A 61,338-nucleotide genomic window follows, 5' to 3' on the forward strand; every position below is an offset into this window, starting at 1 on the left:
AATAAGAATTGTACTGCAGGGAACACACACACACACAAACCTCAATTATTTGGGCAAAATAATTGATAGAAGGCAAAAAACACACATTGAGTTTCTGGAGCTGATGAGTTCAATGTTCATCTTATTCAAAGTCTGAGTTATGAAGTTGAAATAATATTACCTGTCTTCTTTCCTCACAAGAGAAAAGATAGTGTGTAAAATCCATTACACACTTTGCATTCTCAAGATTTTCCTGAGTTTTCTATAACCTACTTTTCATTCCAGTCTGCTGGACAGATGGGATTCCTAAGTTATTTTGCAGATACAGATTCAACCAAGAAGGCAAATTTTTAAATTATAAATGACTTTTTCATTTGTCATAAAGGACAACTGATGCAGCCACTTTCAATCTCTTTTTAATTTTAACTCCCATTTAATTTTTTCTAATTTGCTTTGATATTTATTTTATACAGATATTTGTTTTATTATATATGGCAACCCTTATTAAGATGGCTTGTGCACTGCTGCTCCCACTGGCTAGAATCCTCATCCCCTCCCCTGCACCTATTACCTCATGTCTTCCAGTTCTCAACCCAATTATCCTTTCCTTAGGGAGGACTTCACTGATGCCCTCAAGTTTTTCCAGCTCCATGTTCTCATAGCCCCATTTATATACTCTTTCAAATTCTCATCTCATCCCTATCAAACTACCAATGGCATTTTTCACAGAACTAGAATAAGAAATTTTACAATTTGTATGAAAACACAAAAGACCCCGAATAGCAAAAGCAATCTTGAGAAAGAAAAACAGAGCTGGAGGAATCAGGCCCCCTGACTCCAAACTATACTGCAAAGCTACAGTAATCAAGACAGCATGGTACTGGCACAAAAACAGAAATACCAATCAATGGAACAGGACAGAAAGCCCAGAGATAAATCCAAGAACATATGCTCACCTTAACTTTGACAAAGGAGGCAAGAATATACAATAGAGAAAAGACAGCCTCTTCAATAAGTGGTGCTGAGAAAATTGGACAGCTACATGTAAAAGAATGAAACTAAAATACTTCCTAACACCATACACAAAAATAAACTCAAAATGGATTAAAGACCTAAATGTAAGGCCAGACACTATGAAACTGTTACAGGAAAACACAGGCAGAACACTCTATGACATAAATCACAACAAGATCCTTTTTGACCCACCTTCTAGAGTAATGGAAATAAAAACAAAAATAAACAAATGGGACCTAATGAAACTTAAAAGTTTTTGCACAGTGAAAGAAACCATAAACAAGACAAAAAGACAACCTTTAGAATGGGAGAAAATATTTGCCAACGAAGCAACTGACAAAGGATTAATCTCCAAAATATACAAGGGGCTCATGCAGCTCTATATCAAAAAAAAACAACCCAATCCAAAAATGGGCAGAAGACCTAAACAGACATTTCTCCAAAGGAGACATACAGATGGCCAACACATGAAAAAATTCTCAACATCACTAATCATTAGAGAAATGCAAATAAAAACTACAATGAGGTATCACCTCACACCAGTCAGAATGGTCATCATCAAAAAAATCTAGAAACAATAAATGCTGGAGAAGGTGTGGAGAAAAGGGAATCCTCCTGCACTGTTGGTGGGAATATAAATTGATACAGCCACTATGGAGAACAGTATGGAGGTTCCTTAAAAAACTAAAAATAGAACTCCCATATGACCCAGCAATCCCACTACTGGACATGTTCCCTGAGAAAGCTATAATTCAGAAAGATACATATACCATAATGTTCATTGCAGCACTATTTACAATAGCCAGGACATAGAAGCAACCTAAATGTCCATCAACAGATGAATGGATAAAGAAGGTGTGGCACATATATACAATGGAATATTACTCAGCCATAAAAAGGAATGAGACTGAGTTATTTGTAGTGAGGTGGATGGACCTAGAGTCTGTCATACAGAGTGAAGTAACTCAGAAAGAGAAAAACAAATACTGTATGCTAACCCATATATATGGAATCTAAAGAAACACCACTGATGAACCAACTGGCAGGGCAAGAATAAAGACGCAGATATAGACTTGAGGACACAGTGGGGGAAGGGGAAGCTAGGATGAGGTGAGACAGTAGCACTGACATATATACACTACCAAATGTAAAAAATAGATGGCTAGTGGGAAGCTGCTGCATAACACAGGGAGATCACTAGATGATGGGTAATTACCTACAGGAGTGGGATAGGGAGGGTGGGAGGGAGGCTTAAGAGGGAGGGGGTATGGGGATTGTATGTATACATATAACTGATTCACTTTGTTGTACAGTGGAAACTGGCACAACATTGTAAAGCAATTATATGCCAATAAAGACCTGAAGAGAAAAAATTCTCAACTCAGTAAAATTGTAGATTTATTTGGGTGATGATTCACCAGTGCTTTTCTCCCTCAACAGACTATAACCTCAAGTTTTTGCTCACAATTGTATTCACAGTGCCCAGCATAGTGCACAGGACATGGTAAATTTTTAATAAATGTTTGTTGAATAAAATTTACTAAAAAAAAATTTACTGAGACAACAGATACGATCTTCTTTTTCTTTTTTTACTGAATTTGATTGCATCCCCAATTTTTATTCAGTGCTGTCTACAAGGTAGATGTAGTATATGCTAAATGCATGGCTTTCAAAAGATCGACACTAAGGAACTACTACACATTTGCATTAATATAATTTTTCAAGACTCATAAATAATATATTTTACCCATTCTACATCTAAAGTGAATAATCCCTTTTGTGGGATTATTCAAAACTAGGTTTTGCTCTAAATCTAGTTCAGTCATAGCAATACATGCAATAGGCTCTGTATACTGTATTATCACTACAAAATGAATATAGAGTAAATCTTTGCTCTCTGTCCATGGCTTATGGAAACATGTGACTCTGAATTGAGCAATGGTTTATCCTATACCTAAGAAATAGGAGTATCAAATTAGCTCACTGCCTTGATATAAAAGAGGAATCCAAAAATTCTGTTAAAAGTTGTTGCCATTTATTCAGTTGGCAGTTGACACATTTTTAATTTAAATTGACTTTATAAAAATCATCTTGCTTTTCCTTGTGGTTTCAAATAAAACATTTAATTAATGCAATTACATGTTATTATCCAAAATTATCTATTCATCATAAACTTTGAGCATCTAATATAAATCAGCCACAACACTGAGTGCTGGCACAGTTAAAGAAATCCCCCCTAGACAACAGTTTCTACATTTTATTCACTTCCCTTTCTCTAAAACATCAAAAAAGTCCAAGAACTTAGTTCACTACAACCCTTATTACATTTTTTTGTCATCTCATTCTCTAGTACTTCAAAATTCCCAAGACTCTCCCTCTCTCTCTTTCACTCCTAGAGAATATTACAGTTATAAGCACTCAAAACTCATCTCCTTTGATAAATAAGAAGAAGCTCTTAGCATGATCTAATTATTCAGTAACTTGGTTACTGAAAAAAGGTGTGTGTGTGTGTGCACGTGCGTGTGTGTGTGTGTGTGTCAGTGAGTCTGTGTCCTTTTAGGTATGTGTGTGTGTTGGGTACATATCCCAGAGAGCCACAGCTCAGGAACAAATGAGAAAAAGTGGAGAGGAAGGGACAGTGTCACCAAAGAGAGAGCATCATAACAAGTGAGAATGTGAAAGTGAGTCCCGGTAGCTTCTCTTCGCAGATCCCAAGTCCCCCTTTACACTATCATCTTTCTGCTGCAACATACACAGTTATGAGCATTTTGAGAAGCATATTAACATCATATTTCAAATTCATATCCTAGATCATATCATGCTTCAGTGTCCTGAGGCATAATGGGAGGTAGTCTTACCAATCTTTCCCTACAATCCCTCGATCGACACTCAGCTTGGATCTTTTTGAAGTCCCAACTCCTTTCTTGTCTGAACAGTAGCAAACCTAGACATGTATTCATATGTGCATATGGAATTATGTAGATTTGGGGGGGTATATTTACATATATGGTATAATACTATATATCATTTTCTGCAACTTGCTATTTTCATGTCTTAGAGATCTTTCCATATCAGTATATATTGACCTACCTCATTATTCTACGGAATTGCATAGAAAAACACCACATGTACCATGTCAGTTCAATCAACATTCACTTATAGGCATTTTTGTTGTGATCTTTTTCCTAGTAGAAACAAAGCTGTAGTAACACCCTTGTACAGGATCCTGTTTCACAGGCATGAGTGTTTCATTATGGCTAGTGTTTCTCAAAACTGGCTTTACATAAGAATCATTGGTGGAGCTTTAAAAATACTGCTGGGACTTCCCTGGTGGCACAGTGGTTAAGAATCCACCTGCCAAAATAATAAATAAATAAATAAAATTAAAAAAAAAAAAAAAAAGAATCCACCTGCCAGTGCAGGGGACAGGGGTTCAATCTCTGGTCCGGGAAGATTCCACATGCCATGGAGGAACTAAGCCTGTGCGCCACAACTACAAAGCCCACGTGCCTAGAGCCTGTGCTGCACAACAAGAGAAGCCATCGCAATGAGAAGCCCATGCACAGCAACAAAGAGTAGCCCCTGCTTGCTGCAAATAGATAAGCCCATGCAGCAACAAAGACTCAATGCAGCCTAAAAATAACATTAATTAATTAATTAATTAAAAAAAAATACTCCTGCCCATGCTCTCCAGCCCCTCCCTCACCAGACTGGTTAGATCAGAATTTCTGAAAGTGAAACCCAAGCAGGGGGATTTAATCAAATCTCCCTAAGTAATTTTAATATCCAACCAGGGTGGAGAGTCATTATAATTGTGAAGAATTGGAGTTGCTGAGTTGAAGGATATATACATTTTATATTTTGAACTCATTTTGTAAACAGTTAAATACCATGTAATTGCAAATTTTGTAATATCATTACTTCTGCTCTAAGTTTCAGAAAACCTAGAAGGTTAAACCAAATACTAGGAAAGGATCTCCTTTTAAGCTAAAATGGCAGCTCCTCAGAGATATAAAGGGGGTGCCACCTCACCTCAAATAATTATTTTCACAGCACTTGGTTTATTTTCTTTATCACTTGTGACAATTTGCCATCATTTCATTTAGTTGATTACTGTCTTTCACAGTCCCCAATCTCCCACAGAACTCCAAGAGAACAGGAACAGATCCACATTGTTCACCCAGTAAACCTGATGCTATTATAACAGGGTCTAGAGTATTATAGGTGGCCAATATGTGTGATAAATAAATCCCTGTGGTTGCCTGGTCAGCGAGTAAGCATGTTAGGCTGTGATAAGGACCAGTGAAGTGAAGGGAAATACTCTTTGCTCTCATTTCCCAGTCCCTAAATTTCCAAATAGAAAACAAATATTTTATCTTAGCCAAAAAGAACCTAAAAACCTACACAATCATATAAGAAAAAAATGGTGTGTCAACTCTTGACCATGTAGCAAAAAAAAAAGAAAATTACAAAGGAATTAGAAGGTAGAATGTGATGAGCCACCGTTCGTAGTGAATTTGTCCCTTCTCTGCCATTCCCCTGCGCTTCGGTAAGCCTCTAAAAAAACGTATACAGCAAATGGTACAGTTAAGCGTGAGGAACACTTGGAGATCTGAGCACAGGGCCAATCAGCTGTCACTGAGAACATGATTCCTCAGCTGTTGCCCTTCTTTCTCCTTACAAGTAAGTCTTGTCACATGGCCTATATAGAGGAAGGGTCAAGAGAGCAATTTCACTCTGACTCTGATTATTATATTAAATTACTTAGGATCATAGTTGCAGAAAGGCTCTAAAGTCTTCTTTCTCCACATATAATTTCTGTGTGTAACTAGTAACGTCTAACAAAGTAACATACACATTGTGTCCAATAGGACTAACCATTTTAAAAAAGGCCTCAGTGCTACTAATTGTGTACATGTTTAGCCTTTCCTTCTATAATATGCCTGACCAAAACACGAAGATTGTTGACTAAGTAGGAATGAGATATTACATCTCCTTTCTTTGAAGTTTCAAGGTGAATTAGTTTTACTTTTTTTTTAGTTCTTGGGTTTTTTAAATAAATTATTTATTTTAGGATAGTTGTAGATTTATAGAAAAGTTGAGGGGAGATCCCATGTACTCCACACCCAGTTTCCTCTATTGCTATCATCTTACTTTAATATGATACATTTATCACAATTAATGAACCAGTACAGAAACACTAGTATCAGCTACAGTCAATGCTTTATTCAGATTTTCCTTAGTATCTACCTAATGTCCCATTTTTATTCTTGGATTCCATCTTAGATACCATATTTACTTGCCATGTTTCCTTAGGCTCCTCTAGGCTGCGAAAGTTTCTTAGGCTTTCCTTGTTTTTGATAATCTTGACTATTTTTTAAAGTGCTCCTCAGGAATTTTGTAGAATGTCCCTCAATTTCGATTTGGTGTTTTTCACATGATTAGACTATGTTGTGGGTTTTGAGGAGGAGCCTTTCAAACACCACCTCAGCCTCATGGTCAAGGTTAATATCAAGAGTAATGTCATGTTGATAGCATGTACCCTCGATAAGATATAAATGGCATTGTACCTTTGTGATTTCCACTTTTCAAGTAGAAAACTCTACACCAACATATTTTTCCTCTGTGAATTTATAAATCCATGGTACATATTTGGTAACACAAAAGGATTTAGACATAAAGTGAGATTAAGCCCTTTCCCCCTTAATATGAAATAGTGTTCCAATTTCAAATTATTTTGCTCAGAACACATAAAGCTCTTTTACTTGTAAGCCTGTCAAAGATTTTAAGGGATATCTGCACATGGAGCAAAGTATTCATATAGGCTGTAAGTTAAAGGAAGAGCATATCCATAACTCAGGAATTCCTTTGATAATCCAAAGGAAAACAAACAGGTGGACAAATTTCTGCTATTTACAAAAATAGAGTTTCTATTATAAAACATATTGTTTTTTATTCTAATTATTTAAATTTGAGACAAGCAATATACTTAGGTGAAATATGTTCTGATTCTCATGACTGTCTTATACATCAGAAATGAATATCAGTAGCTAATTTACGTAATAACTGAGTCCTTGATGTGGGGCAGCATGGGGGAGGGAGCTAACAAGAAAGCTTCTCCTGAACCTATGTGGATAACCTAATCCAGTAGATCAGGCCACCATGTGAGATCAGGCTAACTGGGGGCCGACTCTGACAATGAATTGTGGCTAATATGGGTCTTAATCCCTCTTAGCTATAATATATGGAGAGGAATAGTGACCTTCCCCAAGTTGGGGAATACTTTTATATCAGACCAAATACTGGCTAAAAAATCTATATCTTTAAACACAATTATATTCAACAATTAGAATATATAATTTGTGTTTATACATATATATACTTATGTATGTATACTTTACATAAGTATACATATATAATATATATATTCTTATATACATAATGTGTAAATATGCTCCTTTAAAATCCCAAACTTAGGGGTGGGATGAATTGGGAGATTGGGATTGACATACATACACTAATATGTATAAAATAGATAACTAATAAGGACCTGCTCTATAACATCGGAACTCCACTTCACTGTACAGTAGAAACTAACACAGTGTTGTAAAACAACTATACTTCAATAAAAAGAAATGAAAAAAATAACAATAAACTAAGATATAATTAATTCATTAATTAATTAAAATAAAATCCCAACTTGCTACTGGGTTTTGGGTGGTTTTTTTTTTTTTTTTTTAATGATTAACAACTACTCAGTAATTAGATATCTCACAAGTTAGAAGAGAAGTGAGGATGGCACAGTGGCTAATCACATGTTTCGTAATATGAGAGTTTAGTCTTGCAAACTGAGAAAGTCAAGGACAGAAAGGGAAAAACTTTCAAGCTACTCACCAAAATTTCCACCTAATGATGAAGTCCTTTTCTCTCCTTATCTCTCTGGCCACTTAGGTAAATTTAAAATTTTATCTTATCTCCCTAGTATCTATAAAAAATTTAGGTGATAAATAATTAGATTTGGTTCCATTTATGAAGTAAAATGGATAAGTATCTACTGTGACTGAAAGTTACTTTACTCTTAGAAAAAGTGTTTAGCAAGAGGGTAAATCTTCCTGTTATTTATATCTCATTATAGATATTTCTCATACAGAAAACAAAGAGATAGGAAGGAGTTTTGAATTATTTTTCTTTAGCATACAGTTCACCACAATTTAAGAGAGCGAGAGAGAGCGAGAGAGAGAGAGTCAGAGTTTGTGCTCCCTAGAAGGGAAGCCACTTTAAGACTTAACCAGCTTTCCTTATAGGTCTGCTTTTTATTTTTAAACACCACCACCTCTCTGCTGACAAACATTTTCTTGCAAGCTATGGCAAGGGGGAGGAGCATGAGCAAATACGCTGGGTGAAACTTGGTGACACTCCCTGCCAAAATTCCAAGGTGAAAGCAAATCCTTCAGTAACATTTCTTAGGCATAGGAGAAAAAAAAAAGACGTACAGCTTCAGCAGAACTGTAATTCTACCAAGAGAAAGTATCAGTCAATCTACTTTACTGTCACCAAAGGATCTGAAGCTGGCTGGCTTTGTTATACTTCTTTCTCCCTTATACATGGAGTTGGAGGGAGGGAAAAAAAAAAAAAAAAAGCATGAGGAGTTAAAAAAATTGATGAAGCCCTGACCCTTTAGATTCCATTTATAGTCGGGGCCTGAATGCCATCCCCCTGGACTAGCAAACTGTCCAATCCAGCCGCAAGTGTTGAGATTCTGTGAGGCACTAAGTGAAATATATATGCAGGCCCTTATACCATTTAACACTCTGGGTCCGCCTTCAAGACACTGGGCTGTGGATCAACAGAACCACCACTCCTCTTCCAAGAATCAGTTTGACAGGTTCTTTTGGAGGTGCTCCTTCTCTTTTTTTAACCCATCCTTTTAAACAAAATGGCACCAAAGAAGGACGTGAAGAAACCTGCTGCTGCTGCTGCCCCAGCCCCAGCCCCAGCCCCAGCCCCGGCCCCGGCACCTGCACCGGCCCCACCCAAAGAAGAAAAGATTGACCTCTCTGCCATTAAGGTAATGAAAAGGGTGAATTGTTTGGTCACTGAAACATCTTTCAACAGTAGGGAACACTAGGAACTTTCAGAGAGGCATATTTTTCACTGAGAGGAATGGAATTACTAAGCAAACTGGTAGATTTGGGTAGAAGAGAATCTTGAGTTAAAAAATAAACTGCAGCATGTAATTTCAGTAACATTATTATGAGTATGGTATTATATTTGGAAACTGTTTTTGCGCTACTTTTTGCTTTCTGCTTCCTTTTTTCCATAAATTGTCAAAGTGCAAGATGTTTGACAAACATTTAAACCAGTGGTTTCTTTTCTTTTTTTTTAAAATAAAATCTCTGTGGAAACTGGATCGCTTCCTTAAAGCTACATCAAAAGGAAAGTTTTAGTTCCTACTTGTTTCCAAAAGTTTAAAAATAGGATAACCCAGTTGTCCTAGAGGTATTTATTTGACAGCTACTTTATTTCATCTGAAAAAGAAAAGATTTTTGCAATTCAAGTTAATTCCCCCTTCAGATTTGCTTAATAAAATTTGATAACACATTAACGAGATCCCAGTGCCAACAACTATGCACTCAAGTGTTCCAGTGACTACAACTGTCATCTTGTTTATTTATATATAGTGTTTAATTCCAAATGTGAGTTGCTTCTAAATGAAACTAACCCCCCCACCCAAATATTGTAAACTTGTTAGTTATATGGCTTTGAGCTTATGTCTTTGAGCTCTTGCATACTGATCTTGAACTAAGGAGAATGTGATTGATTTTCATGTCAACACTTTACTGTGATCAAAGTTCTCAACTGCCAAAAGATTATCTGCTTTATGGATGTGCCTGTTTCCTCTCGGCCATGTGACCCATCAAATGTGCACCGGCTCCTCATTCACTGGGCTCTGATTGGTCAGAATGACAGTTTGAAATCTTCCTCTAGGGAACCCTGCCTTATATGGAAAACTAGTGGGTGAAAGTGCCTAGGAGGTGATCATTTCACTTAAGCTGAAAGTTCAGTGCTTGATAAATCTGAATTTTGTTAACTTAATACTTGTTAATATTTAATATATTGTTTACTTACAACAACCAAGCTAACCTATAAATAAATAATTCATTGACTATTTTAGTATAATTGTAGATTTTTAAAAATATTCCTGACATAAATATTGAATTAGATCACCCACAGATGTATGTGATGGCATTAAGTACATATATTCGAAATTTTTATAGCATTCCAGTTAAACATGAAATTTTATGTTTCAAAGTAGATCATCACATATTTTATCTTGAGTTAGTAGGTAACTGAACTCATATCTGAAAAAAGTTGGTCATAGAATCTAATATTGGTTAGGAACTATTCTTAATGTATATCCACTTAGGAGAAAAAATGAACATCATATCTTCTAATAAATGTTTTTCTATCTTGAGGACTGCATGCATACAGTTCATTAGGAGAAAATCAAATTTTTCATCTCTAGCAATACTAGTTAATGTATCTTAAAGATGCACACTGACTACATTATACAATGAGTGTGATTACAGCCACTACAATAATTCTGTCTCTATTCTTTGACTCTCCATTTTATATTAACACAAGATACATGAATCAGTGTCAAAGCTATTCCTCTTTATATTTATTATGATTTATAGGACAATATCATCCTTTGTATCTGGGACTACAAGCATTTGGAGAGGAAAAAAATGTGCCTTCTTAAGGAGAAAAAAGAAGTATCCCACTAATGAAAACAGGCTTTAATTTTCTTCCCCAAGAAACTGTGTAAGAATAAGTAAATAAATAAAAATTTAGTTTAGCAGGTAAGAAGTCTCCAAAAAAAGACAAAATTCACTTTTTAAATCCAAAAATTAAACTGATTTCTTCTTCATAGCACAGAAGTGACACTTTTCTGTATCTTAAAAAAGATTGGTTTATTCTTTCATTTTTATCTTGAATTAATACTACTGTGAGCTAGTACAACTAAGCAAAAGAATGAAATACTTCTAGAGAGTCTCCGTAAAGATGGGATGTGCTCTATTTTCACCATTTCATTGTAGAATGAGAGATGTGATGGATCTTGATAAGGGACACAGACCAAAAAGGAGAAGTTCAATGAATCTGGAACAAACAGACTATCTTTCATTCAGAGAGCCTGTAACTAATAGAAGGAGTAAAAAGAAAAGAACATAACTGAAATATATTTTTATAAAATAATTTAAATGGCTTTAATGATATGCATTCAACAATAGGAAATCAGTGCACATTCATAGATATTATAACATAGCCAAAGAATGTGATGCAACTTGAGAACTTTATAAAATCTAATTTCATTCCAATAGGTAAGAAAACTAATTAAAATGTGCATTAAAACATTTCATATTATGATGCTTTTAATCACTTAATGACATTTCTAGATATATTACCTCATATAAGTTATAAACTTTTTTCAAGCAGAGAAAATGAACTTTAAAGAAATTAATAGACCTGTTATATGTGTTCATTCACTTTCTGAAAACTCGATAAAGAACAAAACTTAATTGGATTTTACACTTTCTTTCATAAATCATATAAGACTAGAAATCTAGCTGTCCTTCACACTTTGAGTAGGGCTGAAGTTTAAGTGGAACTATCTTTGTGTAGTATTACAGCCATAACAATCATAAATGTAATCCCTCAATACTATCCCAGTTAATATCTATGTTCCATATTATAATATACTGTGTTACTAGCCATATATTTGATTCTCCATAAACTCTGAACAATATGAATTCATTTTATCAATTTCTTAAGCGTGTTTTCCAACCTGACTTCACACTTCATTGGTTATTTGTTTAGAATATTTCTTCAGTTGTTCTGACATAAAACCTTTGATATTTTCTGAGGGAATGATTCCTGATGTTCTAGCCCCATGGATTTTCTATGAGTATACGTTTCAAAAGCACAAATACTGCTGATATCTGAACATTAAAGCTACTGTCCTGGATGGTCTTAAGCACCCTTTGCTTACAGAGAGCTGATACTTCCAGGAACAATGCCTAGATTAAAGAACACTGTCTGACAGAATTGCAAGTGTTGGAAGTAAAACCCACCATGAATTAGTTGCAAGTACAAACACAAAAATTAATACTTGTTGCCCAAAACTGCAACCAAATGAAATAAAAAAGTAAATAAGTATGAGATGACCATGTGTCTGGATTTTAAAAGCTCTTAAATGTTTAAGCGAATTTTTTGCATGATGCATGTCTTAGCTGATATGTCAGGATTGCTCTGAGGTGATGGGACTTTGAATCATGTCTGTGATTGTGCTGCTTAAATTTTAGTTCTTGTTGTATTTACAACTCAATCAGGTCATCGCTGACCAGATACTGCAGGCGACATTGCAAACAGTGGTAAAGGTACAGAATGCATTGACAGAAACTCATCAAATAACAAATCTCACAGCAACAACTGACCATATGCTTGGGAAGATTTAAACTCTCAATGTAATGGATAAGTGGAAATATAGCATTCCCAATAAATACATCTATTTACTGATGAGTATTCAATGGAGGCAAATATTATGTATTCATTTCAACACCTGACTTGTTCTGGTCCAGGTACAGGATTGTTTGTGTTAATCTATAAATTATTTTTTCTCCTCTCTAACAAAGCTAACACAAACCCAGTCCCACTTAGAAGAATTATTGGAAAAATCAAATGAGGTCATGGCTCATGAAAGGCTTTGAAAATTACAAAGTTCTTGTAATATAATAATCAGTATTTATTATGAATTTACTCTGTGCCTTATTATCTTATTTAATCCTCAAAACATTACACTAAGGTTGTTTTTAGCCTCATTCCGCAAGAAAAGAAACTAAGCCTAAATGAGTTTCAATGTCAGGCCCATGATCAAATAACAAGTATATGATAGGGCTAGGATATAATTTAGCAGACCAAATCCAGAGTCAACTATATTAACCATAACCTAAACTATCTCCTGTTTATAAGAATGTGAAAAGATGCCTTGCTGTTTTCAAGAACGTGAAAAGATGCCTTTTTTGCTCTTCAGGATATGAGATTAAGAGAGGTCAATATAAGAATGACCCTCATATTGCCCTGCACAGCCCTTCTGTAGCCAGAAGAGGGGGTGACAGGCACACATCAGAGCTAGTTCATCAAGACTTTTGACCTTGGCAGTTCTTTACTGTTCTGTTTTCCTCAGCTTTCCCCTATCTTAGCACCTGTTGCTGACAGGTTGGGTGTTCTCATTTACAGATAGAAGGTGAAATATTAGGAACCTAGAAAGACCTCCTAGTCACTTTGCTCCAGCTTCCTGTAAAATGTTATAAATGGAACATGGATATTAAAGATGCTGTTATGAGAGTAGATTGGTAGTTGCTAGGGTGGAGTGGGGATGGGAGAAAAGAGTGAAGGTGATCAGAGGGTATAAACTTGCAGTTATAAGATTAATAAGCTCTGGGGATCTAAAATACAACATAGTGACTATAGGTAACAGTGCCATTTTGTATACTTAAAAGTTGCTAAGAGATTAAATTTTAAAAGTTTTTACCTTAAAAAAAAAAACTTTGTAGTATGATGGTTATGTTAACCAAAACCAACCAACCTTACTGTGGTAATCATTTCACATAACAAAATCATCACGTGTTAAATCATCATGTTGTACACCTTAAACCTATACAATATGTCAATTATATCTCAATAAAGCTGGAAAAAAACTATACCAAAGTATTTTTAAATGTAGCAAAAGTTACTGTATTTTAAAATAATTTTGCTTTTGTTTAATTAAACATACACATATGTCAAACCTGACCTACAAATTTTGCCATCAGGTTAATATTCTAAGAACGGTATGGGTTTCTATTTTGTTTACAAATAAGTAGCATGATTTAAACTGGAAATCTCAACCAAAGATTCTTTGGAGTGCTATACAGAAATATGCCACATGTATAATGATTAAATCTTAACTAGTCTGAGGAAAAGAAATAAGAATAGAAGACATATAGTCAATTTCTAATTAGAAGGAATAGGTGAAGACATAAAATGTTTCTAAGTTTTCTTTATATAATCTTAAGAGGTTGTCTTCTTTTACTCTGGCCTTTTAATACAGACTAATTTTTAATACAACTAAAATGTCAACCAACTGCAATATTCATCCATTTGTGGCATGACTATAACTTCAGAAGCAAACCAAAAATTATTTGAGACTATCACTAGGTATCAGTATCAAGTTTTCACTTTGAAACATCTACTCTGTAAAAGAAGAGAACAGGTGGAATGAAGTGTGAAGATATTAAAGGCCATTCTGTAACTCTGTCTAAAATTATATTTTAAATAATATGTAACTGGATAATGTCTTTGCAAAATAAAAGGCAGTTTGGAAAGGAATAGGTATGTTCACCAATTAATAGTGAATAGCACTTTTAATTTTAAAGATAATGAAATTTTTGCAAGACAAGGAGACCACAAAGTGACAGTGCCAAATTTAGCCTCTCGACATTTTAGTGCTGCAAATGAACCCCCTGGCAAGTTGTCTTTAGAAGCCTTTCCATAATTACCCAGCATTAAGCACCATCTGACTCATGGAAATTGTGGAAAGGATTATATTTAGTCTGCTGATACTACACTTTCTTCTGCTTCTCTTCATACTGGAATACTTTTTGTATGAAAATAAGATCTTCTATAGTTTTTCTGAAAAACTTCTACAGTTTGTTTCTCCTCCTCAAATCAGAATCTGGAGGGCAAAAATTGCAATATACAAGAGGTAATGGCTTCAGTTATACTGGTTAAAATGTAAATTATATGGATGATAAATCCTTGTTATTCTGATCATAAATTAATAATAGTGAGTTGAAGCCAGAGCAGAAAATTTTTCCTAAAGATAAAACCACATCTTATTCAACTTTATCTTCTTCCTTCCACTGTGGTAAGTGAGGTTCTTTGTACCTAGTAAGTATCCAATGATATACCATCTCCTGATATAAGTGAGATATAAAATATTCATTTGAACACAGTGTTATGAAATTTTATTTTGCTTAACTCCTCTTTACCTAAACTACTTCAGAATAGTATCATTTACCAAAATTTTAGGCAACTTGCCCTTTTCCATTAAAAAAAAGTGAGTTGCTGTAGATACTACTGACAAAAGGATGGAAAACACAACATTATAAAACCATAGCAACCCTAGAAATCATGCAGTATAATATTTCATATCTGAGGAAGCTATAACCCAGATAAGAGAAGTTATTTAATTAAAGGACACATGATTTGTTATACGAGAGCCAAACAAAATTCTGAACACCTCAACCCCCATCTAAGTCTCTTTCCACCATATTAAAAGACCTGAAATCTCCAAAATAGTGGTGTCAATATTCATATATCCCTTTTGTCACAAAAGGAACTTATACTCCAGATAAATAGGAAAAAGTGGATACTTATAATTTCTTAAAACACATACACAAAGCATTTTTCTAATGCTCTTATTTTAAAAATAAAAAGAGGAAGGAAATAAACACAATTTCGATTTTTAATTAGATTGCATACAAACAAATGCACAAAGAAAAGTAGGTGCAACTCTCAAGAAACCTTAAATTTATTTATCAACTATTGACAATGGGAAAGCTGATGAGAAATCCGAAGCAGTACAGACTTAGGTCACATTTTAAAATTTTATTAAAATTCACTTAAACCTCTCTGTTAATTCCTCTAGGTATGAATTGTATTATTTTAATAATTCAGCCTTTGCTCTAATGTGACTGAATTCAGTTGACTAGTCTAGGCATCCTAAGCACAGAATTATTCATTTCCTCTTCTATTCAGATCAATTTATCTAATATACCATGTATTCTCTCTTGTATTAGACAACCTGGGCTGGTACTGTATTGTCATTGTTCTTAATCTCTCTTTTTTATACCATATTAGAGTCATCAGCCTAAGTATATCCTTTGTTGACATAAAAAAGCAATAAAAAATATCTATTTCCTATAAATTACGTGAATTGCTCTGAAGCACAAAACTCTCAGAGTTCCAAAATAGTACTTCTGCCTGCCTTTTATAATGATTCTTCATAACTCTAAGATTGGAGTGAAATTATTGTTTTCCTTAGGGTTTGCATACATCCAGGCATTAAATCAAAGAACATGCAGCAATGTTTTCTTGACTGGAAACTGGCCTTGGTTAAATCAAGGTCTTTACTTAGCCCCACCAGTCATTAGCCCTACTGTAATATCTAGCAGTGATGATGAAGTTCTTTAAAGACTGTAGACTATGTTCCTTCCAAGGGCATTAGCCCTCAGTATTCAACATTACATATCTTCCAGATCATCTTTTATTATAGCTCTTCTTGTCATACTAAAGCTTAACATGCATCAATTCCAGAGCCTGTTGGATTAAATGCATTTTAATATTTTTCTATAAATCAATGCCTTCTATATACCAAAAACTTTATCTTGTCTTTAATCAGTTAACCAAACCTCATGATTGCTATTAGAAAAATATTTCCCAAAGTGAGAAATAATCTGAAAACATTGCAATAGAAATCTTTTTTAGTACCTACCAGTACCTTGTTGACTACTACTTACCTAAATCCAATACTAAATAGTACATGAATCATAAAAATATGGAATGTATTTTACCAACAGTCTAAAATAATTATGTCGGCTAAACTGGAAATACCATTTAAAAAGACAAATTGGGGGTTGGCAAATTAGGAGTCCTGATTATAACATTTATATAAAATCTAAAGAAAGGGTCTGGAAATATAAAGGCATATACATCAATAACAAAATGAGCATGCCTACAATATGTGTGGCAGTTCTAGGTGCTGGAGATGCAGCACCAGAGGAGAATGCATGCCCCTCCTCTAGAATGTAAGCTCTTCGAAGGAACTGACAAAGTCCCTTCTCTCAGAGAAGATAATATCCTGCAGGAGGAGCCTTGTTTGAAGCGGGAATTTACTATACATCTGTTCTAAAGGTTTTAATTTAATGAAAATTCTGTTGAGCATCTAATATAGGCAAAGTATTTTATAGAGTTATGGAAGATACACTCTAGGAGTAAGGCAGGGGCAGCATTCCAAGAGGAAGAGGTTGGCTCACACTAGGGTTCACATCATGGACCAAGGGAAATGGCCTCCAGTAACAGCCTGTGCTTTCCAGAAGTTTACAGTCAGGAAGGTGAAACATATTTCAGTGGGAGAAAGGAGCTAGGCAAATAAAAAAGGTTCTTTCAAGGGTTTTGAAGGATAGTTAATTTCTAAGGATTTTGAAGGATAGTTAATTTCTAAGATGATAGGAGAACATTCCAGATAGAAGAGACTTAAATCTAATTTTCAAAGCAAACCAAATGATGGCATAGCAAACTGAGTCCAAAAACAGCTGACATTTTGTATTCATATCATGCCTCTGTTCAAACGGTTGATTACTTCATCATTAAAACACCTAGGAAGGGATACAAGAGAAAGTTTTTGCCATTTGTAAAAGTGTACCAGAGAATAAATAGCATCTCCCATTTGTTCTATAAGCACAGCATCTAGGTCTTCTAACTTTTAAACTACAGTTTATTCTCTAGACTAGACTAGACTGTAGTCTTCTCCACAATTGTCAGTAGCTTGCTTAAATGTTTACTGTGATCCTCAATAAGCACAAAGGAATCTAAACTCTCATTTTCTATGTGATAAAGATATAGATAAAAACTAGAGTGAAACAGTTTGACAACTGCCTCCATTCTATTTTAATAAATAATAAACCTTTACATAATATGCAAGTGGTTATGAATAGCTTATTTATAACATAAATACAGCTATTAAAATGACTTTCCAGTTTACTTGGCAGTTTTACACAAATTGGTTGTATTTTATATGTATTCAAGGACACATTTTTCTATCTGAAAAAAATGAAAATGAGCATTAAGTAGGGTATATGATGGGCGTTTGTAGGGCAACTTTGATGAATTTGTTTTGTACTGTCTATAGTTATTAATTCTACTAAAGATATATGCTAGTTCTCAATGTCACAGGGCAATTCAAATTTAATGACACAATACCTAAATACAAGACTCAAACCCAAAGAAACATGGTCTACTCTAATGGCTTTAATTTTTGCATTAGAAAGCATGAGACTGCAAATTACACAATTATCAAAGGTGACAAATTTCCACCTTTGTCCCACCCTTTCATTTTCCCCTAATGATTCAAAGGATTTAAATTTTTTCTATTAATTTCCATTTCCCAACAACCTCTCAAAATGTCAATCTACTCATGAATACATGTTTACCTGGGTACTAATATCTTTTAAGTTATATTTTCAATCCTCATTTTGGGACTCAGAGTCCATGAGATTTTTTTCACTGCTTCTAAACTTTTGACAAAAAATGATATGCATTTAAATACTGATTTCTTTGCAAATGGCTTGGGGGAAAGCTGCAAAGTATACATCTGTCTAGCAGAGGGAGACTATGCCTTTTGCGACCATTCCCTTAAAAATAGTTGCTGAAACAGTACTTAAATTAGAATTTATCTCTAACATTTTTTATGCCTTTGAGCTGCTTTAAATATATAGAAAACCGATAAATATGTCTGAATTTCACTGGACATCTAGACTGATTTTTCCCCCTACCATCCTAGGAAGGGAGCTGCCCCCTATTTTCAGGTAAGCTGTTATGAAAACTTACTACCAGTCAGTCCCATGGATACCTTTAAAATTCTAAAGTGCACCTTTGCATTTCACAGCACCTGCTTTGGATTCTTTTGGTTCTCAGTCTCATGACTGAGACATAAAATGTTTGACACAGCAGAAAGGGAATCAGCACGTCCTAGTAAGACCATAAGCAACATTTTTAAAACTTAAAAGAATATGTGCATCAGCTTTCCCTCCTGGAAGAACTTCATAAATTCAAAATATATGACTAAGCCACCATAAAGATAACAGGGAGGGAAGCAAATACCCACCCTAATGTAAGAAAACTAAAGGAGAATGCTGAAAATGGAGATTAAAACAATTCCTGGCTTAGATACACTGTACACTCCTGAGAATACAACATGCAAAAGAATGGTCTTTAATCGGAGATTGCACAAGCTGACCAGATTTTCACTTGCATAGACCCTAAGAAACACAGAGAATGTTTGTATCCCTTTCAAGTCCTCTGAACATTACCACAAGGGACAGAGCTACAGAGAGTGTTCCTTCTACAGCAGTTGCCATTTGACACCCCAAACCAGTCCCACCCAGTAAGTTCCATTTATACCAAAACTGCTGACTTGATGTTTGCAAAGTCCACAATGCACCCAGAGAAGGGGTCAGCCGGAGTCTTTAGAGAAATTCTAAGCTCCTCTGCTACTGAACAAGTAAGAAGCTTCTTAAAGGAAGACGCTCCAAGAGACCATCTCAGGGATAAAGTCCATAAAAGTACTGACAGGCATTGGTCTCACCATGGCTGTCCACTCTTAGGTTCTGATTTCCTAAAAATAGACATCAGGGTACAGATTCCTCTTTCCCTTTGCCCTAAGAAAGCTAAAAAACTCTCCAATGGGAGTGGCTGCTTCTCTCTGAAACCTGATGCTACCTGTGAGGTCACAGCTCCTCCAGAAATAAAAGGCAGCCTCAGCAAGGGAGGCCCCCACTCAGGGATTGGAGCAGCCCTCAACTCACTCTTCTGCCTTGCCACTGTTTGCAGCCCAGCAGCTCCATCATGGTGGGTCCTATGAGAAAACTATTGGTAATTTATAGACAGATATAGATAGTAGATAGGAATAAAATGGAGGAGAGAACATATGCAGTTTGAGTCTGTAGAATCTACTTTTGGTTTTTATTGAGGTGGGTTGAGGGTAAAAGAGATTAATTCAAGCTATTATGCCAACTGGAAAAATACATCTTACTCCCAAAAGCAGTACTTTATGCTTCACCAACTTTCTATATCACATGAGGTTTATTATATCTAAACTGAGGGAAAAACCTGCAACTATAGCAAAATATTATACCTTAAAAACAAGCCAATGATGCTGATAACTAAAATTAAATATACTACTTCCATGCATTGGGTTAAAACGTACTGGATAAATAGAAGTAAGACCCAAAGTGACCTTTTTAATGCAGTGTATTTGTACTTCTTAATACAGTGTATCTGTATTAGACATATCTTAAATACACCATAGGCTATTATATTGTTCCAGGAAGAATTTAATTTAGCATTTGTTAAATTATTGACTCATGGATTAAGACACAGATAGATATTCCCTAACTATCTTTTGCAATAGCTTTTTATTTTTCCTAGATTCAAAAGTATCCTAAGGCAACCTTCTTATTCTATGACACCTACATGGCTTCCTAAAGGTCTCAGAGCAGAGAGCACTCTCTTCTGTCAATGCATTTGAAAGGGTACTAGTTGTTTCTTTCTTTCTTCCTCTCTCTCGCCATTGCAGTCCTTCAGCGCTGACCAGATTGCTGGTAAGTGAATTGAGCTTCTCTGCTCCAGAGGTAGGCAGAGCACTGCTTAGTTTCTGAAATATCACTCATCTCCAAGGCATGTTACTGTGTGGCTCAACCTGTTAGTATCTAAGCTATGCCTGAACTCTGAAAAGTAGGCATACTTTTTTGAGCTTACTTTGAAGATTACTCAGGGAATGAGCTTGGATACATTTAAAAATCAGGACATTTTTGTTTGGTTAAAATGTTCTTTGTGGTTAATTTCTTTCTAACAGATCGAGTTCTCTAAGGATCAGCAGGATGGTAAGTTTAAACGATATAGTTGTTAATATGTGCACACTCATAAAGATGGCATGTGAGAAAACCAACTCCCTTGAGATGAGATTAGCTCTTTCTAATTATCCCCACTGGTGTTGTCACTCTAAATATAAATGCTCTCAATCGCTCTAAATATAAATTCTCTCAATATGAACCCTTCACGTATGATCGGTAATCAAAGGTTTAAGCAAACGAAAGCTAAATGCCACAAAACAATTCCTTATATTCGCTGATTTCTAAATAGAACCAATTTGATACAGTAGGTAATACCATGCATATGCCCCCAAAAAAGGATGTGGGTTTTAGATGGCTATTTTGTTAATCAGATCCCTAAAGAGCAATTTGGCAGGTCTAAATTATTCAATTTGGAAAATAAATTGATTCTAAAACTGCCCAATTACCAAACACACATAATCTCGATGTGTACCATGGTGAGTTGAGAGAAACAGAGGGTGAAGAGGACATAGAAAAAAGTGCATTCAGAGAAAAAGAAGGGGAATATTATTTATCAAAAAACTGCGGAAGGAGCTATAGACATCTCCTGGTCCATCTTTAGAGATGCAGGACAGGTTCCCAGACAGGTGTTGAGACTGACTCAAAGATCCAAAGAATAAATGATAGGATCAAAATCTAATATTAGTTTAAATTAATTAGAAATTTATTTCATAGAAACAGTTTCTAACTAGAAGACTTCAAACTCTGAAGATTCAAAAGAATCTGAATAGTTTCCCTTAAACTTCCACTTTTTCTTCCTCAGGTCTTTATATCCAGGAGATCCCATGCTCTATGAATCTTGTCTTTTCACTGAAAAGTGTAGGGCAGAATGTTTTATGGAGTGAAAGAGTCACATATTTAAATAAACAGAGACAAAAATACATCTATAGAAGGGATAGAATAAAATTTTAGTTTTGTAATATTGTGAAGTAAGCCAGAAAGAGAAAAACAAATATTGTATGCTAACTCATATATACGGAATCTAAAAAAAAAAAAAAAAAATGGGACTGATGAACCCAGTGACAGGACAAGAATAAGGACGCAGATGCAGAGAATGGACTGGAGGGCACAGGGTTGGGGGGCGGGGGGCGAAGGGGAAGCTGGGATGAAGTGAGAGAGTAGCATAGACATATATATACCACCAACTGTAAAATAGATAGCTAGTGGGAAGTTGCTGTATAACAAAGGGAGATCAACTCGATGATGAGAGATGCCTTAGAGGGCCAGGACAGGGAGGGTGGGGGGGAGTCACGGGAGGGAGGGGATATGGGGATATGTGTATAAATACAGCTGATTCACTTTGGTATACCTCATAAGCTGGTACAAGATTGTAAAGCAATCATATTTCAATAAAGAGCTTAAAAAATTTTTGGTTTTATAATATTGTATAAATTGGAATATTGGTCATAATAATAAGTATGTATGTATTATATGTTAAGATATATAATATATAAATAATTGTGATAATACTCATAAGTATGTAATTATAATTATACTCAGTTCTCTACCTAAAGGAGTCAACATTTTCCAGTCTGTTTCAGTGTCTGGAATATCTCATATTTGGACATTAGTTAAGAAAACAAAGGATATCTGCTATAGTACAGACTCATTATATATCATACATATCATGGTTAATGCCTTCATGTAGGTGATTAGATGATTTGATGACTCAGAACTCAAGATCATTTCAAGTTATGCTAAAAAGGACTAATTTTTCTTAATGAAAACAGTTGGTAATTCTACTATAATTTGTTTGATTTTAATATATTTCTAACTAATGATGCTGCTGCATTATCTGCTACAGTATCCCTCTCAAATATCTAACTTACAGTGTCATTATGACTGCCAAACTATGGGAGACCCAAGCAATAGAAGACTTAAAAGCTTTTTCAGAGACAGAAGGACTTGGTGTTGAACATTAAGCCTATTATTCCATACGTGAAATAGGTTTTAGATATAGAGGTTCAGTAAACACTGGTGCTGTGGACTCGTTTTCTCCTGTGCCAGCAATGCAAATGTAAGCATTTTCAATTGAAAGGAAATCTTCCATTTTAAGAAATAAAGATGTACTTTGCTTCCTTCTTCAATGGTTAGAGTTTTTCTCATGGCTGCTCTATTTGAGTGTATCACAAGTTTGGAGTAAAGAAAAAAACACTAGAAAATTATAGCATTCTAAAGGTTAAGTCCTGTGCTCTCCAGCAGAGTTGCACTAGCCGCATGTGGCTATTTAAATTTAACCTTTAATTAAGTAAAAATAAATGCATCTAAAAGTCTACTTTCTCCTTTGCACTAGTCATATTTTAGTGCTTAAGAACCACGGGTGGCTGGTAACTACCACCCTTTTGGGCAGCCCAAATACAGAACATTTCAATCATCACAAAAAGTCCTAGAACAGTGTTGTTCTAGACTAGGGGCTTGCAAGTTTTTTTCTTAGAGAGCTAGATAGTAAATATGTTAGGCTTTGCTGGCAGTACAGTCTCTGTAAGAACAACTCAATTCTGTCATTGAGGTATGAACAGCTGTAGGCAATGCGTAAATGAATGGGCATAGATATATTCCAATCAAACTTTATTTACAAAAACAGATGGCCAGCCCATAGGCAGTCATTTGCTAACCCATATTTTAGACTCTTTAAGAGAATAACTAAGCCTTAAAAATCTAGGGTAGGAAGAGCAATATCTTTGTGGCCTTTAAATCAACGAAAGGATTCATGTCAGAGAGATTCTATTACAGCTCATTAAACCCTATTTCTATATCAACATCTAACCAGGGTAACAGTGAGCCCTCTGAGCAATCTGCATGAAAGCCTGGAGCCAGTAATAAGAATAGTTCAGTTTAACATGTCCCATAGAAAGATAAAAAATAATATTTGACTAATGACTCCACAGTGCCTGCAGCATGTCTTTTAGATTAGGGAAATGATCTGTGATGTCAATTGGCGTCGAATTGGTGGGGGAAATTTCAACAAAGAATGATAACATGATCTATAGTTGATTTTGAACATAATGTCTGGTGCAATCTTAGATTAGGGGATGGAGGGATAGTTAAATAGGATGTTTTTCTGACTAATCTATCTAGAGTGCATCTCTTGGTCTGAGACCACTAATGGACTAAAAAGAATATTTTCACCCCATTTCATCCACAAATAGGTTTTGAGTGTTGGTATTAACTCCAGCAAGTTTCCAGCAGTACTTTTAGGTTCTCCAGAAAATTTAATTTAGTGAAGTTTTAAAGGTTCAATTAAAATGTCTTTACTTGCCCCTAAATCCACGGTAGCACATCTTTCTGTCTTTTCGGTGTATACTTCTTAATTCTTTGTTAATGTAAGCCTGAAAGGCAAAACCAATTCTATCAAAGGAGAATGACAAAATTTAGGGAAAGTAAGCAACAGAGTGACTGTGATAAAAAGAGAACACTTTTAAAATATGTACTTACATACACACATGAATACAAGTAAAACTAGGGAAATCTGAGTAAAACAGGTGGAATCTATCAATGTGAATATTCTGGTTGTGATAGTATACTTTGATTTTGTAAAATGGTACTATTGGGGGAAACTAGACAGAGTATTAAAGAGATCTCTTTGTATTTTTTCTTAAAATTGCATGTGAATCTGTACTTATCTCATAAAATTTTAATTTAAAATGTGTATTTACATTCTAAAGCTAATACAGCAACATGTTAACATACATTATTATCTGAAAAAAGAGTAAAGTTTAAAGTGATCACCGTAGTAATAGATTCAAACAATAAGTTTCCTTCTGAATCAGTTACACTAGGAGCCTTTTTTGAGTTACATATTGAAGTAGTTAAATGACACTAGAACTTAGATATTTGTCTCATCTTTCTAATTTTTTTCCTGGAAAATGAAATTACTCCTGAAGAAAACTAGCTAAGGGGGGAGGGATGAATTGGGAGATTGGGATACCAAATTGTACACTCTAAATATATGCAGTTTATTGTAAAAAATAAAAAAATTAAAAATTAAAAAAAAAAAGAATCCAACTGCCAATGAAGGGGACATGGGTTTGATCTCTGGTTTAGGAAGATCCCACAAGAAAAAAAAAAAAAAGAAAACTAGCTAAGAGAAGAGTCTAGGAAATTTGTACCTCAAGAGCAGGTTTTTCTATGTAAGTTAAGAAGTTTGGTTTAACTTCACATAACACAACCCAGATTGAAAATCTGTTTTCTTGACATTTTATTAATGTTGTTAATTATTTGAGGGATTTTACGAGGAATTCTTAAGATTTCTCAAGGCCTCAGAATTTCTTAACCCAGCGCTGTGTCCAAGGCAGATGAAGGAGATATGAATGAATATGACTAGGAGTTTCAATTTCCATATCTGATGAATAATAACATATGACTTGAAATTGGAAATGCTGCTTTAAAATAGTCCCGAAAAGAAATGTCAAAAGGGGGTGTCAATTGAGCTTAGCAGAGGGAGAGTCCAAAAATAACAACTTAAGTGACTGGCAAAAGTTGTAAAAATAGAGGAGAGTTTGAACTGGATTCTTGATGAAGTTTGGGTTAATTTATAGGTCTGAGGTAGAAAAAAAGCATCCTAATGTTTCTTGCCTCTTGCAGAATTCAAGGAGGCGTTTCTCCTATTTGACAGAACAGGTGATAACAAGATCGTCTTAAACCAGGTCGGTGATGTCCTTCGGGCTCTGGGCACAAATCCCACCAATGCAGAGGTCAAGAAGGTTCTGGGAAATCCCAGCAATGAAGGTAACCACATGTTTTCCCAAGAAGTTGGGAAGTGTGTGTGTGTGCGTGTGTGTGTGTGTGAGAGAGAGAGAAAGAAAGAGAGAGAGAGAGAGAGGTTTATAGAGAAATAAGTTCCACAGAATAGGGTTTAATTGACTCCTTAAGGAGTGTGCCTCTTGGACATCTAGAGTCTCAGTTTTTTACCTCATAAGTTAACCTTCCTTTGAGAATTTGTAAGCATGATATAATTTCACATTAATGAAAGGAAATAATATCTAATGATAACATCAACATCATCATCATCATCATCATTATGCTATCTAAACACACCCTATAGGACTTCCCTAGTGGTCCAGTGGTTAAGACTCCATGCTTCCAATGCAGCAGCCATGGGTTCTATCCCTGGTCAGGGAACTAAGATCCCACATGTCTGCTGCAGGGCACAGCCAAAAAAAAAAAAAAATCTTAAAGGAAACTCAGCTTTCTTAATTAAGAACAAACAGATGACACCTTAATAAAACTATTTTCTGTTTCCAAGCATTGTAAAAAGGTTTAAAAACCTAAGCCAAAACCTGCATTCAGTCCCCCAAGGTAAATCCTAAGGCAAAAGTCAGTGAGATACTTAAGTGGCAAAACTGAAGAAGTCATTGCTGGATACAGCAATCCAGTCATTAGTCTGGAACAAGGAAATTTTTTCTAATCCCATGATTCATGGCAAGTATAATAGTCTATTGAAAAATACCACTCTGAACAACAAAAAAAAAGGGACAAAACTAAAGTTTTTTCAAGTACATATTTAGACTATTTATCCTTGCCATAAGGACAATGAGGAGGGGAAGGCAAATAATCTCTTTTTTTTTTTTTTACAGAAAAGACCATTTTCCTTTATTATAAAAGAAAAAAATTGATTTCATAAAACATACATCTAAATCAGTTTGCTGGAATTTTCCTTAAACTTCATTCTCTTTGGAGGAAAATGTCCATGTAAATCATGAAAAACGTAGCTGGGAGCATGAGATAAAGGAAGAGCATAATAAGCCAAATTCATTTTTAAATGCCATACTCTAACTTATCAGACATTCATCTTTAATGGAATTATTAGGTAAATGTTCATTTATTCAGCATTCAAATTTAATCTCCTTAATGTTACTCAAGGTACTAGACTTCTACACTATAAGGGAAGACTGGTGAATGGGAATTTTGATTTTAGGGGTACATAGCTTTATTGATTTGTATATATCTGGACAGTCTGTTTTAAACTTTTGCTGTGAATAGTATTTACTTTGTCAGAAGATACTGAAAAAAATTCTTATCATCTCCAGGCCTCTAAAACTGCAGAAAAGTCAGGAGATCACAAAGTATTTAACACACACACTCTCCTCATAGGCTTCTTTTTTTAATTACTTAAAATTTAAAGAAATTAAAGGCTCTGCAAATGCTCAAAGGTAGAATATATATTAAAGTTCATTTAGGCTTTGCGATATTTATGTGCTAATTGGTTTGTTATCAGTATATGTCTATATTGCTTCCCTAGTGTTTATAGAAAATATTAAATTGACAATAATAATAAAATAGTAGCTAACACTGATTAAGCACTTAGCTTGTCCCAGGTATTGTAATAGACTTTGCATGTATTATCTCATTTAATGCTCACACTAACACTACAAGGTATCTCTCGACAGATAAAAAAGTTGAAACACAAAGAGGTTCAGAAACTTGCCCATGATCACATAGCTGTGAATGGTGGACTGGGGATAAAGCTCAAGCACTAGGACTCCAGAGCTCATGCCATGATCACATAGCTGTGAATGGTGGACTGGGGATAAAGCTCAAGCACTAGGACTCCAGAGCTCATGCTGTTATCTATTACAAACATTTTGTCATCAGCCATTTACCAAAATTTAAGCTGTGTGAAGATTTTTCAGATGATCTAAAATGAACTCTCAAGCTTAATTTGTGACTCAGAGTGGAATTTAATGATAGCTAATAACTCTCCAAATTGCAATTTCTTCCAGAGTTGAATGCCAAGAAAATTGAGTTTGAACAATTTCTGCCCATGCTGCAAGCTATTTCCAACAACAAGGACCAGGGCAGCTATGAAGACTTTGTTGAGGGTCTGCGTGTCTTTGACAAAGAAGGCAATGGCACAGTCATGGGTGCTGAACTTCGTCATGTTCTAGCTACACTAGGTAAGAAAAATTTATTTCAGCAGACTTAATGGGACAGAATATATAGGAAAGAGCGTGACTTAGGGCAATCACGTTATAACCAAAATAAGTAGGGGGAAGGCTACAAAAGGGAATATGAAAAAGAAGAGTCAAAAGTTAAGGATCATATCAATTAGCCTCAATGTCAATGAGTTTATTTTGGGGAAATGGTAACAAATTATCGGTAATGAATAAGTAATGTTCAGCATTGCAGTTCTTACAGGATAGAGTTTGGATGATCAGGTATAGTGTGCATTTAATTAATTTATTCAGAAACAATTTATTGACAGCCTTCCTGCCAGAGGAACAGGAAGGGTTTGGTTTCTGTTCTCCAAGAGGTTATAGTCTCCAGGAGTCCAAAGCTGGTCACTTAAAGTAGAACTTTGAAAATATTCTCTGGTTTTCTTTTTGAAGAAAGAGTTTTGTTTCATCAGGTGAAAAGATGAAAGAGGAAGAAGTGGAAGCCCTGATGGCAGGTCAAGAAGACTCCAATGGCTGCATCAACTATGAAGGTACAATCTCATATGCTCTGGTGGTTACAGCAGCTCTGAACTGACTGGGTTGACGATGGACATCTTTTGAGTTTAAAGCAACTTATTTTTCTCTACCTTTCTTATTGAATATACACATGTTACTTATTAGCAACCAATTATACAACTCTAAAAAGTTATCCTGTAAGGATCTGACTATCCACATAAGATTTATTCCAGTGGGTTTTAACATTCCTGTGCATTGTTATACAGGTTAAAGTGTGTTTTCACTTTTATCTTTTCTTGTTAGATATTTACAACATCTCTGTAATATGGGGTTTGTGTTAGAATAAATTTTAATATTAAATACTAATATCCTTTAATATTACAGTTGGAGAGATCTCAAAATCCTTTACCGCAAGCAGTTATGAAAATGAGTACTCAGGGCCAAAGATGTTTAGCTATTTAGTGGTCACATCATTAACGGCAAGGCTGGTGCTAAAATTCATTTCTCCTTTTCTAGTGTTCTTGCTTAAATGAAATTTATCTCACAGTGGCCAATTATCTATTTCCTGCCACCAATTTATAGCAGCTTCACCTAGAGGGTCCGAAAAGCAACACACCACACAAAATAATGACGCAAGATAAAGCTGCATGATATAACTTGTAAATTTCAAATTTTGCAACAAAATTGAGAAACTAATCCATCCTCCACAAAAGACTAATCTAAACACATCTCAATAAAGATATGTTGATAGCTTTGATATAAATATGGACTTATGAAGTCTAACAACTTGGAAAAAAGTAAGAAAAGAAAAGCAGAGGGGAGGGAAAAGAAGTGGAAAGGAGAGAACAGAAGAGGACAGGAAAGGACAGGAGAAAAGAAAAATACTCAGCCAAGCATATCTTCACTGACAATCTTGGTTAAATTTCACTTTTTTCCTATAAACAATATTGTACATTCAGCTACTGCCATAAGTACGTTACATAAAAGAAGACTCATTCAATAACTATTGTTTGGACAAGGGTATGTTCATTTAGAAAATAAAGGCAGATCTGGATCTCCTACTAGGATAAATTTCACATGAGTCAAACATTTGAATGTAAAAGCTAAAAGCATAAAACCCATGAAAAATTATGCTGAACTTCACTAATAATAAAAGAATTGCAGATTAACACTACACTTAGATATACTGATTGCCAAAATTAAAAGTTTGACCACACTTTGGGTTGAGGAGAATGTGTGGAAACAGGTGATCTCATGCATTCTTGTTGGGAATATAAATTATTAAAATCCCTATGTGGTGATGTGGTACTAATTATTAATTCTAGCAAAACTACTTCAAGAGATGTAGTCTTTAGACATCTTGCACTCAAGTGAAATGAGTGATATATGATTATTCATTACTGTGTTTTTCACAATAGCCAAATATTTGAACAACTTAATGTCCATCAATGTACAATGTATCAAATAGATTTTGGTACATCTACACAGTGAAATTCCCTACAGCCCTAAAAAAGAACAAGGACACCCTTGTTTATGGTTATGGTAATATTTCTAAGATACATTATGAAGTGAGAAAAGCAAGTACAAAAGAGTTTGTAGAACACGCTACCATTTGTGTAAAAAAGATTTTTAGAAACATATATTTGTATTTTCTTATACATGCATAATAGCTCCACCAACTTAGCTATAAAGAGAGGAAATATATAGCTGGAAGAAAATGGTGAAGAACATTTTTTTTTATAAACTCTTCCATACCTTCAAGAAAAAATTGTAACCATGTGAATTCAACACAATCAAAAGCTAAACTTAAAAAATAAGGGGAAAAGCTGTAAATCCAGTATCAAGAATAGTGAGCTATACAGAGCTTAAACTCTATAGAGTTATAGCTAAGAATAATTAGAAATGAATTAACTTACTATACTGCTCTCTTATTAAATTTGACTGTTTTCTAACTCTAAACTGTCTGTATTATCCCTACAGCTTTTGTCAAGCACATCATGTCTATCTAAATGGAGTTCTCAAGGTATCCATCTGTTCCCTCTTTAATAGGTAAGGCTTTCTCAATACTGTATTTTTTTAATGTAACAGCTTCATATATATGCTGTCCATATAATTAGTATTGGTTCTTAATGAAGAGTTATTTATATTCACCAGAACACATTAATATAATTCATATAATAATATTAATGAGTTATTTATATTAACCCATATCCTTATGGTGGGTTATTTAGAAACAGAGCATTTTTGTGTAAGTGTACAAGCAAAAGTTTTTGCTTCCAAGTATAGATCCTATCTTTGTCTGTACTATAATTAACAGTGGAGAGTCAACAAACCAGAGACTAGTTAATTAATTTAGTTGAAACACAACAATAATAAAAACATTAGCCTAAGTTATTTAACAACTGAAGTAGTTTTTAACAATTACTGCTCTGGAAAACTGTTATCACAGTCCAAACTGCAGCACTTCAAACCAGGTTCTTACAGCAAGGAAATACCTTACCTTGGAAGTGATGGTTCATTTTGTGCTTTTTCTTCTTTTTCACTTTACATTATTTCCTTCCCCATTTCCTTTCTGAAAAGATGCCATCAGCATCTAACTCTTTTTCCCTTTTTCTTTACAGATCAAGCACTGTTTATGAAGACTGGCAGGAACCTTATTTAAAAACACCCATGACTAACTGTCCAAAGGTGTTTACCATCATTCAGAAAAAACAAAACAATTTGGACCATTCTAGACTGAAGGACTCCCTGAGTTTTTATACACCTTACGTTTCTCTCTGAATTGTATTCATACCACACAAACCGAGTGTCTGCTGCTCTAGACAAGAAGGATAAAATACTGACAATCTCAAATCCAAGTACTGCTCTTTATTTTCTACCATGGGTCAAAGAACATCCTTAAAATAATAAATCAATAAATAACTTTGGTCAGTCTGGAATGTTCAAGTCGCATTGTGTTTTTATCTTCTTGCTTAGCGAAACTAATTTTTAAAACCCCAGTTCTTTTGCTAATGTACAGAATATTGATGGATTATAAAATTTTAAGAGAATAAATAATTACAGTCTATACAATAATAACTGAATAATAATGATAATCATATGTTACTGAAAATGCAAAATAGAAAACGGAGGAAATTCAGATAGGATCAGAGATGGTTTAATATAAACTATCCAAGCAATTTAAGATGAAAGCAAGTTTCTTCAGTTTTGTATAAGTCATCGTATACATAGTTTGACCTATTTCACTTCTAGTGACAATCTGGCCTATTAGAAAATTCTAATAAGCCCTTGATCTGTCTCACTGAATGTCTTCAAGGATAAAATTTAAAGTGACCTTCCAGCTGTTACTTAAAAAATCCTCTCTGGGGATGAGACTCTTACTCAAGACCTCAAGATCCTGTCTATTAATATCCTCTGTCTTGCTATGATTCCCTCTGCTTTGCATGCCCATGTCCCAAAATCTTGGTTCGATCTTTTAATACATGATCTAAATGGTAAGATTAATTGATAGACAAGTTCATAGTGTAAACTTACTTCATCATGTCATACTGCTATCATGTATCACTTTTTCTTTAGAACAGAAGCAGATTTGCAAGTTAGCAGTTGGATATTTAGAAAAGATGAAATGATAAATAGTTCTCCCACTCTCTAAAAAGATATCTCTAAAATATATGCAATTTTAAAAACTCTGAAAAGTACCTGCCTGACTATACATTTTTGGAAGCTGAAACAACTTTGCCCCGATGTCGGGCACTTTAGGCCATAGGCTCCTATCTTTAGCAAAGGTCACTAAGATTTCAGTTACCAACAGCTTTAACTTTGACCTAAGTTTCTGTAGCCAACATGATGCTGAGACATCACAATCATTCTTTTAAGGAGGATTTACTATGGGCTCAAGGTCTTTAAGGCTAAGATCTAGGCTGGTTTGCCTAAGACCAGAAATTGGATATTTCACACAGCACTATGCAATAGAACCTTCAGTAAAAATGGAAATCTCTACCTACATTATTCTGTATAGTAATCATTAACCACATTTGGTGACTGAAATGTGACTAGTATGACTGCAGAATTGAATTTTTAATTGTATCTCATTTTAATTAATATAAATTGCCACATGTGGTTCATGAATACCATACTGAACAGAGCAGCTCTCAATACATGCTTATATTTGGTTGTTACATCAGGAAATAAAACATGTTTTTAAAAATTATAAATGTCAGCATGTAGAGAAGCTGACTGGTACAAATAGTCCAATCATAAAAGGCTTATTTTTGTTTTTGGAATATGTGGCTAAATTTCCCTTCTTCTACACTCCTTTAACACTTTTCAATTAGAAAAATGTGATGTCTATAAGGCAGTAAATTTTTAGTTCTCAAGCTTCATATTTAGTATTTTTCTCTCAAGACCTTATAAAACTGCTTTAACTCCCTGTGGGATAACATCTCGTACACTGTCATGGGACCTAACCTTATTAAATTACCATGTGTAAGATGCCCATAACTCAAATTGCAGCAGGTGCAAAATAGAGTAACAGGCGGAAGAGTGACAGTAATTTTTAACATCTAAACCAGCTGGCAAAAATGACAGGTGCTTAATTCCTCAGTCTTTAAAAATAACTGTTGAAAAGTCTACACAGCAAAGCAAATACTTTCAAGTTTGTTTTTTAACTATCTTTAAGTTACCTTCCTAACATTTAATATAATATTATACATTATTTTTTCCCTTTAATGTATATTTGAAACTTAAATAGTATGTAAGAACTTAATTTTTTTCTTCTCTATGAGTGAAATAAACAATGATTATTAAATTGGGGAAATAAAATTTTATTTTTCTCAAGCAACATAATATCCAAAATAACTCGATGTATTTTTCTATAACTGTATTTACATGTCTTTTTCCATGGTGGCAAATATACCTTGAAACTTAAAAAAGCAGAGAAATAATATCTTCCTTCAAATTCTAAGTCTAGGGAAAATCATGAATCCAAAGATTTATTCAACAAACCAAGTCAAAAAAAAAAAGAGAGAGGAGATTAAACAACAAGTATCTGGAATCTACACTAAAGAGTTACACCCTCGTGAATTATCAAGATAACTGAAGCTAAGGAAGAGCAAAACAATGGAATAATTAAGGCAATGATCTCAATTTCACAGTTTGGTGAGTGAGCCCCAGGCTAAGGAGAGCCAGTCAAAAGGAAGGGTAATGGGGTCCCAAACCCTGCTAAGAATTTTTCCAGAAACTTCATTTCAAGATTTTTTTTTGTTTAGTTTTTCATTAATATATGGAAGGAAAAAGTACTAGCTATACCCTACTTTGTCCTTCACCTGCCAGTCCTATACTGTGATTGGCCAGAGTCTGCTTCTATCATAGCCATGCAAAACTGAGAGGCAGAACCACTCTTTGGCCAGGGCAGATGTGGCCCATGACCTGGACCTCACACTGTAGACCTCACACTCTGTTTCTCCTCCAGAGCCAAGAAATAGAGCATGCCACTTCCGGAACCCATGCCCCCACTCCTGCACATTCTGGATACCCAGGACCCTAGATTTCCTTGCCCAAATGGCCCCAAGCTCTCCTCCAGGATGTGGGTGGGATTATTCCTAGGCCTATCCTCCTAAAGGAAGACTACAAACTGGAAACCAACAGATGGCCAAAGCCAGCTATTTTTGTTTTGTTTAAGGATAGAATTAACCACAAGGTCCCTGCAGTGCAGGATTGAACTGGAGGTGGGAACAGGAGGGCAGGCCACCATATCGCCAAGGAGTCCAAGAATTATAACCTTGCCTTCCAAACTATTATGAAACTATATTTGTCAAGGGAGTACCAGGCTATATATTATGTAACAGAGTGTTAGTTTGATTGGAAACTTTTAAGTATTTAAAGTTATGATTAGTGGACCTCAATTTGAACTCTTGCCCCAGGCCTGCAAACATAGGGGTGGATGTGCTGAAAAAGGATAGAACTCAGACTTTTTAGGAACAGATCTTTAAGTTGCCTATAAACAGTCCAACAAATACCAGAAATACTCCTAGTACACTTGCACTTTTAAAAAATAATAGCAGTTACGGCAGTCAGGATGGTCAAGTAGGAAGACCCTGAACTCACCTTCTCCCATAGACCCACCAAAGTTACAATTACTTACAGAGCAACTGTCTATGAGAAAAGCTTGAAAACTAACAGAAAAGATTTTCCACGTCTAAAGACACAAAGAAAGAGTCACAATGAGATCAGTAGGAGGGGCAGAGAAGTGGTGTAGTCGGGACCCCAGTCAGCAACCCACAAATGGGAGGACTGTCACAATCGTAAAGTCTTCCCCAAGGCTCAAGAGCTCCAAGCCCCACATCAGAGTCCCCAGCCTAAGTGCCCTTCACCAAGAAGACAAGCCCCCAGGACATCGGGCTTTGAAAGCCAGTGAGGCTTATGTTCAGAAAAGCTAGAAAGCTATAGGAAACAGAAACTGCTCTTAAAAGGCATGCACAGAATTTCATACGTTCTAAATTCCAGTGCAGAGGCAGAAGTTTGAAAGGAGCCTCAGTCAGACCCATTTGTTCGTCTTGGAGACTCTCCCAAAGAGAGAGAAGGCACCTGGGACTCCCCCGAGAATGGAGATGCTGGCAGCAGGTAATTTAGGGAGCTCATTCTACAGCAATAACACTGCTATTGGTGAGAGCCATTTTGGAATCCTCCCTCTAGCCTAATTAGCACCAGGAGCCTACCTACCCCACCAGCAAGTGGGCACCAGACCAGAGCACTCTGGGCCACACAGACAGTTATGTGGGGGCCAGACCCCACCCACCAGTGGACTGGCACCAGCTCCATGTCCCTCCCAGGTCACATGGGGACCTGATCCAAACTTCTAGCAGGCTGGCACCAACCTGTGCCCCCTACCACTCCATCCAGCCTTTAAGCCAATCACATGGGAAGCCTACCTCACCCTCTAATGGGCCTGCAGCCACTATAAAGTCACATCCTCACAGTCAACTGGGCTGGGAGCCAGGCCTGCCAACCAGTATGCCTACAGTAGCTAGCCCCACCACAGGAGAAGGGCACACAGAGCTCACATAGGGAGCATTCCTTAAACATATAACTCTGGTAACCAGATGTGAGCGTGCTGCCGGGTCCCATAGGATATTTCCTACATAAGGCCACTTCTCCATTATCAGGAAATGGAACCAACTAACCTAACACTTAGAAATAGATACAAAGAACTGGGCAAAATAAGGAGACAGAGGAATATGTTCCAAATGAAGGAACAAGATATAACCTCAGAAAAAGAACTAAAGAAAGGAGAAATAAGCAATGTACCCAATGAAGAGTTCAGGGTAATAATCAAAAAGATGCTCACTGAACTCAAGAGAAGAATAGAGGAATGCAGTGAAAAGTTTTACAAAGAGAAAATATTGATATAAAGAAGAATCAAACAGAGAAGAATACAATAACTGAAATAAAAAAATACAGTAGAAAGAATAAACAGTAAATTAGATGATACAAAGAAACAGATCAGTGATCTAGAAGACAGAGTAGTAGAAATCACCCAAGCTGAACAGAAAAGAGTAAAAATAATTTTTTTTAATGAGGATAGTTTAAAAGAACTCTAGGACAACATCAAGTGTACTAACATTCACATTATAGGGGTCCCAGAAGGAGAAGAGAGAGAAAAAGTGGCAGAGAAATTATTTGAAGAAATAATAGCTGAAAACATCCCTAACCTGGGGAAGAAAACAGACATCCAAGTCCAGGAAGCACAAAGAGTCCCAAACAAAATGAAAACAAATAGATCCACACCAAGATGCATTATAATTAAAATGGTGAAAATTAAAGATAAAGAGAGGCACTTAAAATCAGAAAGGGAAAAACAAGTATTTTCATGTAGGGAAATTCCTGTAAGGTTATTAACTGATTTTTCAGCAAAAACTTTGCAGGTCATAAGGAAACAAAGCAATATATTCAAAATGGTGAAAGAAAAAAAACTACAACTAAGAATACTCTACCTGGCAAGGTTATTATTCAGATTTGAAGGAGAGATAGTTACGCAGACAAGCAAAAGCTAAAAACGTTCAGCATGACTAAACTGGCTTTACAAGAAATGTTAAAGGGAGTTCTCTAAGCACAAAAGAAAAGAACAAAATTTGAAACACAAAAATTATGAAAGGAGAAATCTCACTGGTAAAGGCAAACATACAGTAAAGTTACTAGATCAACCACTTATAAAGCAAGTAAAAAAAAAAGAAAAAAGTTAAAGAAAAAGTAGTAAAATCATGTATATCCACAATAGCTAGTTAAGGGATACATAAAACAAAACAAAACAAAACAAAGTGTAAAACTTGACATCAAAAACATTAAACAAAAAGGGGAAGGTAAACTGTAGGGTTGTTGGAATGTGTTTAAATTTAAAAGATCTTATATATATATATATTTATATAAAATAAATGTATTGTAATATGTGAACCTCATGGTAATCAAAAAACAAAAACCTATGCATAGATTTTGGCACCTACCCCTCATAGCTCAAAGGCTAGATCCATCCAATTATTCCCCAATCTATACAGAGAGATCCAATCAGAACTTGAAATGGGCTTTAGCCAAGCTATGTCAGGAAACTCAAGAAAATTGGATTAAGTTGCTTCTGATTGCCCTGCTCTGCATGAGGTTGGCCCCAAGGGATAAGTTAAAGCTGAGTGCATTTGAACTCATGTATGATAGACCCATTCCCCTCGCCTGAGAGGAGAGACACATTAACCCCCTTGAAATGGAACAACTCAAATATATCCTTCATGTAGGAGAAACCACGAAAGCTCTCATGGAATATGGTAACCAGGTGCTGCCCACACCCACTGACTTGGCCCCACACCCCTTCCAGCCAGGAGACTGGGTGCACTAAAAATCTTGGGAAACCAGCAGCCTGCAAGATTAGCTCAATCCTAAGAGGAATGGACCCCACTTGGTGATCCTAACCACCCATGCTGCCCTAAAGTTGCAGGGGACCACTCCATGGGTACATCACACTTGAGTTAGGAAGGCATCCAGGCCCCAATCTCCGGAGAGACAGCCTGGGGCAATGGACCCCCCTACTCTGCCCCAGTTACTCTTGTGAACCTTCTTCAGACCTAAAATTCCGTTTCCGAAAAACAACAAAAAGATAAGTAACCCTCTATGCCTTGCCAAGCAGTAGAGATTTGGGGATAACCATATTACCCTAGATGATCTGTTAACTGACCAGGGAGGGGTCTGTACACTGACCAAAAGTACATTGTATTCCTTTTACATCAATGCAAGTGGCCTGATTGGAGAATGTGCAGACAGGCTCCTGGAAAAAGCAACTTGGCTAACAGAAGCAGCCAGCCCTACCTACCTGAACAAACGAGGAGCTGGGTAAAACAGGCCCTCCCCTGTGTCACTTGGTTTCTACCTTTCCTGAGATGCTTAAAAACCATTGTTCTCTTGCTGACATGTGGGCCCCTGTACCTTAAATTGTCTGGTGTCCTTTGTGTCCAAAAGTTTAGAATCTATAAAACTTCCAATGGTGCTCGCTTAGGGATACGAACCGTCAGGGCTCAGAGTTGGGGACAATCAAACATGTCTGAAGACAACTGGGGAGAAGTTCTGCTCCTCTCCTCTCCCCGGGGTTATAACGATGCCCACACTGAGCAGGAAGCGGTTACAGAAGATGAACCTGTACCTCAGCACCCCTCAAAAATGAGGAGCGGGACAAGAGGCAGAGGAGGGATTTGTCATCAGCAAAGCCCATCAACAATTCCCAGGAAACACAAGAGGGAATCTAGGTGATAAGGTCTAACCTCTTCTTTTGTGCTTGGTCTGGTTTCACTTGCCTGTAGGGGCCTGGGCAGAGGCCTTGCTCCTGCCACGGTGAATTAGAGCTCCCAGCACAAGCTACTGCGCCGCACACCTCAGCGTGGCGGGCACGCGATTCAACATGGCGGCTGCGGGCTGTGTGCAGAGGCGCTGCGCCCGGCACTGCAATCTAGAAGGTGAGCGGCACAGCTGTGCCGGCCCTGCAAGAACCCTGCCCCCGCCCCTCCAAGACCTGCTCTGGAGAGGAAGTGCTCTAGAGCAGGGGGGTCCCCAACGCCCCGCCCAAGGCCTGTTAGGAACCAGGCTGCACAGCAGGAGGTGAGCGGCAAGCTCCCCATCCCTCGCTTAACGCCTGAATCATCCTGACCCCCACTCTGTCTGTGAAAACATCATCCTCCACAAAACCGTTCCCTGGTGCCAAAAAGCCCAGGGTCTGCTGCTCTAGAGCGTGAGCTCACACCTCTCCATTCTCTGATTAAAGAGCAAAGCTTTCTTGTGCTTCTGAACGGAACTTGGTCTCCACCTATCGGCACGAACACCACCAGGTAGGAGGACCCTTGTTGGGGCCCAACTGAAAGTTCGGTAACAAACAGACTCACAGATACAGAGAACAAACAAATGGTTGCCAGAGAGGTGTGTGTTGCCGGGTGGGGTGGGGAGTGCTTAATAGGTAAAAGGGATTAAGAGGTACAAAGCTCCAATTACAAAATAAATAAACCACAGAGATGTAATATATAGCGTCAGGGATATGGTCAATAACATTGTAATGAATTTGTATGGGGACAGATGGTTACTAGATTTATGGTGGTGATTATTTCATAATGGATGTAAATGTCAAGTCACTATGTAGTACATCTGAAACTACATAATCTTGTTATGTCAACTATATTTCAATAAGGAAAATTTTAAATTATAAGAATAAATTCTTTTGTCAATAATCACATAGGTGGCAAAGAAGAATTAAGTAGCAGATAGATTAGGCTTTTCTTTCTATCCTTGAAAAGACAAAAAAAGATTTGTTTTTTCCTATTTTATTTCTCCAACCTGTGAAGGAGAAAATCAACTCATCTTGTAGTATTTATTGTGTACAGGGTGAGAAAAATGCACTGCTATAAGAATAGTAGTAGATAATCAATAATGTTTGGTGGTACCATTTAAAAATGAATTTAAAAGCAATAAGTAAAAATATATTTGAGGAAAATATTTTTATACTTTAAAATGGTATATTAATAACAACTCACCTATAAAAGCATACTTAGTGATAATCAGTTAATACCAACTAGGAAAGCTTAACTGGAGCTATAATTCAGCAGAAATGGCCTAATGGCAAACTTTTACTCACTCTTGCTTACATTTCCACTTTCATCAGTTAGATTTACTTAGGAAGAATCAGAGCATAACTTAAAGAGCAGGTGCTTTAAAGTCAGGCTTAGGTTTGAATCCTATGCTGCCACTTCTAAGCTGTGTGACTATGGGGCAATTATTTGACCTTTGCAAGTCTCAAGTTTATTGTCTATAAAATGGCATTTACAAGGGCTGCTCTGTGAATTAAAATAAATTAAGAATGTGAATTATTTGGCATGTAGCAAGCACTCAAATATTTTTCTTCTCGGTTTCTTTACTACTATCCTCTGGGTTTTTTATGAAGTATCGCATTAAATCTTTAATAACTCCTCACTGCCTAAAGGATAAAGTTCAAGACACATAAGACCTTTTAAGAAATTTTTCAGTTTTTTCTCCTGTTCTTTCTTCTTAATTAGTCTTCTGCTGAATCGCATAGTGAATAAGAGCACAGACTTGGGTTTCAGTCTGTTTTGTCACATCCTAGATGGGTAACTTTGATTATATCATGTGCAAAGTAGAATATTCAGGGAGCCCTGATGTAAGAATTAAATGAAACAACACAGATAAAATGTGTAAGGGTTGTTTATTGTAAGGACTAAATAAATGAAATTGTGGCTTTTATTTTATCACCTCTTGAAATTGTTTTGAAAACACCTATTCAGAAAAAGTATTTTACATCTTCCAAGAATTTGCTCAAGTATCATTTCTTCCACTGACTTTTCCTCACTTCATCTACCTACACGCACCCACTAATATGTGCCTATAGCACCTTGTACCTATTATTTTATTTATAAAATAGCATAATTATTTGTTTGCATCACAACATAGCCATATCCCCAGAACCTAGACAGTGCCTGACACATGGTTGGCACTAAATAAATATTAACACTTGTATCTGAATGCTTGAGTAATAAAACCAGTAGGTACCCAATACAAGTTTTGCAAATATATTAATAAATTAATGAACATAGGAATGTATTAATAAATGAAAACTCCCACGATTACAGGTAAGATAACCTTGAAGTATGTATCTACCTTCTAGAACTAGGTGACAAATGGGTACAAACTCTTTACAATTGGTAGTTTGTCTAAAACACTTTTTTAGCCAGCATTATGTAACTATGCCCAAGTTTAAAAGGAAAGAATGTTGTGCTTGATTAGAATTGAAAGAATTTTTTGAATGCTATGAAGTCTGCCGTAAGATAGGAGGGGGAAGTAGTGGCGTGCATGCCATGAATTGCTGCTCCTGAGAGTCTAGGGAGTTTTCTTCATCAAATGAGTCTATTTCAATAATGTTAAATATTATGAAGACAACATTGAACTGATCACTTTTTTAAATTATTCGTTTGGGCTCTGCTCTATCTGGACACAACAGTGAACAAAATATTTTAAAAAACTAGCAGTCCTCATGGATTTATATTCTGTTGATGGGGGAAAGTAAGTAACCAAATATATGAGTAAATAGCATAGGAAGTTAGAAAACGATAATGCTAGAAAGAAATATAAATTAGGGGAGATGGAATAGGGAGCCCAAAGGGAAGGGGAGGGCTAAGGGCAGGAAAACCAGGGAAGGCCACAGAAAGTTGAGGAAAAAAACTCAGAATAAGTTAACCCTGTGATTGCATGTCTTTTAATTCCAAAAACAGTGTCATCTCTATAGATAAGTAATCTAAATTATTCCTTTATTTCCCCTTACCAACATAAGAGTTCAAAGTTTTTTTGTCAACTATAAGTTGTAGTCCCTGAACAGCACATGGCAAATAAAATCTATCAATACTAATCTAGTAAAATTAGTGCATCTTTGCAGTTGATTTTTGTCTCAATATTCCAAATTCAAGTTCCATTAGTTTTTACAAATAAAACACAATAAAACTTTATGCTATAAAATGTACACACCTACTCAAATGGTTGAAAAAGATACTGAGGTGTTATTAATGTTATGTATAGACAGGTATAATTATGAGATTTTCATTTGTTTGCATGTTTTCTTTATGTAGGCATTCTTGACTTTGCAAAATAGGGGATATATTGCTTTTGTAGTTAGAAACTAGAAGCAAAATTAAAGTTTCTTTAAATTTTTAAATCACATAATGGTAGTAGAACTAATGACAAAAGGAAGACCCAGTAAAGAAACATTTTTTTAAAGACAAATACTTTGTTTGCAAAAAAATAAAAAAGATTGCAAAGAAGTTTGCTTTTAAAAGGAATGGGTATCCAAATAAAAATTAAACAGGTACTTAATCAAAACTTGCATACCATTACCAAATAACCCAGTTTTCATTTAGTGTGTTTATGGTTAAAAAAAAAAAATTTTTTTTTCTTCCATGCTTTCAAAAGACAGAAATTAAACTACTTCTGTTAAGAAATACTTTATAAGAGGGCTAAAGTTTTCATTTATTTTGGAAACTATTGCTCAATAAGGTGTTCCTGGTTTGTTGGTTTCTTTGCTTAGCTTTTGCTCTCATAATGTGATGTTTGTGCTATCCAAGATGAAGACAGAGCCAAGTGTCAGACTTCTTCCAAGTAAAATCGTTTGATTTGCCTTTTGCTGTGGTGATCAGCAAGCTCAAAATAAATTTAATATATTTTACAGTTCTCCCCATATAATTATTTTTTCCTTTACATCTTTTACCTCAATTTTTACCTTTATTTTTAACTGCCCTATTGAAAGAGCTTTTACAGTGAGCCATATCAAATCTGTTTGGAAAAATTGGTGATATAAACTGTAATAACCAAATTGATAGACTTTGTAGTTTCATCTTTCCAGATATAAACTCTATTTACTACCCATGAAAATCAACGTCCTGGATCAAATAAAAAAAAGATGATAAAATGGTTCATAAGTGCTCTGGACGTCAAGCATTTTCTACCAAATAATATTTCAATGAGTAATATATAACTAAATCAGAAAGATTTAATTTCCCTGGAAATTCACATGGTTTTAGACTGAGAGTTTAACATGTTATTTGCTGAGTTTGCTAAACTCAGATAAAAAGAGAATTAGCTAAAGTTTTCTACACAATCAAAATTCTCATTTTTTCATTTCCACTGAAAATAAAAGATCAAAAGGGAGAAGTGTCATAATAATAGAAAATATGAAGACCCTCAAGGGAGTAATGATGATAAAATTGGCCTCTTATTGTAGGTTTCCTTCCTTCAGACACCAAACTAACATTTGAAATTTCCTTCATAACTAGCTATATGTAACCAGAATTGAAACTAAAATTCCACGGCATTTCTTTCCTTGAGCATAGCACTCATTTCCTCATGTATGTTATTTTTCTCTTGAACTTCTCTAAGGTTGAATCTAAACAGAAAATCTGTACCTAACATAAACTTGTTTCCAGAGTCTTGGATAAGCTTAGAGATCAGTCTTGTCATTTGATGAATTTCTGCACTTTATTAGAGAGGCTGTGAAGAACAAAAATCAGTTACACACATTGAAGACATTTTTCCAAATGGCAAATTCTTGATTCTTAAAGGGAGAGAAATTAAATATTCATATCACATAGGTTTTCTCTTTGAAAAAAGGCTCTCTCCAAACCAGGAAACATTGTCTTGGACTGTGGATATTTTTTTCAATTTATTGTAAAACCTGTAACTAATGTTTTTTCGCTTTGCTCTGATCTTTTGGACACAATTGCAACCCAGCTCTAGCATCTGTGTAGGAAGGAGTCTAAGACATGAGTGTCTGTGTATGAGTCTTTGAGGTTTGACTTTTGCGCATCTTATTCTTTTGGACACTATTTAGTGACATTCTTTAACCACTTCTCGTATACTAAATTACTTTTTTTTTTGGCCTCCAGTCAAATTGCTGCTTCCAACTCTTTTTGTGCCATTTCCTACCAACTAACAGTTCCCCTTTGTCCAGCAATGTTGTCTGGGTTTGTGTAATGGATTACACCTGTCTTTCTGAAATTATTTGATATTTATTTCATTTATTTCAATATTTATTTCATTTATTTCATTGAACATTTATTTCATTTGAATATTTATTTCATTTGAATATTTATTCATTCAAATATTTGAATATTTATTTCATTCTATAAAATGAATTTAAAACTGAAAACTAAAAGTGTTTATGATATTGATAAGAAGCATAGTTTCCATAATTTCAAAACAAATCAACAAGGATGGAAATTATTAAGTACACCAAAGCAGCAAATCAGCCTCAATTCTTTACTCATGTGTTGGTTGACTAGCTATTCAATTATGAAGTAAAAGAACAAAATTAAAGAATTTTTACGAAATGTTGGGAATGTATAATTTAATACTGTGACTTAAAGGCAAGGAGGATTCCCCTTATTGCATAAGTCTTTAGGTCCACAATTGCCATACAGCTTTTCTACATACTTTACAGTAATTTTATCTCTTGATTTACCTATTTAGCTTTTATTTTCCCTGTACCTAGTTTTCTTTTCTCTTTTATAGCCTATTAAGTTTACTCTATTTGCTTTGATAAGCTTCCTCATCCTTTCTGGAATGAGGTAGAATATACGATTATAAATTAAATATTTATTGAATAAATGATGGCTCGCTTACCATTTTATAAAGTACTGAGGAAAGTTATTTGCATTTGTTTTGCTCTTTGAGCAGACTGTTGTGATAGAAGGTTATGAGCTAAAAAGCCAGGAAGATTTAGATATGAGAATATAGGCAAGCTACTTAATCTTGCTGAATTTCTTTTTTTCTATAAAAATGGGGATAAAAGCATCTTCCCACGTATGGTGGGGCTCAGACAGTCTGCACTCTAGATGACCTTGCCTGCATTTGCCATATTTAGTAGTTATTCTCTGTATATATGGAGATAGATAGATAGATAGATGATAGATTTATATAGAGATACAAATTTGTTTTATTTATTTATTTATTTTTGGCTGTGTTGGGTCTTCATTGCTGTGTGCAGGCTTTCCCTAGTTGCAGTGAGCAGGGGCTACTCTTCGTTGTGGTGCATGGGCTTCTCACTGCGGTGGCTTCTCTTGTTGCAGAGCATGGGCTTTAGGTGCACGGGCTCAGTAGTTGTGGTGCACGGGCTTAGTTTCCATGGCATGTGGGATCTTCCTGGACCAGGGATCAAACCCATGTCCCCTGCATTGGCAGGTGAATTCTTAACCACTGCGCCACCAGGGAAGTCCAATATAGAGATATAGATATAAGAAATATATAATAATTGTCAATAATTACAATATATATTAAATAATTGTCAATAATTGACATAAGCTCCTATGATGTGCACACACATATATATTTATATCACAGCAAATATCTCTCATTTCTTCAGTTAACTTTTCTTTAGATATTTGTGGTGAGTTCTTTCTAAGAGTTTCTTTCAGAATTTAATATAAAAGATATTAGGGCATGAACTATCATGGCTCTTACCCGGGCTTTTATTCAGTTGTCTGTCATCCTAAAGCTGGTTGTCACTATGTTGACAGGACTGAAATAATTTTGGAAAGGAAAATACAAGAATTGGCCTCTTAACAAATACCTAGAAAGTCATGAAAATGGCCTTCTCAAGGGAGAAATTCGAGTTGGTATCTAGTGACTCCCTGTGGTACAGCGAGAGAGCAGAGCTGAGCTTGCAGGAGGCAGTGTGCAGCTCTGGGAGAATGTCATTGCATTGACCCAAGCCTTTGAAGTGGAAGAGAGTAGAAGTGGGATTAACGTGTTTCCAAAAGTAGGATAAAAGCGCTCCTCCGAGAAAAAAGCCTCAATTGACTTAATTACTGACACTTACTATCTCACCTTGCAAACTCTAATTATGTAAAGCAAATGCATTGGTGGTTCCCTTTAATAGTGCTATTCTGGAACAGGACAGCCATTAAATCACTTAATAACTGGAGATGTTCTCTGTCAGGAAGACTCCTCTAATCCAAGGCATATTCCATCAGACAGGGAACAAAGTCAACAAATGAAAGGCTCATTTTTCACAACTTCCAATCTCCTTGTCCATTTAACTGTACCACTCATGTTTTATGTAATGAGATGGAGAAAACTATATTGAGTAGAGCTTTTCCAGGGAAGAGTGTTGTATGTGCTTTTAAGAAATGCTTTAATAGGCTGACTAAAAGTAACAGGAATGTTTTTACCACATAAGAGTGACTGGAAAATTCATAGTAGATGATGGAAGATTTGATCCAGGAGGGAAGATATTCAACAGAGGGACTCTCCAAAGGAGAGTGGTGAGACTGAATCAAGCCCACTTAAAACACAGTTATATTTGGACTATAATTCCTTGTTATTCTGTCTCCTTCATATAAAAAGTCAGCGATGGCTATGCAGCTATACCACGGCCTCTGTACTGTGGCATGCTATCTTTCTGAAAAATTAATCAATAAATCAAATACCAAAAGAGCTTCTCTAAGTGGTTTTCTCACCTCTCCAAAAGTCATTTTCTTCTTCATTGAAATTGACCAGCCAGTTAATTTCTAAAATCTATTTGTGCATCACTTACTCAGTGACCCTTACCTCAATCACTTGCTTGTCAATTTTCACCTGTTCAGCTAGTACGCTTCTATTAAAGTTATTTATGGAGTATGGAGGATCATTTATTCTTATATTAAGAATTAATTGTAGGATTATTTGGATGTGGCTTGTATGAAAGTACAAAAGCCTATCAAATTTTCTTTCTCAGAAAAAAATTATAACATTCCTATAGGAGTAACACCAGGTCACATTTTTTCTAAAATTTTTTTAATGTTTGACCTCAAGCAAAATATTAAGGACAGCCTTCATTATGCAGTGTATCTCTAATGTTTTATTTGTGTAATCTGAGTTACTCCAGGCTTCCTACCAGATTGTGGGAACAGATGGACAGACAATAACAGCAAAAAGCCAGATCTCACAAATGTTTTCTCCTCCACAACCACCACCTTAAAATAAGACCTCCAGGCTCCTACAGAGGGTACTCGCCTCACTCTGCCCTCAGCAAGTGTTCTGAGGGTCCTCAGGGCTGTTTCACAGATGCGCATGCCTGCCTTCCTGCCAAGCTTCACAACTGCCTTACTGAGCACCCAGTACAAACCACCCTGCGCCTTAGCTTGGTGGCACCTGCTGGATGCTACCATTTTCCACAACTACCCATTGGGCACCAGCATGCCTGGCGGACATTCACAATTTGCCACTGTGCCTCTGCTGCATTTGGCCATGTCAGCTGGGTACCATCACCTCCTGCCCCTATTGAGTCATTGAAGTCTCTTAAGTTGTCAATGCAACACAATTTTCTTTTTAAAAGTAGAAGCCAGTGCCATTCTCCCCTTATATTAAATGCTATTGAAGGGTCCCTACACACTGCTACTGATGTGGTCAATATTTTACAGTTTAAATGAAATTAAGTTTTGTTAGGTATGATTTTATACCAGCCCAAAAGAGGGCACACATGGGGCACTGCAGGACTGTACCATCTGTGCCCACGTGAAGAGCTGAGTAGTTGTTAGCCTGTGCAGTGTGAGCCAGCCCATTGGTGAAGGGCTTCATCTCCATGGAGGAGGAAGAGCCTTTTTCTTCCCACAAAGGCTACATCACTTCGCTGAGCCACCAAGCCCTGTGCTCCTAGGACTGCATCTGCCCAAAGGAGGTGCTTTTTCTGGTTGTGCTAGTTTGCGTGACAGTGCCGCAAGAGCAGACAGCACCCTAGGGCACATGCATGATTTAGTGGGGCTAGAATAAGGAACCAAATCAAGTGACAGGTACCATGCAGGATTCAGAACCATCCTTGCCTCCACCCCCAAACCAAAAACCAAGGTTTTCTTACTTAACCAAATGTATGGTGCACAACTCCATTTTTCCTCAATGAGTTACCCCAGAAGCTTCTAGGTCCTTATACAAAGAAGCTTCTGGTAAGCTCTCTCACCTAATTTACAGATATCATGGAAGCTAAAATCCTACTATCATTAAATAGTCCTGTGCAGTATCTGAATGTTTGATGTAATTTTTCATAAAATCCTTTCTGAAATAATATTTTATATTTTGAATAACACCTTGCTCCATAACTGAAGTAAGATTAAGTAATAAACATTGCCGGATATGAACTATACATCCAGGGTCCACATTCATCTTAGGTTGTATTCTCCTACCCCTAAGATGTGCCAGGCCGGATGCAGGGGTGGCAAAAAGCATACAGGTACAACTTGTTCCTTTACAGGTAGTTAAGCAAAATTTGCTGACTTGAAAAGCACTTTGACTTAGTCAAAGGAGCACTAAATTCAACATCAGAAGACTTGGGTTCTAATTGCCACTGGTTCTGACCATAGCCCGTTTTCTAAGCCATGAAATGATGGCAAAACCAATTCTTATTTCCTTTGGTTTTTGTGAATATTGAATGAAAATATTTGAGGAACTATAAAAGCACTGGATACATGTAAATTATTGCTATCGTCTGCTATCCACAAGGACATAGAAAACATTTTATAATGAAAGATTCTTCATATAATGATACTTAATTAAATGGGATATTTTAAAGTACACAAATAGGAAAAAATAGATATTGATAACATAGATTTAGATTTAGATATAATCTCCCCATTATTGCAGCATATTTTCAAGGAGTAATTTTACTACAATTAAATTTCAAAGTATAATTGTTTCTTTCATTTAGAAATTATTACACAACTTGCTAGTGTCAGCAATGTGTATGTATATGAACAATTCATCTCCCAACCTCATGAAATATTTGAAAAATCGCTAATGGGGGAATGTGGTCCCTGGATGGATTCCTGACTAGCTGCATGAATTTGAGCTGGGTCTGTCTCTTCAACTTTTCCCTTCTGAATCCTATGATTGTGAGAATTTAAATAAATAAATTCACCCAAACACTAGCACATAGACTTGTGAACATATTAGCAATACATTGCCTTAAGAAAAGCTGGGCTCTTTCTTTGGACCTGCTGTAGATATCTTTCCCTACTTCTCCTTTAAGTGATTAATAAAACTAAACAGACAGAAATTATTTTATAAGAGAGATACTCTGAGTTGGAAGAGGGTTGAGCAGAGGCAGGCTGCTTTGGAAACAAGAAATAAGTTGACTCAAGTCAAATGCACATTAGAGGTGGTAACAAGATATGGTTAACTACTGAAAACCTGAAATCGAGAGGGCCGCAGAAGAACCAAAGTCAGCATAAGTGACAGAGTACTCCTCAATTACCTCTAATGACATTTTCAAAATCTTTATCTTATTTATGTACTTATATATGAAAGTAATTCCCTTTGCTCTTGTATGTAAATCTTCTTGTATATCTTATGTATTAGCTCTGAACTTCCAAAGAGTCAAGACAAAAATAGAAAGAATGGAGCACATCACTGTCACCATCCGCTAAAAGAAACATTAGCAATTCTTCTGCATAGAAACATATATTTTATGGAAGCCATTTCTAAGGAAAATCATGTCAACAGTGTAGCAAAAAAAAGCTAGATAATGATGGGTTGATAAGACAAATTTGTGGAAAGTATTAACAGTGATTTCCTAGTCTATTAAATATCGAAAAGTCAATTGGAATACCAGTCAATTGCTTGTTAAACAAGGCATGAAAATAGGAAGCCTTCTTTAAGTATTACTTTAAATTTCACACCCTTCTTCCCCCACAACCCACTATTTTATTTCTAAATTATATGTCCGTTGATTCCTGTGATATTTTTGTTTTTTGTGTTTGTCGGGAGAGCTAGCAGTCTTTTGTAAACTTTTTATTTTTGTATTTTCACATAAAGTTGCACATAAATATACAGGGAAGTGCCATGCCCTTCATTCTTCCTCACCTAACACTGACATCTTACATAACTACTGTATAATAACAAAACCAATAAATTGACATTAGTGCAACCCACAGAGCTTATTCAGATGCCACCAGTTATACATGCACTCATGCGTGTGTGTATGTGGGTTGTGTCAGTGTGAGGTCCTATGCAATTTTATCACATGGATAGTTTCATGTAACTACCACCACAGTCAAATAGAGAACTATTTCATAACCACAAGTTTCCCTCTTGCTACCCTTTATAGCCACACTCACTGTCAACTATAAACTGGAACTTGCCATCTGCCTGTACAAAGACTAAATCACACTGTGCTGCTGCTGCTGCTGGGGACCTTCCACATCCCCTGAAGGGAAGTGAGGGTGGAGACCAGGAATGAGACACTGTGCTTTGGAGGATGGGTGGAACAGGTCTTTAGATAGTTAGATGTTTCCAGGAGCTGATTTTATGAGCCCAACCCTTACCTCCCCTCATATCTAGAAAAGCACTGAATCCCTACAAGGTGACGTCTGCTCCTCATGACTAGCAGAAACCCCTTACAAAAAAATGTGTTTGATTGAATGTACTCCTCCCCTACCAAGAATACATATATGCTAATCTTCTCCCCTGCCTCTTTGGAACAGTTTCTCAGAGCTATCTGGGATGCTGTCTCCAGGGCTGCAGTCCTCATCTTGCCCCAAATAAACTCAACTCACAATTCTCATGTTGTGCTTTTTTTTTTTAAGTTGACATCACCCTTCCCCCCCAATCCCTAGCCCTTAATCTGTTCTCCATCTCTGTAATTGTGTTATTTTAAGAATGTCATAAAAATGGAATCAAACAGGCTTGGCTTTTTTCACTCAAAATAATTCTCCTGCGACACTCCAGTTGTTGTGTATATGAAATTGAGTTTTTTAAACCTAAATGAAGTCATCATTCTTCAGAAGTCTTATTTGAAAGTCAATCCATGTAATTACAAGTGCTTATTCTCTTTTGTAAGGGGAAAAAAAAACCGACTTACTTTTAGGTAACTATTTATCCAAAGTCATCCTACTATTCCTGTCTTATCTTAAGTAATACTGTTCCTTATCTGTTCAGATAATTATGCTCAGAACATTTAACTAGCTACCAAAAAAACTTGTTCTTATATCCACCTTCTAGATTAATTAGTTCATATGTCTTACATTACAATTCATTAGAGCATTCAACTGCAATTACTATTACCAAAAATCTATGCTTCATATGGAAAATATAGATACTTCATAAACATTTCATCTCCAGTTTATGTAGCAATGATGGGGGGGCAACATTCTTAAGACAGACAGTTTGTGGTAGAAGGAACACTTCCTAATCTCTTAAAGGAAAATGCACTGAACAGAGAGAGAAAGTGTATATCCTGAATCTCTTCAAGTTCCCTTCAACTTCTTACTCTAACTGAAATTTGGTTTTTCCCTGTGAACTCTGCTTCTCCTGCAAATGGGAACTGTTTACTTTCCACACCTCCTGTATACAAGATCTGGAGTTGAGTGAAGTCACTTCCAGAACATTCTTCTCTCTCCACCCTAGAACACTCCAGCTTTAAAGTTCCTGCCATCAAGCCACATCAACTGCTGTCTCTCCTTGCTGTAATCATCTACAGATCCCCAGATCACACACCCTCACAAGTATTGAGGATTCAAATATCCATGCAAATGATTCTTCCAACATTCTGACCTCACAGTACCATGGCCTTTTCTATTCCGATGATCATGTCCTCTAATCTTACCTCAGTCACCTACTCACGTGGACATGCCCCTAGACATTGCCATTCTCAGTAACTGCACACACTCCAAAATCTCAAATTCAAACGTCCATAGGAGGAGACAAGTCTGGTTGGAGTGGAAACATATATGAAGGAGAATTGCACGAGAGAATGCCCACAAGAGAGGTGGGTGGGGCATGATTGGGAAGGCCCCTTCATATTGGCGCAGGGTTTCTGAACACATTGAAAGTGTCTGAGAGAGAAGTGAAATGCAAAACACTGAAGGTATTTCAGCAGAAACTTAAAGTGCTTAGAGTGGGGCTCTAGGAACATATTTAGAACAAGAAGAAATTGAAAAATACTTGGGAAATTATCATGGTGATCCAGCTGTACTAGAGCCATTGGGAAGTTAAACTATTAAGGACTTGTTCAATGGATAAGAAGTCATTTATTATTTTAACCTTTTAGGTCTAGATATCAAAAAAATGGTAGCAATACTATAATTAGGAACTGCCTTAGAGGGTAATCTGATAAGAAAGTGGACCACAGCATCTTTGTTCACCAACGTACATATCCCTGGTGGCTAGTATGGTACCTGGTGGTCATTCAGTCCATATTTGTTGAAAAAAAAGGATAGATTAAGATAATGAATTAAGAGATCAGTTTAGGACAAATTAAATTTTTGAGAATGTGTAGAGATAAGTAGCAGACAATGAGAAAGAAAGAACTGAACCTTAGGAGATTGTCAAGTTGATTGTGAGAATCAATTTGTGAGATTGTTTTGAATTGATCTAACACTTATTGGATCTTTTTAGATATGCTAGCACTCAAGATTTTTAAAAAAGAATAGTAAGATGCTGTTCATACCCTCGAGGCGCTAATGGTTTATTAGACTGGAAATTCACATTTGGATTGTTTTTCTAGGTGGAAGTGATCATTTGATTAGATATTTAAGGAAAGGAGTGCACAGAAAAAAGACAGAAGTTTGATGTAGCACTATTTAAGAGCACCTAATTAATAGGCGAGAGGAAGAAGAATAGCTAAACAAGAGATAGACAAAGACTTCTCAGAGAGGTCAAAGGAGAATGCAGGGGGTGTAATGTCACAGAAACCAGCAGAAGAGGTTTTGGTGCATGTGATAGTGTTGAGAAATCAGGTTATTGAAAAGCAGGTTATTGGTGAGCCAGAAAATGTTAGCAGTAAAAACAGATGCTAGAATGGGAAAAGGTTAAGAAATGCATGGGGAACTAAAGGCATGCATGTCAGTTACCCTCTGAAGAAACTTGGCACTGAAAGAAAAGACAGAAAAAAAGGACAATTAACTTAAGAACAAAGGAAAATCCATTGTCATTTAGGATATATAAAACTGACTCTTTTTTTAGCATAGGAGGAATTGGGTACAGAAAAATTGACAATCATCTTTTTTGCTGCTTCCATGTTCTTTACTTACTTCCCCGTTGTCCAAATCACACCACAGTATAGTTAGGTCTATGTTTCTGTCTCCCCTTCTTGACTGAACTCCTTGACTGTCTCTTTCTCCTTTGAAGACCTAACACCTGGCACATAGGAGACACTCAAGAGTTTGTAGAACTTGAACTGACAATTCAAGACAAAAGAAGAGAATTGAAGAAGCATGTTCCTGAAGGAAGTAGGCAAGTTTAAGGTGGAGGGGAAAGCTTTGAAAACAAAGCAAAAAAGACACTTCTGCCTTTGAGGCAAGGGGAGAAAATTGGACCTGTGAAGTAGAGGCACACAGGGGTGTGGAAAGACAGAAAGTTGAGGAAATCCTGTCAAATGTAGTGGATCTGATTAAGAAGGAGGTAGGTGCAGGAAGGAATACATTTGCAAGAGAGAGAAAATGGGATAGGGATTTGTTCAGAGCCAAGCTAGAGGTGCTAACTTCATAATACCTAGCTCGGTTGTTCTCAACCCTAGATGCATATTAGAATCAACTGGGAAACTTTAAAAAAAAAAAAAATTTATCGGTGGCTTCCCTGGCAGTCTAATGGTTAAGACTCTATGCTCTCAATGCAGGGAGCATGGGTTAAATCCCTGCTGGGGGAACTAAGATCCCGCATGCCATGTGCCACAGCCATAAAAATTTAAAAATAAAAATAAAATAAATATTAAAAATAATTTATGTTCTTGCTTACAGAAATTTTGATTGAAGGGATCTGGAATGAGACCCTGGCTTTGTCATTAAAACCCTCGTGTATTGCTAATGTGAGATAAGAACTTCTGACTTTGGTATTTAAACAGAAAATGCTTAGCATCAGTAGGTGCTATCTGGATTTCAAAGAGAAGAAATGACAGTAGACAGGTAACATCATGTCTATAAAGACAGTGAATGGGATAATTCTATATATTACAGTTCAATGGCTCATTTCTGCTTTAACTACTTTGAAAGAAATTATCAATTATGGTGCTGGTTTTTCTCTATAGGCTCACAGACTTGTGTGAAGTGGTATCTTAATGGTATCTCTCTCTGTCTCTCTCTCTACTTGAGAGAGATTGGAGACCCTCTGCTGGCCTGAATGCAGTTTGTTATTTTATGCACCTTAAAATGCAAACTTCATATGTTCCTGCTGAGTACCAGATAGCTCAGAGAAAGCAATGGAAAGAGGTTGGTTTTTTATTATATTTTTCCTACTATCACTGGCACAAGTAAGATCACGTCACATAGTCCTGCTCGATAAAGCTCTAATCACATCATCAGTGAGTACAAATGAGCCTGTATTTACTGATTAAAGGAGACTGAATGTAGTGTCAAGGATAATGTATCTGTGGCAAAAAAAAAAGGGGGGGTGTGGGTGAGGGGGAAGCACTCTAAATGAAACACCAGTCTCTACTTAGCTCTGACATAATGGCAGGAGTCAGTCCACTATAAACAGAAACTTGCAGCATGTTTAAGGAAATTTTTATTTCTCTTTTATTTTGTTTCCATTGCATCTTAACAAAGCAATAAAAAAATTCTAATATGATCCAATTGTTAGTATTCTTTGAACACTAATTACAAAGCAAATTTCTTTCATCCAAATTTGTGGGAAGAATAATTTTTAGCTGCCTATTACATGTCAGACATGGAGCTAAATGTATCATTTCATCTAATCCTTATAATATCACCACAAGATAACAGTTGTTATTACTCCTATTTTACAGAAGAGGAAATTAACTTTCAGGAAAGAAAAACTTGCCAATGATCACAGAGCCTGTGAAATCAAGGTTGAACCCAGATCTTTCAGCAAGTCCAAGTACTTACCCGTGATGTTATATTACCCATCAGAGATTAAGGCTGAAAGCAATTACTACATGCAAGTCTCTTGATTATTCTAGGGTGTGGTTCTTTCTCTGGACAGTCTTGCTGAGAAAGATTTCTGGATATTCTTTTGTACAGAGCAAGAGAATGCTGATACTATGTGGGGTTTTGTTGTCATTGGCTTTTTAAAAAAATTTTTTGAAGTATGCATTTCAGACTATTTGTATAACAAGCTATCTGTAGGAATTATGAGACAAAAAGGTTAAAGGCGTAGACAATACAAGTATATCGAAGGACAAAGGCTACATAAAACTACATAAAGTGCCTCTAGTATTTAGATTTATGTTACTCTATTGCCATCTTCTGGTTTTGTTCTAAAATGCATTTTATAAATGTTAATCTGTGCAGATAGGTGAGAAATATTTTCATAGCATTATGTATCACAGAATGTGAACTCTGAAAGTTGCAACAGACAGCATAACTTTAGACTAAGCTCTTCATTTTTATATATTAGTTTACTTATTTGTTAATGCACATATGAATTAAAGAAATATTAACAAATCTGGGACTGAGCTAGACTCTGTGATAGAGACAGCCAAGATATGGTTCATTCCATCAAGAAAAACTAGAGCCTTAAGGAAAATAAAAGCCTTATTCAAAGTCACCCAGATGTTCCACAGACATGTGGTAGGCAGCGTTTATCATCACACAGATGCATGTATACATGTTATATGAAGCACTTTAGCACTCTTTGAATAGTCGTATAAAAGCAATACATGAAAACACTATCTTGCCCTTGTCTACACACTTCCACTCTTACACCCCACCAGTCTTCCCTTTGAGCTTAATGCCCAGCATTACTGAAGCATCGTAACCAACCACACACAAGCTGGAGAACACTGTCCATTATCATACTTAAAACATACTTAAAACCATAGCTATAATGCTATATGTATATGTAGGATAATAAGACAAATCTGAAATCAAAACTTTTAATGCCTTGGAGTTGGCATATCTATACTATAGAAGAGGAAGTAAATTAGTAACCTACTAACTGAAGCTAACAATCCTACTTTGTTAGATCTGCATAGCGAGTTTCTTTTTAATTATAAATATTCAAATGTTAGGACATTTCATACAAAACTTCTAATTTTTGACCATGCTTGAAAAATTGGAAGGTCTGTAATTGGGTGTACATTCCTTCATGGTAACAGGAAGCTAGTCTTGAGTAGAGGCTGTCCCATTTGGATGGGACACAGATTCCCAGTTTGCCTTAGTGCCCTCCATATTCTCCCATATATTCCATTTTATATGTAAAATTATTCTTTCTTCAATATAATACTAAGACATACAAATATATATAATTCGAGTTCATCCTTTTAACTCTACCATAGTATTCTATTGTAGGGCTATAACAAAATATTTATATAATCTTACATTATTTATCCTTTAAAATATTACATTATTTATGCATTAGTTATACTAATGAACATTTAGGATACTTCTAATTTTTCTACTCAAAAAATTCTGCAGTAAACATTCTTGTAGAAGTCTCTTTACAGGCACAGGTGATTTTTCTTTAGCGTAGTGGATTTCAAACATTAGTGTGCATCAGAATCACATGGAGTGCTGATTAAAACTCTGTTGATGGGCCCCACCCCCAGGGTTTTTCCTAATTCAGAGATGGGGACCTATAATTTTCATTTCTAACAGCTCCTACAGTTACACTGATGCTGCTGGTCACTTTTTTTTTTTTAATTAATTAATTTATTTATTTTATTGGCTGTGTTGGGTCTTCGTTGCTGCACACGGGTTTTCTCTAGTTACAGCGAGACGGGGCTACTCTTCCTTGTGGTGCACAGGCTTCTCAATGCGGTGGCCTCTCTTGTTGCAGAGCACGGGCTGCAGGCGCGTGGGCTTCAGTAGTTGCAGCTCACGGGCTCTAGAGGGCAGGCTCAATAGTTGTGGTGCACGGGCTTAGTTGCTCCACAGCATGTGGTATCTTCCTGGGGCAGGGATCGAACCCGTGTCCCCTGCATTGGCAGGCGGATTCTTAACCACTGCACCACCTAGGAAGTCTGCTGCTGGTCACTTTGAACACCACTCCTTTCCTATCTATACTGAGGAGTGGAATTACTTCAAGATAAATGTATTTTAAACTTAAGTATTGCCACATTCCACTTACAAAGACAGTATAACAACTGATAATCTCACTATCAAAGTTATCTTTGTTCGACATTTGGAATTGTCCTATTTATAATGTTTGCTGATTTGTAGGATTTTAAATATTATCACATTACAGTTTTAATTAGTAGTTTTCTCATTACTGATGAGCTTAATCGTTTTGTAATGTACTTATTGGTCATTTGCCTATCCATACCCATTGACTATTTTGGGGAGGATTGTTTGACATTTTCTTACTGATTTATGGGAGTATTTTTAATATTCTGGATAATAATCCAATGTCTTTTAATACATAGAATATTTCAATTTTAATGTAATAAAATTTATCAATCCTTTCCTTGGAGTGCTTTTAAAAGTGTTTTAGGAGAATCTACTTTGAGATCATAAAGGTATTCTTCTCTTCTAAATGTTTTATAGCTTTTATTCACATCTGAAATTGATTCAGGAACGGTATGAGCTGAGAAGGAATTGTCCCAGCATCATTTATGGAACAATTCACCCATTTTCACACTACTTTTTAATGCCATCTCTGTCATATATTGTTTCCACAAATAGGAAGATATGTTTTGAAGATCTCTAAGTTGCTCTATCAGCCAATTTATTTATCTACTCATTGAAAATTCACTTCCTTAATTAATATGATTTTTGTAAGCCCTCCTCCCCATCTTGTCCTTCTTCAGAACTGTCTTGGTTTTTGTTGATCCTTTGCTATTTCATATATATTACAGAATGTTTGCTTTGATGGGAATTTTATTAAATTTACAAAATAATTTTGGAAAAAGAAACATGCCGAGACCAGCTCTGCTACTCAAGGCGAGTGATGGGTGCCGCAAGCTTAAAGAAAACACAGACACAGATTTAAGAGAAAGATGGGACGGGGGACTCAAGACCTCTAGGATCAAGAGCCTCGCTGATTGATCCCACATTGCTTTTATTGAGTTCTTGGCATAGCCTAAGGGTCTAACACTCCCAGTTTAGTCCCACAAACAAGGTTATCTTTGAAGTAAACAAAGGCCTCATATGACTGGGGGCAATGATCTTTGTTTGCCTCCTGGGTCCAATTTGAGCTGGGTGTGGATTTGAGCTGGGTGTGGATTTGAGCTGGGCATGGAGAGCAAAGCAGCCCTGGGGGCAGGAGACCTCTCTCAAAAGGATTAAGGGTCTGTGCCCCACCCCTGTTGGCCCCTCTGTGACTGTGCCTGTCTTAGGTTGTTCCTCCCCTGAGGAATCTTACCTGTCTCTGGCTAACCAGCCATCCTCCGGGCCAAACAGGGTGATATGAGGTGTGCAAGTGAGAAAGGGGCTGCACCCCCAGCGAGGGTCAATTTTCTGTTTCCATGGTAGCCTATGCCCCCATGGTCTCCACGCCCAGCACCCTTAGTTCCTCTGCTGCTCAAGCAGGACATCCTGCATCCAGTTGCTCGGCCCACATCCTTTAATTACTTTTAGTAACATTTTCAAGGTTTCAGAAAGGCTTCTGAATGTTTTCCCACAGAAACACTCTCCTCGACCAGCAGTAGTAGTCTTGGGTATGAACTGGCAATTAAATTCACAAGAAATAATTGCCTGATCCAGCACCAAGTTTACTTAATATGAAGAAAGAATATACAACAACCAACAATACAGCATGCATGACGACAAAATAAAGAAGTTTGGTGACTGCCAGGTCTGGCTTCCACGTTTCCAAAAATCACCACATGGGAGCCATGAGGTCATGAAAGGCAAAATGGAGTATACAAGAACAGCTCAGCTCAGTCAAGCCATCAGCACTCGAGTCCTTCAGGTTTTACGAGCTCTAGAAGCCTCAGGGCTACATCACTAGTATCCATTCTTCAGTGAAACTGAATCTCATCAACACTGATTACTCATTAGTTACAGGTTAGATAAAGTCTTGACAATGAAGACCAGTGCTTGGTCTGGTACACATTCACATTCTCTTCCACATTCACATTTTCTGACTGTCACTGATATATAAGAAAACAATTGAGTTTTTAATATTGATCTCATATACAGTAAACTTTATGAGATCATATGTCTAATAATTTGCCCAGTATCCTTTTGGATTTTTCCATATAGGCAATCTTTATCTGCTAATAAAAACTTTCGTACTTCCTATTCAGTCTTTATAACTTTTATTTCTTTTCCGAATTTCATCACTAATAACTGGAATTTAATTTTAGATAGAAGCAATATTAGAAAGGAAATTAAAGGAAATAATAAGGCTTTGATATTTATTGTAATATTTGCTGCAGATTATATTGTATACACCTTTTATTGGGTTTAAGATTTCCTCTTCTACTTCTGGGATACTAAAACTTTTTTTTATCATGATTGGAATTGGATTCTATCAAATGACCTTTTTATTCTTAATCATTTTTTCCATTAATCTACTTTGTCTCATCTTGATATAGCTACATTGGCTTTCTACTGGTTCACTCTTTTTTTTTTTCCTACAGAAAAGTCTATTTTTTTTTTTTAGTTTTAATTTTATTTATTTATTTATTATTTTTTGGGGTGTACACCAAGTGGTTCACTCTTATCTAACAAACTTTATTATATTTTTACTTCCAAACTTTCTAGGTTCTTATGTGTTAAGCATGTCTCTTACAAACAGCTTATAGCTGAATTTGAGCAGTTTTTCTTAGGAGTTTATTGTTATCATTTTAATGGTTTGAAGTCACCCAGATAATCTCTGTCTTTCAACTGGCAAGCTTAATTCACTTATATTCCATAGGATATCTTTCATTTACTTGTGTTTTCTTTCCATCTGCTCAAAATATTTTTTCTACTACTTTTTCAAACCACTTGTTCATAGATATAGGAAAATTATCTGTATACTATTTTTTACCCTGCTACCTTACTAAATTATTGTATTACATAGTTTCTTTGATTAATTTCTGTTTTTTAGCTATAGAATAATATTATCTGCAATTATTTTTCTCTTTCTTTTCAATCTTTATGTACAGTATATATTTATTTTTCTCTTGACTCCAGTGAAATGTTAAATAATGTGGCAATAATGGGCAACTAGCCTTATTCTTTTAATTTATAGCCATTTTTCTGGGTGCATATTTAAAACCTAACCCAAGTGAGGTCAGGCCAATAGTTATGAATCCTTAGGAGAGTATTTTTCCCATACCCAGAGCCAAGGTTGAGATACATAGGCTTCCTGTTCACCTACCTGCTTGTGCTCATGGGCAAACTTTTTTCCTTTTTTTTTAAATTGAGATACAATTAGTATATAACATTATATTAGTTTCAGGTGTACAACATGATGCTTTGTTGTCTGTGTATATTGCAAAATGATCACCACAATAAGCCTAGTTAACATCCACCACCACATATAGTTACAAGTTCTTTTTTCTTGTGATAAGTTCTAAGATCTATTCTATTAACAACAGCAGATTTTTCTTTGCCTTTTCGCTTAGCATGTAGCCCTTTAAGGGGCCCAATTTAATGCAGGATCTAAGTTTCTGCTCCCCACCTTTTGGATAATCACTGAAGCCCTAAATTGCCAAGATCAGGGAAGCTCGCTTCCTGCTTCCAAAGGCAATGAAATTTCTAGCTCCCACTTACTGTTTGTTTCCCCTTCATTTTTGATAGCTGGGCTTTCGCTGACTTTTGTAAACTCAATTATGAATTTTAACTTTGAAAATGCAATACATTGATATAGCATAAGAAGATTTAAGTAAGCAGTGAAAATTCTCTCTTACCCCAGTCCATCATCCATACAGTTTCCAACACCACCCTCCCCCCAGAAAAACCCACAGGTAACAACTATTGCTTCTTGTATATCTTGCCAGATTTCCTTTATATCTGTGGGTATACAACAAATATAAAATATATTCTAATTATCTCCCTCTTGTTACTCAAAAGGTAGCATACCATACACGTTACCCTGTACTTTGCTTTTTTTTTCACATAACAATATATTTTAGGGATCTTTCCATACTGTACAGAGTATATCCTCATTTTTATATAGCCATGTCATATGAAATTGTATGACTGTATATAACTTAGCTAATCAGTTCCCTACATTTGTAATATTTACATTTCTTTTACTACAAACTGTGTTGCAAAGAATAATTTATATATTGATCACTAACCAGGTATGTAGGTATAGATAGCTATAATTCCCCAAAATTGCATTACTAGGTCAAAAGGTATAGGCACTTGTGATTTTGATAGTTATTACTAAACTTTATTTGTTAGAGGTTGTAACAGTTTGCACTTCCCACCAATAATGTATAACCTGCTTAGTGGTACTTCTGCTTATGTAGCAAAAGTCCATAGTGGAAAAATAACAGGAATAATTAGCTCTGAGTTCAGGCTTGCAGATTCCAATGCCCCCTACCAGTTTATGTACAACCATGAAAAGTTCAGCTGGTTTCTCCTACTGCTGGTTCAGTAGATTTCCTCTGCCTGTGGCAGCCCTGCTCCTTGGCCACCTGCCCCACCTGTTGCTCAACTGCCCCTTGAGGGTGGAAATGGCTGCAGTTCTCACTGATGTGCCACCCAGGTCCCCTCTCAGGTTCATCCACCTCAGAAGTGCAGTTTACTTATTCTTCTTTGTGTCCACAGCTCTTCAAAAGCTCTAAAGATATATTATATTGTTTGTTTTTTTGTTTATCCAGATTTTATCATTACAGTGTAGCAAGGGACTTGCCCTTACACATCCTACTTAAAAGATTTCTTGTCTTTTTTTTTTTACTTTATTTATTTTATTGGCTGTGTTCTGTGTTGGGTCTTTTTTGCTGTGCGTGGGCTTTCTTTTTAGTTGCGGTGAGTGGGGGCTACTCTTCGTTGTGGTGCGCAGCCTCCTCATTGCTGTGGCTTCTCTTGTTGCAGAGCACAGGCTCTAGGCGCGTGGGCTTCAGTAGTTGCAGCACATGAGCTCAATAGTTGTGGCTCATGGGCTCTAAAGCACAGGCTCAGTAGTTGTAGCCACAGGCTTAGTTGCTCCACGGCATGTGGGATCTTCTTGGAGCAGGGATCGAACCCGTGTCCCCTGCATTGGCAGGCAGATTCTCAACCACTGCGCCACCTAGGAAGCCCTTTCTTGTCTTATTTTTAACATGAAACGAAATGCCTCTAGTGTTTCCCAATAATCATGATACT

At 36.1% G+C, this 61,338-nt stretch overlaps 1 protein-coding gene across 2 annotated transcripts; it reads left to right on the top strand.

Annotated features, from left to right (window-relative positions):
- The first annotated feature begins 8,645 nt into the window (after positions 1-8,645).
- MYL1 (myosin light chain 1) lies at positions 8,646-31,168 on the top strand. Of its 2 annotated transcripts, none has more exons than XM_057746402.1 (7): positions 8,646-9,061; positions 20,729-20,756; positions 25,350-25,493; positions 27,488-27,661; positions 28,114-28,191; positions 30,137-30,205; positions 30,778-31,168. In XM_057746402.1, the coding sequence occupies exons 1-6, from the start codon at positions 8,930-8,932 to the stop codon at positions 30,163-30,165; spliced, it is 585 nt and encodes a 194-aa protein (XP_057602385.1). In that variant the 5' UTR covers positions 8,646-8,929; the 3' UTR covers positions 30,166-30,205; positions 30,778-31,168. The 2 variants fall into 2 exon arrangements, with proteins under 2 accessions (XP_057602385.1, XP_057602386.1); XM_057746403.1 differs by lacking the exons at positions 8,646-9,061; positions 20,729-20,756 and adding exons at positions 19,654-19,722; positions 20,450-20,474.
- The last annotated feature ends 30,170 nt before the right edge of the window (positions 31,169-61,338 follow it).

The sequence above is a fragment of the Hippopotamus amphibius genome, chromosome 8 (genome assembly GCF_030028045.1).
Source record: "Hippopotamus amphibius kiboko isolate mHipAmp2 chromosome 8, mHipAmp2.hap2, whole genome shotgun sequence".
In the NCBI taxonomy this organism is placed as follows: Eukaryota; Metazoa; Chordata; class Mammalia; order Artiodactyla; family Hippopotamidae; genus Hippopotamus; species Hippopotamus amphibius.

Excerpts from the sequence above, each read along its gene's own strand:
- MYL1 (XM_057746402.1), top strand. The coding sequence starts at position 8,930 with ATGGCACCAAAGAAGGACGTGAAGAAACCTGCTGCTGCTGCTGCCCCA. Across the intron at positions 20,757-25,349 it reads CTCTAAGGATCAGCAGGATG|AATTCAAGGAGGCGTTTCTC; the intron begins GTAAGTTTAAAC and ends TGCCTCTTGCAG. Across the intron at positions 25,494-27,487 it reads GGGAAATCCCAGCAATGAAG|AGTTGAATGCCAAGAAAATT; the intron begins GTAACCACATGT and ends AATTTCTTCCAG.